This window comes from Helianthus annuus, chromosome 15 (genome assembly GCF_002127325.2).
Source record: "Helianthus annuus cultivar XRQ/B chromosome 15, HanXRQr2.0-SUNRISE, whole genome shotgun sequence".
In the NCBI taxonomy this organism is placed as follows: domain Eukaryota; kingdom Viridiplantae; phylum Streptophyta; class Magnoliopsida; order Asterales; family Asteraceae; genus Helianthus; species Helianthus annuus.
This window is the reverse complement of record NC_035447.2, coordinates 92,777,362-92,849,450: the sequence shown is the minus strand read 5'-3', so window position 1 is coordinate 92,849,450 and position 72,089 is coordinate 92,777,362. Positions and strand designations below refer to the sequence as shown.

The following is a 72,089-nucleotide window of genomic DNA, read 5'->3' as shown; positions in this document are numbered from 1 at the left end:
GTACGCTACAAAAGGTTTACCCGCTGCTCTAGCTAATTGTCTACCCTTTCCAAGTGTGATTTCTATAAAAAAAATCACATTTTTAAACAGAGGGTAAAATCGTAAATTAATGTTATGTAAGTTTATACTATCTATTACTAATTAGTCTTATCCGTTATATTGTTATAATTAACATTTTCAATTACAGAAAGTAATTTATGTATAGTGTATATCTCTTGTAACCCATAAATGTCAGGAGTCACATATGCAAATAGTCTTCTAAATAATGCCTCTCAATCTTAAATGTATATTATAATTGATTCTTATAAAGGAAAAGGTAGGAATGTAATAATTGGAATAGATATATAGATGGTTAATTGCGGAGAAATTATTAAGGTAATATAAATGGTGAGTCTTGTATAGTTTAACCCATTAGTTAAAAATGAAATTGTTCTTATAAGTCCAGAAAATTTATATTTGGAGTAATTTATTTCCCTAAACTTTCAAATCCCAAAATATTATATTTGACAAGAAATTTATTTCAATATACTACTTTTATAAAAGGATAAATAAAGTAATGGGAATAAGCTCGATGATTGGTACCATCAATTGTATAGTTGTATTGTTATAAATTAAAGATATTATAAAATAATTTAATATCATACATATATGTGTGTGTGTTACATAAGTTTAAATATTAAACTAGAGATTTGAAAATTTCGTTGTTTCTAAATAATAAATATACACATGTATATACATAATAGAATCTCTTGATGGTATACACAATATAATAATCAAATATCTTCTGAAAATAAACATAAGAAAAAATAATGCTGGTAATTCTTATAAAGACATGAAGCCATTATAAGAATAAATCATGAAACCTATTATGTTTTAAAATACCATCTGTTTCAATAAAATATTCTGTGTATCGGAATCTCATAATATATAAGCATGAAGGGAGTTGGCTGTAAGCATACTTATTACATTAAACCTAGCTATAATATCAATGAAGATAATGATATATTTAAAATTCCATTCTCCAACCAAAAGGAAACTACAACCATAATAATATATATGCTTAAATGAAAGAGTTAGGATATTGATATTCACTGGTAACAACCAGGACAGTATTTAGACTTGAATCTAAGAAAAATGCCTTAGTATAAAGCTTTGAGATAAGCCAATTACTTGCGTAGATAAAGTGTGATGGTTATTGGTATCCCGTGAGGATGATGACTAGAACAGTGCTTGTATGATAAATAAGCAATAACACCTGGCCACTGTTATTTCTTGTTTATTGATACTACTCGGTTCTAGAATATGATCCATCATGAGAATACTAATTTCCTTATTTCTTGATACAAGCCATAATAAATGATGTACTTCTGAAATCATTATTTGAGAAAATTCTGTTTATGGGAAATACAATGATAACTACCTCTCCGGCAAGTCTGGGTATGATGTGGTATACACTCCAGCTTGTCCGGGTGAGATGGGGGTACCTCTCTGGCGAGACCGGGTGAGATGGGGTATATGTTATGATAATGGAATTTCCTAAATAGTACCATGATTTGATGTCTAACCTGTTTTTGGAAATTGAATCTGTTAAATACACTGACCTGATGAATGGTGTGTATATTACAGTATGTGAAATATATGATTATATAGATATGTATATCTATGAGGAAATCCAAAGACCATAATGATTAACAATTAGGGATAAATCACGAACACGTGTGTCAATGATAATTTTAGATTTATTTATTAGGAATCTCTCGTATACGTCTATAATTCCGATGTCAAACACTATTTCGTTTGATCATCAGTCTCGAAACTCGTGTGACAAGATGAACGACGGGAACCCCATACGTTGGGACGCCATGGAAAGTATAAGATTTCCCTTTGCGATTATTAATGCATTAGGAAGCCTGTAACCAAAAGTTGTGCTAAGACACAAAACATCTAAAAACTTATAGAGAGTCGTTTTACCTTTATTGAGAGCTCTTAAGAAGATAAGAGTAACCACGACTAGTTGTACTTACAAGAACTCTCTTTCCCTATGATTCTACTAAGATTTACCATTCGGAATCCTTAAATTTATTTGAAATGACAGGAATACATACCTAACTGATAAATCTTTAGTTGTACCTCTTCAAAGTTATAGAGGTAAATGAAGAATTTAAATCCATTAAAAGATCATACAAATTAAAGGTAAAAATCTCAAAGCATAGAGAATAGTTCTGGTCAAAGTAAAGTAAAATTCAAAGCAAAGACCAGAATATATCTTGAAACTAAACTAACTAAAAATATTCATCCATATTTCAAGGAATCTCGAGGACGAGATTTAAAACAAGGTGGGGAAGATGTAACATTCCCAAAATTTTAATTTAAAATAAAATATATAAAAACGTATGTTATTAAACGAATAGATCACGGGAAGGTTGACTGTTAAAAATATGAAGTACCTAGACGGGTCTAGGAACCGTTTAATATTTAAATTATAAAATACTTGAACCTACTCTGTTTTCAATGAAACTTGGTTCAAAAGGTAGATAAAATTATTCTCGTTTTAATGGTATATTTATCATTTTACAAAACGACATATTTTAAAGTTATACAGTTAAATTAATATACATATATATGTTAAAATAATATTAAACCTAATCAAATAAAGAATTGAAAATTTGTGTCTACAATGGACATTTAAATGTCATGCCTACTAGGAAAATAATATATAGATATGCATAGTAATTAATGCATAGAATACATGGACATTATTCAATATGAAAATATGGACAGAACTTGGCGTAAACTTCAAGCAGAAGATCGAGTATATATAGAGATAGGCAATGAATTTACAATCTGCTATTTCTTTCTCACTCTCTCCATCTCGATACTTTCTCTCTATAGATATATATTTTTATAATAATAAAGCACTGCCCCATTTTAAGTGTTTTAACCCCTGATCACTGATACCCTGTCCAACTGACGTAGGGCCCCGTAACGTATGTCAAGGCTCTGCCTAAATTCGTTGGGGTTCTGTCTCGTGACGTAGGGATAAAGTAGAATTGGGTTACTATACTTAATGTGAGTGCACTATATATTTTATTAAATAACCCATGAGTGATACCCAAAATATAACCACCCTCTTAAAACACCCCTGACACCCTACACTTCCTAAAATACACCCCGTATGTGAAAACCGAACCCAAAACATAATATAGTATTAAAAATAAATGAAAAACAAAAAAAGTAAGCTGAGGCGGGCCGCGTAGACCCACCCCAAACCTTACGCGGGCGGTATGAAGGTTTAAACCTGAATTCGTTGATTCTTTAAGGTCAGGCGGGCCGCGTAAAGATCCCCGTTAGTTAACGCGGGCCGCGAGGGATCTAAAAGGAGGCGCAGCTTTGGGCCGCCACGTGGCCCAACACATGTCGAAGCTAGGCAATGACCCGGACAAGCTACCCTGTTGACCAGGGTTGACGCGGGCCGCGTAGGCCCTGCCCTAATGTTACGCGGGCCGCGAGGAAGACAGATTTCAACACTATATAAAGAGGCATCGGGCCTTCAGTCTGCTTCATTCAAAATCATTTCTTTCTCTCTCAAAATTAAATAGTGGGCATTATACTCGGGTCTAATACCCCCTAATTAGCGAAGCTCTGCCTCGTTGTAAGTATCATAACCCATGGATACGTATTAGATACTCTGCCTGATTGATCTAGGGTTCCGTAACGGCTGTCGTGGTTCTGCCCGACGTAGTCGTTGGAATACCGTCTCGGGGAGGGTATTACTAATATTAAAATGGGTTATTATACTAACGCGTGTGCATTGTTTAATTAGACTATAACCAGGGAATCACAAAGGAAAGCCTTATAATAACAATGTGAGTAATCTCCTTTTTACCAACTGTTTTTACAAAACCTTAAATACCTTTACATGCGAATGACAGTTATTGAGTATTTGTAAGAATACAATTATCGTGGGTATGTTGGGGTTTTGTATACAAAATTTGTTACAACCTGGTTAAGGAGTAACATTTCCACAAGTCGGGTTCGACTGTACCAACAGGTGATAATTGATATAACTTGGAAACAAATGTAATTGCGGGATCGCCCTCAATACTGTTCACTGTGACTTTTTAGTTAAACTTGATTAAACTGGGATTCACTCACCAGTATTTCCTGCTGATAAAATGTTTTAAACACGTGTTTCAGGTAACTTAGTGTGAAGCCAATAAAAGCCAGCTGGAGAGCACTGAAGGCTTGGAAAAGTGGCAATAAAGTTACCTAAATAAAATAGATGTTTTTACTAAATAAAATAGGATTTATTCCTATGAAAATGTGTGTACTGAAAACTTGGGTTTTATCCCATGTGTTTAATATTATGAAAATATGGTGGTTTTACTCTGATAAAATATTTCCTAACTACGGTCCTGATGAAAAATTCCGCTGCCAAATTAGACAATACACGGTACCACCGAAACTGGCTCACGGTCGCCGTTCCTGAGGGATCGGGGGTTGTGACACTGATCCAGTCCTTAAACATTCAATCGGCACATAGCACAGTAGCACAGATACAAGCCCAAAACACGTTGTCACATTTGGTGGCACAATAACTGAGTCAGACAGCCCAATCGAGACTAAGTGGTCTCGACTCGAGAACATGCGGTCTCGAGTCGCTACCAGGAGGTCTCGAGTCATAGACTTCCGGTCTCGAGTAGTGCAGGCTTAAGTCGCAACCTTAGAGGACTCGAGTCCAGTCTCGGGTTGTCACTATGTGGTCTCGAGTCGCAATCACCGCGGTCTCGAGTCGCAACTTAATAGTCTCGAGTCGAAACCAGTGGTCTCGACTCGTTTGCCTGCTGATTCTGTTGCATCTGCGAGACTTGTGCTAACCAATAGAATTTCATGTTCATGATTTTATGTACTATCCAATGAGGTTTCACAAACATGTTTCTTTGTCTAACAATTAACCAAAATGGATCAAACAACAAGTTTCTCAAATATTCAAGGCACCTTCAACTCATATTCATGTTGTTCATCATATATTCAAATTATTTATCATGCATAATCATTCAAAACCGACCCGAAACATGTTATCCTTGCAACTTTGAAAGCATTTTCAGCAATTATTTACCATTACTAATTCAAAAATCATGTGTGCATCATATAACACCCTAGTCATGTATCAAACCTTACTAACAATTTTAACACATCACTTTATTATCATGCTCCTACCAAATCGTTCACATATCATCATGAAGGAACATTTTCATCACTTAAATCAAGCAAAACATAATACTTATATCATTAAGCAAACACCTTCATCATAGGTAAATAACAATTTTTTATGTATTTTGTCAATAAAAACTAAAAGAGGCACTAACCGGCTAGATACTCTAAGTGTGAGGATATAAGGGTCGATGAGCGGACTTCTGAATGATTCCAAGCTTGAGCCGAGAGTTCTAGTGTTGTCACCGGTTTGGTCCAAGAGAAAGGAGAGGAGAGGTGATGCTTGATTGTTGGGGGTTTAAGGTTTTCTAGAGAGAGGATGAAGTGAGAGAGAGAGAGTAGAGGGGAGTGTGTGAGGGTTTTTGGGTTTTATGCAAGGTGGTGCACCCTAAGTGGGTTCCGAGTGGGCTTCTCGGGTGTATGGCCCAACCGTCCCAACCGTTTACTGTTTACTCGAGACTGAGTGGTCTCGAGTCGGGTTCGTGGTCTCAGCTCACCCATACAAGTACACACACACATATATATATATATATATATATTCTACGTACATATCATCAACACATAGCACATCAAGATAATACACAACTTTCATTTAATAATATATGTACGCACACATTGTCATTACAAGATATACGCTCGGGAAAACCTAGAGTGTCACACACAACCTTGAACATCCGAAGACAATCGGGGTGTTCCGGTGAAAAGTCGCGAAGCTTGAGATTTTCGACCGGGGAGTCGACGTATATACCCAAAATTTCTATAAAACCGGTGGGTCGAAAACGTATATATACCCAAAAATTTCAATACGAAACCCACATACTCTCTACTACTGAGCGAAAAGTTCAGGGGGGTCAGCTGTCCCCTCCCGCCCCCACAAAGCTACGCCCGTGCCGGTTAACACTTGACGACAATGGTGACAAGTTTTCACTTGATACGAGTATGGAAAACGAATGCATTAGAGGTAATCGTCTTTCTTGATCTTGATTAGTGTTCTTAACTAAACTATTATCGAACATCATCGAACTTGAACTTGAACAATGGTCGCCAGAATTAAGATCAACGCCAACCTTAGCTACCTAGTACTGCATTTGAAGGTGGTGTATTGTAATAATATTGTAAAATGTAAATATATTTGATGCCTAACTAGTACATTTTAATTGGTTTTTTTAGTTAATTAATTTTACTCCTAGTTGTAATGATCAATTTTACACATTATACACAGGGGCGGGCCCATATGGTCCAGATCGGGGTCCACGGACCTCAATTTTTTTTAGAAAATAGTAGAGCCGCTAAGTTAAATTTTTCAAGGACCCCATAAAATAAATTAGTTGGACCGCATAGTATTAAAAGCAAAGATGGTGTGGTGGTAAATCCCCTTTTGTTCCAACAAATAGATCCCAAGTTTAAGTCTACATCTCTTGTTTTTCTAGTTTGGTTTTTTCAATCAAAATTGAACTAGTATTTTAAAACAGCACAATCACCCATTGACCCTCTAATTTGTTTCTTTAAAATGATAAACTGAATGTCGATTTTATTTAACACCTGATTACCAAATAAAACTTCAAACATATAATGTAGTGGTTTCATGTCCTCTAAATACTTCTAAATTATTCCTAGGCCCGACCCGACTACGATGACCGACTCGAAAATTTTAATATTTGGTTGTGAAAAATTCTTACACAAAGAATGGACTCCAATGAAAAAATTCCTGGGTCCACCACTGATTATACATATGATGTAGTGCAACAGCCTTTTGTAATGAATGTAATGTAGTGCAATTTTAGCCATTATATAACTAGACTAGATACTATCATTCATGTGTAATGCAAATTTAACCCTCCAAGCTTCATAGACTACATGTGTAACGCATATGATTCTTGTGTAATCTGTAATGCAATTTGATTCCTGTGTAATGTGTAATGCATGTTTAAACTTCAAGGCTTAACAAACTACATGTGTGATGCATATGATTCCTGTGTAAGGTGTAACGTGTAATGCACATTTGACCTTCAAGGCTTCATAGACTATATGTGTAATGCATATGATTTCGGTGTAATGCATGATTGCATGTTGTGTAAACTGCAATGGTTGCAACATGTTGTGTTGTAATTCGATTCTAGGAGGAAAGCACACGTTGTTGTAAAATGTTATGGTTGTAATTTGATTTTCGAGAGTACAAGGAGGACACATATTGCAAGGAAACATATGGGGCATTTTGGTCTTTTCAATAACCTTTTTCACATAAAACTTAAGTATGTAATTGAAAGGGACTCAAATAGGAGAACTATGAAACCTTAGGGACTCAGGTGGCAGCTTTTAGCGAGTAAAGTCTCAATTTGCATTTTTCCACACAACTATAAACACACAAAGTATAAGTTACTCTTATTTTTTTTTTTAGTTAAATGCGTGTTTGATTCCTGTGGTTTGCAAATATTGTAGATTTGGTTCTAGTGGTTCAATAATTACAAAGTTGATCCCGGTCGTTGTAATTTTTACAGTCGGGTGGTCCTTATCACTAACCCATGTTAGATTTTTCAGTTAAATATGTGTAAAATGACATAAATGCTCCTGATCAATTAAGAAAACTAAAAATATATAAATTATAATTATTAATAAATTTAAGTAGGTCCCATTTCCTACTCCTACCCTCCCCCACCTCCTTCTTCTTCTTCAATCCTCCTTAACCACCCTGTGATAATAAAAACTCCACCACCACCAGCACTGTCTCACCTACACCACCGGTAACCCACCACAACCGCCGTCAAACCACCACAACCACCCCGACCTGTAACACCCTATGTTTCGAAAGTCAAAGTCAAAGTCAAGATTTAAGTCAAAGGAAGAAAAGATTGCTAATTGCATTATCTTATATAACATGGTATGGGACGTGTTGTTTAAAATATTTGGTAAATATAGTTGTTATGGAAACTTCTGGACAATCTGTTTCGCTCAGTGCCACGCCCCGATGTTTCCGCCAATCTGTTTCGCCCGACCACCGTCCCAAAGATCATTCATCATCCCTTTTTTATGAAATAAAATTCATCCCTGTTTTGGCAAAATCATCCAGAAACTCATGAGAACAAAATTGAAAACAAAGAACGTGATTGTTGTTTCAGACTTCATCGCAAACATCAATCGATCAAAAGGATCGATAATTTTAAAGCCCAGAACCGTTTTTTAAAAACCCAATCGGAAAAACAGTTTTTTTCCAGCGAAACTATGGCAAATTAGAAAAACGAAACAATGAAACTCCAAATCGAAAATTAACGGTTAATTTCTAAATCCCTTTAACGTATGTAAAGAATTGAATATAAAAATCCTTGTACAAAATCGAGATCACAGTTTTCGTTATCCCCTGTTCGAACTATCGTTTTTGTGAAAAAACAAAATCAATTTTTGAAATCTGTTAGACTTCAGATCCGAAAAGAAACAAACGAAGCTTTGAACAATTTCAAACAACAATTTAAGAACATCAGATTACAATTTTTTTTTTTCAAATTTAGATAGAATCAAATTTTTTCAAAGTTTACGAACATCGAACAACAGTTTAAGAACCCACCACGGTGGTGGTGGGAGACGGTGGTCGAGGTAGTTGTGGTGGTTTGACGGCAGTTGTGGTGGGTTACAAGTGGTGGAGGTGAGACAGTGGTGGTGGTGGTGGAGGTTTTAGTGTCACAGGGTGGTTAAGGAGGATTAAAGAAGAAGTGAGAAAATTAGTTTTCTTAATTGTTTAGCGGCATTTATGTCATTTTATACATATTTAACTGAAAAATCTAAGATAGGTTAGTGATAAGGACCACCCGAGTGCAAAAATTACAACTACCGGGACCAACTTTGTAATTATTGAACCACTAGGACCAAGTCTACAATATTTACAAACCATAAAGACCAACCAGACATTTAACTCTATTTTTTTAGTGGTAAGGATCATTTAATCACTTCACACCAACATAACTGTAAAACTAACGTGCATCTAGTCAAAGGACCATCTCAGACAAAAGGTGAAATTAAAAAAAAAACACAAAGCAATTTTTATATTGTTATATATTGTATATTTTAATTTAATATTATTATTATTAGAACCCAAAAGGGGTTAAGTTACTTTTTAGCTTGTGACCTAACGTTGTGGGGTACAATGTATGAAACCCGTGAACACTTTCTCAACATTCCACTCCGACAGACACCATCTCCAAACTCACTACGCCCACACAGACTCAACTCAACACTACCTTCCAATTCTCTTCATCCCACCATTAAATTCAAAACCCTATATAAATCCTCCCCTAAATGCACTTCACATTCATCATCAACCATGACCATCATCTCCCTCCTCTTCACCTCTCTCCTCCTTCTCATCCACCCAACCCCCTCCGCCTCCGACCACCACCACCACCCCCGCCGCCGTAGCATCCATCCACCGTCAATAAAAAACACACCCTCTTCATCCGATCTAACCCATCAAGCTTGTAGCGCTACAAGAAACCCACAACTATGTGAATCATCACTCATCCATTACCCTACCGGAACTCCAACAGAAATCATTCAGTCCGCTTTAACCATCTCCTCCAACAACCTCAAACAAGCCCAGTCAATGTCACAAACTATACTCGAATCAGCATCAGGCAATATAAACAAAACAACCGCCGCCAAAAACTGCATTGAGCATCTCAACAACTCAGCGTACCGTCTCAAATCAACGGCTGACGCCTTGCCACGTGGCGATTTAAAAAACGCACGCGCCTGGACCAGTGCAGGACTGGCGTACCAGTACGACTGCTGGTCCGCGTTAAAATACGTTAACGATACGAAAACAATTAACGAAACGATGTCGTTTCTGAACACGTTGATCGGTTACACTAGCAACGCGTTGAGTTTAATGATGGCGTATGATGTGTTTGGGGATAAAACGACGTCGTGGGCCCCGCCGAAGACGGAAAGAGAGGGGTTTTGGGAAGTTGGCGGTTCCGGCGGTGGTGCGCCGGAGTTAGGGGTTCTGGCGGGGTTGAAGGCTGACGTCACTGTGTGTAAAGGGGGTGGGTGTGATTACGTCACGGTTCAGGAGGCGGTGAATGCTGGCCCGGATTGGGGGTATGACCGGCGGTTTGTGATTTGGGTGAAAACCGGGGTTTATGAGGAAACGGTTCGGGTCGGGCTTGAAAAGGTGAATGTAGTGGTTTTGGGGGATGGAATGGGTAAAACGGTGATTACTGGGTCTTTGAATGTTGGGCAACCTGGGCTTTCTACGTATAACACTGCTACATTCGGTAAGTTAACCCTCATCCGAACCGGTACCGAAAATGTCAAAAGTCGGTACGGAATCGGTACTGAAAATGTACCCGGTTCGATAAATTCGGTACCGGTACCTGGTCCAATTTGCTCATCCCTAGTTTATAAACACCAATAATTACGGGTCCGTTTGTTTGTTTGTTTGTTAATAAACTAATTCCGGCACAGGGGTTGTTGGTGACGGATTCATGGCAAGTGGTTTAACCATAGAGAACACCGCGGGTCCGGATGCGCACCAAGCGGTAGCATTCCGCTCCGATAGTGACCGATCGATCATCGAAAACTGCGAATTCCTGGGCAACCAAGACACACTTTACGCGCACTCGCTTCGCCAGTTCTACAAATCATGTCGCATTGAAGGCAATGTAGATTTCATATTTGGCAACTCTGCTTCCATTTTCCAAGACTGCAGCATCCTGATTCGTCCACGTCAGCAGAACCCGGAAAAGGGGGAGAACAACGCGGTGACAGCACACGGTCGGATAGATCCTGCACAGTCCACAGGCTTCGTGTTCCAAAACTGTTTGATCAATGGGACCGAAGAGTACATGAGGTTATACAACAGCAACCCGAAAGTGCACAAGAACTTTCTTGGAAGACCTTGGAAGGAGTTCTCAAGAACGGTGTTCATCGACTGCAACATGGAGGCGTTGATCACGCCGCAGGGGTGGATGCCATGGACGGGTGATTTTGCGTTAAAGACGCTTTATTACGGGGAGTTTGAGAATAGTGGTAAGGGTTCGGATTTGTCGGGGAGGGTAGCGTGGAGTAGCCGAATTCCGGCCGAGCATGTAAATGTATATTCCGTCGGAAACTTCCTCCAAGGTGATCAATGGAGTCTTACATCTTTATAATTGTTGATTTAGATTTTTACAGTTATAAATAAAATTAGAACATATCGAGCTTTGACTAGAATCGCGAGACAGATCAAACTAAACACTCTTGTTTCTTTTTCCAAAGGCTTCCCGTCTCCTCCGGCATTGCAACCGCTTGTCTCTTATGCCGCCACGAAAACCGCAGCTCAGTTCTTTCGTCCCAGCCGCTACACTTTACAATCTTACAGATCAGCCTATTTTTTGTGTTCCCTAATGGTTTCTTCGTTTATGATAGTGTAGCCCTAAGATGTCATTTGTTTATATAATCAGTGTTTTAAAAACCGGACTGAAGATAAGACCGGCCTACTATAAGACAGGGGGCTGTTTGTTTACCTTTTAGTGGTTCAGACCTCTTACTGGTTCAACACTTAATGGTTCAGACTGTTTGTTTTACGAGCAGATATCTGAATGGTTAAGATTTATACAGAGTCTGAATAGTTAAGACCTCTAATCTGAATTGGTCAGACATTTGGCTCTAAACGGTTAAGCATTATACAAGCTATTAATGGTTCAAACCTCTTATTGGTTCAGCACTTAATGGTTCAGACCTCTTACTGGTTCAGCACTTAACCATTCAGATGTTGCCAAACAGCCCCTAAAACTGCCACTATGTTGTGATTTGAAAAAGAATGCAAGAAACATGAGGTAATATATTTATTTTTAGTAATTTGATAAACGGGTTTAAGCCCAAGTTTCACTTATTTAGCATTGACTAGGTCCTCCTTTGTTTGTTTACTCATTTGATAAACGGGTTTAAGCTCAAGTTTCACTTATTCAGCTTGACTAACTTTAAAGTATTAGATTACATGCGTACTATTTGTATTATTTTTATTTCAATATATATATTTTTTGCTAGTTATCTATAAAATTTATGCTAAATTAACTTCGAGTTTGTAGCTTAATCATTTATAATAGTCTTTTGATTGACATGGCTTAAGATGATCACGTGATGGTTAACAATCTTAGAGTTTGTAGCAATAGAAATATGAAAATATCAATGGTTTTAAAATTATATGAAAACTAGGTTAGAACCCCGTGTATTACACAGGTTATACTAAATTAAAAAACAATGTATTTTTAAAAACCTCATTTATTACCCTAAATATTAAATAATAAAAAGTTATATATTTAAGAACCTCGTTTATTATGCGGGTTGAATAAATGTAATTTTATATACCAAACAATAAAAAAATTATATTAAAAAAAAACATGTGTATTCACGGGTGGAAGAAATGTAATTTTTTATACTAAATAATAAAAAAGTTATATCTAAAAAAACTCCGTGTGTTATTATTTTTAAAATTAGGTTAATTCTATTTTAAATTTTTTGTTTGATTAATAAGTTGTTTAATATAATTTCTCATAGTTAACAATAACCAAACTATAAATTAGCAACTTTTTGTTGTTTTAATAGTTGTAACATATGTATCGGGTGTTTTCCAAAAAAAATTTTGCTTTTTTAACTTTTAATCCAAAGGTTTTTATTTTCTCATTTTAAAACTCTTTGACTTGTTAGTTTTAACCCAAAGCTTTTCAACTTTTCAATTTAACCCCAACACTTTCTTATTTTCATCTTTGTCCCTTATAATAAATAACATTAATTGAAACAATTCTTTTTAGTTTAGATAAGACTTTACGATTTAAAGTTAAGTTTATGCCAATAATTTAGAGTTAGATAAGATTTATACTAACTTAATTAATTATTAATAATTTAAATTAAATAATACTTAGCTACAATTAAGGATGCTCTACAATAATGACAAGTGTCCCTTTATTGGTTTCTTTTATTATATAGTATATAGATATAGATATTCAAGAAACTAAAAATAAATGTGGATATGGTGTTTCAAAATAAACGACCAGTTGATAACGATGAAAAAATGGTACCAAAGTAATTCCGACTAGAGATGCACACGGTTCCAGTTCCACCGGGTCGGGTCGGGTCAGGTCCGGTTCGGTTCTTTTTCCAACCCCGGGTGGGTCAGGTAGGGTAGGAACCAGTTTCAAGTCAAGTATTCCGGGTTGGGTAGGAACCGGTTTTTTTTGTACCTCTACTGTAAGTATCCCACGGTCAGCCCGTTTTGTATTACAGAAACTAAAGCTTTGGGCTTTAAATAATTTGGGTCCTTATTCTAGCAAGTTCATGAACACTTACCTTCTTTTTTATTTTTTTTTCTTTTTCTTTTAGCTTTCAATTAAAAGTTGTTTGAATTTCTTTTATTATTATTTTTATATTTTAAATAGAAACTTTATAGTAAAATTAATATATATTTTTAAGTATAGTTTTTTTTTTTTTTTTTTTCATAAAAAGATATATTCTTAACTGTAGTTTTTTTTTTTTCATATAGCCTTTGTTCATTAGTTTTTTATATAAAAGCTTGCGTGAGTATACTAATTTTTTTTTTCTAACATTCCTATATATATATATTTTATTTAAAACGAAGTTGTATTCGAAATACTGGTTCAGTGACAAACTGAGCCAGTACCGACCAACAACATTGTTACCGGTATTAGTGTTATCGGAACCGGTCTCTGTATTTGTTTTATATGGTTTTCGATCGATGTAGAGACTACTTTATTGTTTAAGTTACATTATATATTTTTTGTGTAATAAAACCATTGTAAATATTACTAAACGACTCGATTTGTCATCGTACCTTTACGTTTATACTCTGAACTTTAATAGAGTTATGATAACTAACACCTAAAGTTCAATAGTACTTTTTCTATAGCAAATATATAGTTCCACCCTTGAGCTTTAATAAAGGTGTCATACAACCGTTGTAGTTTATTTTGATTTTTTATGAGTGCTAGTACGGTTTCGGTACTGTGACGAACTGAACCGATACCGGTTGAACAACATCGGTATTCATTTTGTTAACTTTTTATCGATGCAAAACACGTATTGACATCCCCTTAAGCATATTTTTTTATTTGCTATATTAAGTGTTGGTACTGTACTGAACCGAACTAACCGATACAGACCGAAAGCCCGCTGCAGAGCACGGGTAATCCCGCTAGTTTTATCTATTTTATTATTATTTATATGGGGCCAACTTTCCTTGTAACTTTGGGAGTTTGGGAGATAATTGGTCATATATATACTGTTAGCTAACATGTATGATAGATTATCTTTACATACTTTTTATATGTATATAACATGTTTGGAGATTAGGGTGGTGGATGGCCACCTGCCACCTTTTGTTAAAGGCGTGGCCACGGGTTCTCTTACTGCACGTCATGGTTAATTAAGTTGAAACTCGGTTACCTTCTTGTAGAAACTAAATCAATGCAAAAACATATTTATTTCCTCTATTTGAGGACGAATCTTAAATGTCAACATTTTGACATTCATATGGAACCGAGTGTTTGAAATTTTTCATTAATCTGGATGTGTCTATAAGTTCTTGGTTATTACTTATTCTAACAACAACAAGCGGCAAGTCACACACTTTATAATTCTACTACTAAGTTACACAAACTTTTCTACAACAGGGATTGAACCCTATTGGGTTTTTGGAGGCTTGATTAGCTTATTGGGTATGGTTTACAAGACATTAAAGTGGCAGAGTATTGAATACATGAGTTTGGCCTATTTATTTCATTATAGACCAATTATTTTTATCTTGGGAACAAGTTGAAAACTTTAAGTTTATCTCTACAAAACTTGTAATTCCTCACGAGTGAGGTAGATAGCAATAATAAAATACCAAATATTAGAAAACCAATATTCAACTGATAGAATATCTCAAGTGGATTACTTGCCGGATATGAAGAATGTTTGTTTTCAAGGCTTCTTAGGATTCGGCAGTTCGTTATAGTGGGAGCCAGTAGGGATACATGACAAGTTGGGGAAAGTTTTAGTCATGATTGATGTGTTGGAGTTTGGGGGAGCTTAAATAGTTAAATGTGTGTTATTTGATTAAAATAGAATTTTTGGTTAATTTTTGAATTGAAGTTCGGTTAATTAATGTGAAGGTTAAATCGTATAGCTTTTGTATTTATAATGGTTGCCTTGCGAACTGGTACACGGTGTGGAAGATGATATGTACCAAAACTATACTTATCCTACTTAGTCACGAATATAACAAGGGTCAAATTTTCATTTGTTTTGGTTACCCATCTAATCGGAAGTAAGCTCGTTGGCGAATCCTTTAAACTAGTGTAGTAGCTATGAAACTCTAGCATCCCCATTTGAAATGGTGTGGTGATTAGGTGTCTCTCTTCTATTCAAAATGTGGAGTGTTAAAATCCTGTAGATAACATAGTGTTAAAATCCTGTAGATAACATATGTTAGTTTGCCTCTAAAAAAAGAAAAAAAGAAAAGAAACCACATGAAACCTCTATCAAGATATGTAGTGTTCAAATTATGCAAAACTGTAGATATTAAGATTATTTAAGAAATATATTAGTTTGCTTTTAAATAAAAAGAAATGAAAAGAAAATCCATGAAACTTTAGCCTAGTACGTTGTGATTTAAATTAATGAGTCTAAACTATCTTTTACTTTGTTATACTTAATTAGATTTTAATTTAAAAGGGTTTATAAATTGGAAAAAGGTTATTTTGGTTATTGCTTTCGGGGCGATGTGGATTATTTGTGTTAATTTATTTTCACTTTTTCAAATTTCAAAGAAATTGACATTTTTCTTATTACGCGTGATCTTAAACAATTTTTATGGTATTTATCATCTTTATTTACGTGAGATATTCTATTCAATCCGTGTAACACAGTTAGGTCCACGACCTAGTTATCAAAAAAAATAGAACTGAAGTTGACTCGTGTATATTTAAATATTTAAACCTCACATTCAAATTCAAATTCAAATCAATATACCGTTTAACTGAAGTTGACTCGTGTATACTTAAATATTTAAACCTCACATTGAAATTCAAATTCAAATCAATATACCGTTTATTAAATTTACCCGTTTATTATCGATTCCTTTGACTATATATACTCTATTAACTGATTAATGATCAAAAGATTAAGATGTCGGAAGTAAGAGATAGGTTAACAAGATCAAACAACGGAGTTACGGAGATGTACAATCCTCGTCGAACGGCAATCGGAAGCATCAGAATCTTTCCGGATGATGAAACCGAAAGGAGGATTAATCGGACTCCGTTTAGGTGGGGGTCAACGCCGTTGACCGGTTTTGAGACGCCAATGCTGGTTTATAGACGCGGTAACCGGAGTCAGAATACGCCACCGTCTGGTAACAGTTCCAGTCGAGGTAGAGGCGGACGAAGTGGGCCCCGTGGTGTGTTACCGGCTTGGTATCCGCGTACGCCTCTTGGAGACATTACTCATGTTGTTAGGGTATGGTTTTGTAACTAAATTTTTATTACGTTTCTTATCTTGATTTGTTTATAAATCTGGCCTGGGACTGATTGGGTGATGTGATTGTTAATAGGCGATTGAGAGGAGAAGAGAGCGAATGGGAGATGGTGCTGATCAAGATACGTCGCCATCTGATGCTCAACTCGAGCATGATGTTTCGTTTGTGACCCCAAAGCCTAAAGTTGGATCGAAAATGTTCAAGCAGTCTGTGTTGGGACGGGTTTCTTATATATTAACCGCGGTTGCTAATCCATGTGAAGGAGAGTCGGAGCTGCAGACGCCACAAAAGAAGCTCCTAAACTCGATTGATATCATTGAGAAAGAAGTGATGGAAGAACTGTATAGGTTGAAGAGAACTCCGAGTGCTAAACGGGCTGAGTGGGAGAAACGGGTCAGAACTTTAATGTCGATGCGATAAAGAAGGCTTGGGGTGCAAGGTTCAACTCTCGTTGAGCAGGATGAAGAGTATAAATAACCATAGTTTTCATACTTTGGCCAGAAGAACTCCCTGAAGATGTGCCACTTCAGGCCCATGGAGGTGGAATATAGCCCATGGGCTGGGGCTGTGGTTGTGGTTCGGACTGAGCCCATGGAACCACATAACTATTTGAGGGTTGCTGAGTTTGGTAGGGATAAGTCTGTTTGGCGGCTGGTGGTGGCTGGAAGGGTGGAGAGGTGGTAGTTACAGATGATAAGGTGAGGCTTAAAAAGTCAATCATGTCATCAGCTCTTGTTGTGTTCACTGGTGGAGGTGGATCGGTTACGGTTAAAGCCATACTCATTGAAGGATCCGCTGATTCATTTACCACACCCCCATTTGGAGATACAGTCGTTTGTGCTTTCGTGTGCCTGCAAAAAAGCAATCATATAGAAACAACGTAAAACTGGAAAAAAAAATAGGCACGTTGGATAAAGGGTTAAAAGTAAAACACAACAAAATGTAGATCTCCGTTTGTGGGTCTTGATTGGAAGAGACGGAGAAATTTTAATATTCATGATATTATAATGTAATGTTTTTTGTTTGTTTGGGACTTCCAACTGCTGACCCCTTTGTTCTATTTTACGGTGATAATAAAATAGTTGCGGTTCAAAAAAAAGTTAGATTTTAATTCGCTTGACTAATTTGAAATGGAAATATAAATTGTTTTTTACCTGACAAAGTAACGTAATAAGATGAGTTTAAATTTTAAAAATTATGACCTTCCTAATTCTTTTTTAAAATTTAATAGTACTGTCTTTAAGAAACTTTAATGAAGTTGAGTTCTCTACTTTAGTTAGATTCAAATTTGAAAAATATAAAGTTTTGTTAACGAACAATTTAAGTATAATATTAGCCAAGGTTTTAAGTACATTAGATTTAGAACTAGATGATGAAATTTGTAATATGTAAATAGAAATCATTGAATTCACAAGATGTATATCCTATTTTTCTGTCATCCCAACTACCAATAACTTTTAATAAGTTAATTTGGTCTCCTAAAATTGTGCCTCATAATCTGGTGAGGATCACAACTAAGATAAAGAAACCCATATCACATATTACCCTATAAAACCAAAGACCACCCTCTGTTTCGTTCAATTTTTCAAAGCCCTGTAAGTTCATTCTTTTGATTCTTGTCACATTGCAATTTGCATAGGTGAATTTGCACATGTGAGTGTGGTGGCTTGAATATGTGAATGCGTAGGGTCGAATTCATCTCGGTTAACACTCTAAAGACCTGTTGGAAAACTGGATCGAGCAAACAACACAAATACAATGATTTGATGTAACTAATTACTAGTTACAAACTCTATATTATTATTAACAAAGGCTACACATTACAATGATGCTAAATCATTTTATTTTTAGAGTTCGTAACTAGTTACATCAAATCGTTGTGTTTGTGTTGCTTGCTCGATCCAATTTTGCAACAAAAACAATTGGATCATAGCGTCGGGTAGGTTCATCGCGTTGATTCTTCATATCAAAACTCTTGGGGATCATAACCAAGAGTCAAGAAGCCAACTATTCTTTTTTTTTTTTTTTTTTTTTTTTTTGCGTGAATTGGGATTGGTTCAAATAAAGTGGAAGAGTTTATTGTCTCTGTATGAAGAGTTGAGAGAAGGCAGTGGCCTTTGTTGCTTCAATTCGAGTCCAAGTCCACTAATAAAGAAAAGAGTCAATGTTGCTTAAGATCCGCTTGTTTTCATATATTTTTGGTTTGATCCAATTGGTTATATTCCAACAAGACCACATCTCACGCATTTTTTTCTCCCTTATATGGGAAGCCCTTGGTTATGACTGTCACAACCAAGCCCGACCCGAACCCAAAAATTAGGGTTCAACCCGACCCAAACCCAAAAATTTTACATGAACCCAAACCCGGCCCGAACCCCAAAAATTTACTTAAAAACAGAAATGTATATAATATAATTATATCTGAATTGTAAAATCTTATGTTAATTTCTCTTTTTTTTTGAACGGCAAGGAACGCCAACCACTGTGACACCGGGCACTGTGGCCATGGTCGACTAATCGACCACCGCCAGCCCCTTGGCTCTCCCAGATGTGCGGAAACCCGACCTCCACCCGCTCGAAGGCACGATAGTAAAATAATCGGTAAAACCTCGCCTCCCATCCAAGATGAACAGGCGTAACCCGTATTCGCCCTTCACCGGGATGCCGTAGAAAATAATGGGGAGAGTGGGAGTCGAACCTGGGTCACAAGGAACACCAAGTCTTTCCCCAACCACTCCACCACTAGCTCGGCACAAATTAACATATTATAATTATATTTCTCTTTTTAAAAATATAATATAATATAAATATGTTAAATGGGTCAACCCGCCAACCCGATCTGGTTGACTCGAACCCGACCCGGGTTAACCTAAACGGGTTCATGGGGTTCAACCTGAAATTGACCCGAACCCGTTTAGATTAAACCTAAACCCGTGAATTTCGTGTGACGTTTGTGTCGTGTTTTCGGGTCGTGTTAGAAATTCACACCTCCAGACAAAATTGGTTTTGTCTTATAAAATCGTAAGGGTCACACTCAACATGTACATCCGCATAAGAATTAGGCAAAAGAAGATTGTGCTCGAGTTGTGTAATTTACTAATTTTTGGCTCAATTTATTGTTCTTATGCATAGAAGTTCTTGTTGTCAAGGTTATTAGTTTTAACCTTCCTTGAAATCATGCGTTTGGTGGATTGTAAACCAAAGACACATTTTTTCACAGCAATGGTTAGGGAAAAGAAAGGATAATAAGATAAAGTGAGCACAGTGTTCGTCGCTTAGTTCATATAGGAATCTTTTGTTATAGTCGTGGCCACAGGTTCGCTTAATGCAACTATCACGTCTTGGTTAATTAAGTCACAACTCGATTTTTCCTCTATAAACTAAAACACCGCATAATCATATTTATGGACGAATCTTAAATGTCAACATTTTGGCATTCACAAGAAAGAAACCGATTGTTTGAATGGACACTTGATTAGCTTATTGGGCCCGGTTTAGAAGACATCAAAGTGAGCATTGATAACATGCTTTTGGCCTGTTAGTTTTTATTATAGCCCACTCATTTTTTTGGAACAAGTTCAAAACCTTAAGTTTATCTTTTTATATTGTAATCTTGTAGTTTTAATTTGTCATGGGAGGATAGATAACAATAATGTTGTATATAAAATGGTGTTTAGGGATTTATGAATTACGATGTAACTTTTTTTTTTTTCATAACAAAAATATTTGAGATTTATAGATTATATAGTTTTCATTTTTCAACTGTGTAATAAATCGGTTTCTAACCTAATGATATATAAATAAGCATAATAGATTATATTTACATACTTTTATATGTATATAACATGTTTAGCATAATTATAGAGTTAAATGTCGTTTTAGCATGTGGTTTGGGTCATTTTGTCTGTTTAGCCCAAAGGTTTGAAACGTTGCTATTTTAGTCCAAATAGTTTTAAACGTTGCCATTTTAGTCCCCTGGATTAACTCCATCGCTTTATTTTGTTAACTAGAAGCGCATTTCAGTCATTTTATATATAATTCTGTTAACTAGAAGGGCAATTCGACCACATAAAATGATCAAATTACTCTTCTAGCTAACATAAAAAATGGACGGAGTTAACCCAGTGGACTAAAATGGCAACACTTGAAACTATTTGGACTAAAATGGCAACGTTTCAAACCTTTGGACTAAATTGGCAAAGTGACCCAAACCACAGGGACTAAAATGGCATTTAACTATATTTCGGTTATTATAGGATGAAATACTGATATCACTGGTATAGCGATATGTAATTTAAAATTATAGTCGATTGCGTATATTATAATATATTTTCACTTACCTTTTGGTTATTATAGAATGAAATACTGGTATTACTGATATGTATTAGGATCCTGTAAAAAAGACATTTTTCGTGAGAAGTATGAGAAGGCATAAAAGTTCATATGTAGACATCATGTTTTGGACTTGCGCATAATGTTTTGGGTTGTTTTGGCAAGAAAAAAACCAAACATAACAATGAAATGAATTCTAGGCTTAAAACTTAAAACACCATGCCAAGAACGTTAAGTAGTGTGTTTTAAGTGTCAAGCAGTGTGTTTTAAATTCCACGCCCATAATATGTTGCATTGCGTTTTAAATTGTTATGTTTGGTGTTTTTCTTGCCAAAACAACTAAAACATCATGTGTAAGTTCAGGCCCGTCTCCGAAAATGTTCGAAAAATACGGGCCCCCTTAAATATAAATTTTTAAAAAGAATATATACAAAAAAATTTAAATATATAAAAATGAATTAATGTCATTTGAATCGACAACAATCAGTTAATGTAACTTGACAAAATTAGGCAATAGATAAGAAAAAAAAAAGAAAAACAAAACTAAGGACGACATGATTAGAGCCCATCTCTTCTCGTTATTAAAGTGACTTTCAAACCACCAAACCAAGTGCTTCAAGATGGAATTTTCCTATTCATTACGTATATATTCTAACTTTATAATGTAAAACTAATAATAAAAAAAAATTGGGCCCTTGATGGGTTTGGGCCCTGAGCCGTCTGTTAGGAGTTAATTTTTATAACTATGGATCACATATCCTTAGATTGGCCTGGATCATTAATCCTTAACAAATGGTGCAGGAAGTCTGAGGATCACGGATCCTTACTTGTTGTTTACATCAACTAACAATTGTATCCTTATTTTAAACTTGTATTCGCAGGTGTATAACGATTTGAACTTAGTAAATGTTGGAATATCGGGGAATATTGTTGGTGCATATTTCGTACGTTTGCCACTGTGCGAATAGTTAGATAGAGCGTGTGTTGAATATTGTATAGATTCGAGAAAGTTGGACAAGTTTTGATATTGTAAATGTTAATCCGTACGGATGACCATCCGATCGATGGCAATCTGATCGGATGGACTGTGTGTGAGATGTCTATAAATAGGGACCTTGGGGTTCCATTTGGAAAAGCTTTTGGTTCCCAGAGGGGACATGTTGTCCAACTTGTCTCGCGGTGCTGTAAACGTTGAATAATCAATAGAGACCAGATTGAAATTGATTGATTGATGTCGTATTCTTTTTCTACTACGTTCTTAGTCGTAATAATCGCACCGAACACGTCGTTTCGGGACCTAAGCTCTGTCAGACTCGCCGGATCCTGGAGTCAGCAAATATGCTCTCTAATTCACACGAGTTGAAGGCATATAGCCGTTATGGGATGACCGTGGGAGCTTCCTTGATTTTCGCTTAGTTAGTTACTAGCTAAACTAGAATGTATATGAGGATATTGAGCTTGATTAGACACACACTTGCAATTTTTTGCTACTCTCGAAAACTGCTCTCGAATACTCACACTAGAACTCAGTTGTAACGAGCTCAATATCATCCGAAGTTGTAATCTTTATTGTGCAATATAGTTGATAGTGATAGTTGTCACTATCCGAGGTTTTGTATGCCGGAGATCTTCTAAAGATCAAGGGCTTTTTCCTCGTACAAATCCCTGTGTTCATTGTCATTTACCTTTCTTTCATTGATCATTCAATTAACTATCATTCGAGCACACTACCTCACAAAATCAGATTTGGTTACATTATCCTTAGCTTGATTTTTGACCAAAACAGTTTGGCGCCCACCGTGGGGCAAGTGGTGCTTCCATTTTAAGAAAAATCTTTTTCTGTCCATTTATGTTCATTATCATAAATTCCATGGCTTCTCAGGCAAAATCCACTTCAAGTGCCATGACGACGGTTACCTCATCTCAAACTAGTGCATCATTACCTCCCATTCCACCACCATACCAGAAGAATATGGATAATTCTCAAAAGAAGACATCATCAGTCTTCCAAGGATCAAAAGTTTCTACTAGTTCTTCTTCTACTAATACTAACAGTGATATATCTGTCTTGTTTTTGCAGATAAAGAGCTACATGGAACAACAATACAAAACCAACTAGAGGAACCTTCGTGAGATTGATGATATCAAGAAGCAGAAGAGGCCAGCAGAGGATCAATCTCCATTGGTGCCTAGGATGTAAAGACCTTCAAAAATGTCCCTAACTAACCTATAAATACAAACCCCGATCCGGTAAAACCTTATAGTACATGAAAAATCAAGAAAACAAAGTTCTTGAGTCTCAGGTGGGCCGCGTAAAGGTTGAGCATAGCCTTACGCGGGCCGTGTCAACTAGGAAGTTATCAAATAAACGTTTAAGGGTCTCAGACGGGCCGCGTAAAAGACAATCCAGGTCTTACGCGGGCCGCGTCAACTTACGGTTGACCGGATAAGTATGTCGAGGCCACGTGTTGACCAGCTGGGGGACCTACGTATGACCAATCAAGCCTACGCCTAGACTGGGCGGCTAGGCGGGCCGCGTAAACGTAAGCTGAAGGTTTACGCGGGCCGCGTGAGACCTCAATTTCAGCTATAAATAGCCTGTTGCATGCACAGTCCACTGGTGTCGATGAAATTCTCAGTAGACGAATTCTCTTTACTATAAATTCGAAATTTCAATTAGTATAGCGAGGCGCTGCCACGATACCGGGTATTAACTCGATGGCTATTACGATTCAACGTCCGATCGATTGAAACTATCCAACGAATGTTTAAGTGCTGCTCAAATTAGGGTTTATACTTTGTCATTCGTCGTGATTCCGACAGGATGTTTGAGTGCTGCCCGAACTCGGGCTATACTCTGTCATTCGTTGTGAATCCGCTGGATGTTTAAGTATCGCACTTTGTCAATCGTTGTGAGGGTTTAATCTCGTGAATTGTCATAAATGCTGTATTAGTTACTAACCCAGTTTGTGTGCATTGTTAATTAAAATTAGGTTGATCAAGGCTAATTAGTAGGCTTATATACTGCTCGTTAAAGCTGCAATGTGAGTCATTCTCTTTTTATCAACTGTTTTACAATACGCCAAATTATTTTCCAAAGTTATAATTACAGTGATTAAGTTTATGTAGTCTTCAATTACAGCCGGTATGTGGAGTATTGTGCACATTACTACTGTTTTTATCATTTTAGGTGAGCGAGCCTAAATCATGATATACACTATTAGGTAGTCGGACCTAAATAGTGATTTACGTCACTTGTGGGTGACAGGACCCAACAGTGATATGACCACAGTCACAGATCCGTTCGAGTGACAAATACTGTGGGTAATTGGTTGACACAGAAACATTGTAATCTCTCTTAATACTGTGAATTATAACAAAGGTGTTGTTTTCAGTAAACTGAATGATTCACTCAGTATTTCCCCGCTGACAAAACCTTTTCAAACATGTTTCAGGTGATCTGTTGTGATCCAAGAAAAGTGCCGTGAAGCACTACCAGCTTAGAGAAGTGGCTCAATGTAAATGAATAAAAGAAACATGTTTTGTAAAATAAAGATTTCCTAGTGAAATCACCTTATTGTAAAATTACAAGGTTTTATCCCTAAATTATATAAACGGGCAGTTTTAATATTACAAGATCCTGTATTAAAAGACTTCCGCTGTCACTTAAATTTAATACCACGGGATTTCCTGTCTCGCGGCTCTGGACCGGGTCAAACCGGGGCCGAGGGCCGTGACATAGGATGTTGGACTTCGTCACCCCAGCAAATGCAGCACAACAGTCCAGGATGTCCAGCACGCAACCTCAGGGATCCACATTTCCACAACAGGGATTAGTCACACACTCAATTTCCACTTGCGGAGTACTACCGCGAGGCTGTGACTGACCAGGATCATGCCACAAATCATACCGAACAATATAATAATAAAACAGTTTTTATCATAACTAATACGATTAGTGACCAAAGTCCAAAGTTCATAGTTTAACATAATAATTAAAGTCAACAGCGGAAGCATAAGTTAACAGTTTCAAACAGTAGTTTAAAGTTCACATTTATTAATAGAAAACCCAACACGGGTTCATGCGACCACTACACTCCCCAACTGCAAGCTCATGAATCATCACTGAGTACCTGCAAAACATGCAGTAGGGTGTCAACATAAAGTTGGCGAGTTCACGAGTTTACCGGTTTTATTTTCAAAAAAAACATAATTTGTTTAATTTCGTATTTATAATCATGTTATGGGGAGCTACCCCATCTGTAAGCTCACTAAACTGCAAGATACCGAATACTGGTGACTGTCAAGTTGTGGTGCCCCAAGTCAATGTCTATCATCATTGACCAAGTTGCAAGGCATAATAGTTCATGCCCGATCCTCCCGGTCATGGTGTGAGGTTTGTCCAACCTAATAGCGGTATCAACTAATATCCCGTTAGCCCCCGGAGATTAATCGGTATAGTAAGTGGGGACTTAATGATAGAGTTTCATTTAGTTTGCTAAGACATGATTTATAAACAGTATTCATTCGTATTGAAACGCCCTGCTATTTTAGTCCAAATAGTTTTAAACGTTGCCATTTTAGTCCCCTGGGTTAACTCCATCCGTTTATTTTGTTAACTAGAAGGGCATTTTGATCATTTTATATATAATTCTGTTAACTAGAAGGGCAACTCGACCATATAAAATGATCAAATTACCCATCTAGCTAACATAAAAAATGGATGGAGTTAACCCAGTGGAGTGGACTAAAATAGCAACACTTGAAACTATTTGGACTAAAATGGCAACGTTTCAAACCTTTGGACTAAACTGGCAAAGTGACCCAAACCACAGGGACTAAAATGGCATTTAACTATATTTTCACTTATATTTCAGATATTATAGGATGAAATACTGATATCACTGATATAGCGATATGTAATTTAAAATTATAGTTGATTGCGTATATTATAATATATTTTCACTTACCTTTTGGTTATTATAGAATGAAATACTGATATTACTGACATGTCTTAGGATCCTGTAAAAAAGATATTTTTCGTAAGAAGTGTGAGAAGACATAAAAATTCATAGTAGACATCATGTTTTGGACTTGTGCATAATGTTTTGGGTCGTTTTGGCAAGAAAAACACCAAACATAACAATGAAATGAATTCTAGGCTTAAAACTTAAAACACCTTGCCAAGAACGTTAAGTAGTGTGTTTTAAGTGTTAAGCAGTGTGTTTTAAATTCCACGCCCATAATACGCTGCATTGCGTTTTAAATAGTTATGTTTGGTGTTTTTCTTACCAAAACAACCAAAACATCATGTCTAAGTTCAGGGTCGTCTCCGAAAATGTTCAAAAAATACGGGCCCCTTAAATATAAATTTTTAAAAAGAATATATATAAAAAAATTAAATATATAAAAATGAATTAATGTCATTTGAATCGACACCAATCATTTAATGTAACTTGACAAAATTAAGCAATAGATAAGAAACAAAAAGAAAAACAAAACTGAGGACGGCAGGATTAGAACCCGTGTCTTCTTATTATCAAAGTGACTTTCATACCACCAAACCAAGTGCTTCAAGATGGTATTTTTCCTATTCATTATGTATATATTGTAACTTTACAATGTAAAACTAATAAAAAAAATTGGGCCCTTAATGGGTTTGGGGCCTGAGCCGTCTGTTAGGAGTTAATTTTAATAACTATGGATCACATATCCTTAGATTGGCCTGGATCACTAATCCTGTCACACCCCGACCACGTAAAACATCAAATCGTGGCGGAAACGTCGGGGAGTGTTGTAACAGAATTATTGTTCCACAACCAAGGTAATTAAAATAATATTTTATTCATCACCCAAGGGTGGAATTCATTGTTCAAAACAAGAACCATCATGCTACATTGTCTTAAAACTACTGAAATAAGGAGTACATAACGTAATTAAACTAAGTCTAGCTCTGTTTTATGTCACTAAGGCCCGAGTCCACCCTAGCGTGTCACGATCGTCCTATGCATTAGCTCCTGAAACACATGTGAAAATAGGTACGTCAGCATAAAAATGCCTGTGAGTAACATAGGTTTTATGAAAATAGGATTCATGACTTAGGTTTAAGAAAATGTTTAATGAAAACTTGTCATGAATCTAGTTTAAGTGTTTGCTTATAAAAATGTTTGAAAAGCGATAACAAATCAGTTAATATGTATGTATAAAAGAATGATGTATGGTTAAAAGAATAACCAAGTAAAAATAAGTTGTATGAAATAAATTGTTTTGTAAAACAAAGTCTTATGAAAATTATGTCATTTGAAAAAAAAATGTATAAGTCCAAAATTGAATGATTTAAATAACGGTATGTCATGTAATACAATACAAGCACTTATATACAGGAAGTACCAGCGGCGTATCCACCATGCTTGTAGCATACTACACACATATCGTTACTTAAGTCACTTAAACAAACCACCAAAGCATATAGTCCATGTTCAAACCAATCATCAAATGTTCTTGTCTAAACCATTGTTAATGTTTAAAACCCAAAATGTAGTCATGTAGTTAAGTGTAAACAAAAGTTATGTATGGTAAGTAACAAAATAAGAATACTTAACCATAAGTAAAAAGGAACAAAACAAAGTATTTTGAATAAATCAAAAAGTTATGTTTTGCCAAGTAAAAGCTTGTTTTATTGATACAAACATTTATGTGGTAAGTTAACGCATTACATTCAAGCCTTGAGACAGCAGGATAACCTTAGATTAAAGGTTATCAAAGTAAAATGTTTTCGGATTCATTCATTCCTTTCATCCAAACCAACCCAGGATGTCAGGAACGGGATTTGTCAAGTCCTATGGTACCATTACTTACTACCGAGCGGCGTAGCTAATGTTAATGAATGTAGTAAAGAACCGTTTATGCAAACCAAATGTCATACCAAATGTCAACAAGTTATGTGAAAACAATGTACTAAGTATGCTAAGTAAACATACAAAGCAGAAAAGTCATGTAAATCAATATGCTAGCATGCTCAGTCAACATACATAGCAGAAAATGTAATGTAAAACAATGTGCTAGTATGCTCAGTCAACATACATAGCAGAAAACGTAATGTAAAACAATGTGCTAATATGCTAAGTAAACATATGTAGCAAAGCAACGTAATGTAAATCAATGTGCTAGCATGCTAAGTTAACATACATAGCAAAAAACGTAATGTAAAACAATGTGCTAATATGCCATGTAAACATATATAGCAAAGTAATGTAATGTAAAACAATGTGCTAATATGCCAAGTAAACATATGTAGCAAAGCAACGTAATGTAAATCAATGTGCTAGCATGCTCAGTCAACATACATAGCAAAACAATGTAATGAAATCATGTACTATAAGTGTACTAAAGAACATAGCAAGCATATGATGTGAAAACAAGAAAGCACGAAAGTAACAAGTAGGCACATGTGTTTCACCCCAAAATGTTTGGAAAACAGTAAAAGAGGGGACTATGTACTCACTTGAGATTGCTTAGAAGTCGTAGGACAACCACCAAGCAATGCTAGAAGATCACGGAATCAAACGGCACCTATATAGGTATCTACATTAATAACCGGACCTATCGGAGGATCGGGTAGTACGAGGGTTCGTAAACCAAATATGTAGGGGAACTTATGTAACATGTTTTAACAAAGCCTACGTACTAAAACGAAACCTAACCTAAGTGCTTTTGACCCGTTACGACCCGCTTAGGTAGCTTATGCTACTTTAACGCGTCGTTCGCGTAGAATGCGTTCGGAAAGCTTAACTAGTCCTATGACAAGTAAGATATGCCTTAACATGCTTAATATTGTTGCTAAATCTGTTTAGATGTCAAAAATTAAGTTACATATGCTTAAAATGAATTTATGCGTAAAAGGGCATTTTGGTAATTTACCTAAGGCATAAGAACTACTTTTCATACAACTACTTAAACGTCGTGACCATAAGGTATAACCTCGGAAGGTTATTCCCTATACAACTATGGTCTCCTAAAATGTTTGGTCGGATCCTAAAGATCGACCAAATGGGTCGGGTTCGTAAGCATAAGCGATTGATTAGATCGCTTACCTTTACGACCCTAAACAAGCACAAATCTAAAAGCGACGAGCTAAACATGCTAGAACATGTTTAGTAAAGTTAGAAAACAGGTTTGGTATTAAAACAAACGGTTTTAATACCCTAGAGTAGTTTGGTTACAAAATACGCGAGAAAACGCATTTTGGCCGAAACTACGACTCATCACTGAGCCTAGATAACGTGGTAATCAGTAGGTATAGTCGCTAGGGACTATAACCATCGTGATTACGCTCACGTTATGAAGTTCAAACGAACTTCGCATTGACCATAAACTGGTCAATGCAGAAAGTCAAACGCAGTTTGACTTTAATGCTAAAACGATCGAAAAACGCGAAAGAATACTTACAGAAGGTCCCCGCAAGATTGATTTCCGAGTATTTCTCAGGTATGAAGTGTTTATAACTCCAACTTAGAGAAAATCTCAGAATCAAGTGGGTTTGAATGAAGTAGGGGTTGGGTATTTACAGGAAACATGGAACCGTTAGGATCGTTTCTTGTTCCCCAAGCGTTTAATCTCGGCCCTACACCTCATGCCCAATGAATTACAAAACCATTGGCACCCAAAACCAGCCCATAGTTTAGGAGAAACATGTGCATAAGTGTATAACAGCTGGGAATAGCTGGAAAGCATTTCTGCTGATCTGGGAGGGGCTTACGGACCGTAAGCAACCCCATACGGTCCGTAAGGGACGTGCAGATCAGCTATGTTTTCATTTTGACAGTTTTGGCCCCTATGCGCGCATGGTCGAGTTTTGGCACTTCAAACACCCGTCAAACCCATTTTAAGACTCTAAAATGAAGTTAAAGTATAGGGAACTTGAAACATGCTCAAAAATATGCCGGATGTCGGTTCGTTTGGTCTTATGATTGCGTTGTTCGGTTAATTACGACGGAAGTCGTAACGGACGCAAAAATGGTCCAAATTGCGCGATGAATGGATTTTCCTCATGCCAAACATTAAAACATAATATTTTAATGATTACATAAATTTTTGGATGTCCGGATGTATTCAGAACGTAAATTATGCGCGAAAATGCAAACTTATGCACTTTTTGACACTTTTAGTCCCTGAATGACCCAAAAGATTATTTTAGCACACCGAACCCCTCAAAGCCTATTTCTAAGCTATGTAAAGGATATTTAGGGTGTGTTTAACTTATGGGCATGTTCCGGAACGTTCGTTACAGTTCAGATTGGCATACTTTCGCAATTTGTCAATTTTAGTCCCTGTAAGCGAATTAACTAGATTTTATCATACCAAAGCCTTCGAAACTTATTTCTAAGTTATGTAAAGGTTATTTAAGGTATGTTAAGCATAAATTGATGTTCCGGAGTATTTGTCGCGTTAAACTGCTTGCGTTTTCGCACCAGTTTGCGTATAATTCTCCAGAAAGCGATATAGAGTTTGAAATCGAATAAAAGTCAAAACATGAAAAACATCAAACACAAATAAACAAACATTGGGATCAAATAACTTTATTTCATTGATAACTGAACTGTTTACAATGATTATAAGCACAGATGTCACAGTCTCCCCTACTTGTGGAAATTTCGTCCCGAAATTTGTTTAGAGGAAACTCGTGGGAAAAGATGTGGATACTTCGCCTTCATTTGATCTTCACGTTCCCAAGTAAACTCAGGTCCACGTTTAGATTCCCAGCGAACTTTAACCAACGGAATGCACTTGCGTTTAAGCCATGTGACTTCACGATCCATAATTTCCACAGGTTTCTCAACAAAATGTAGTGTTTTATCAACACGAATTTCGTCAAGTGGTATGTGGAGGTTCTCATCAGCTAAACACTTTTTGAGATTGGATACGTGGAAGGTAGGATGAACATTTCCAAGTTCGGGAGGTAATGCAAGTCTGTAGGCTACCTTGCCGATTCTTTCGACGATCTTGAATGGTCCAACATATCTAGGTGCAAGTTTTCCTTTCTTTACAAATCTGATCACACCTTTCCAAGGTGAGACCTTAAGTAATACACGATCACCGACTTGGAATTCTAAGGGCTTGCGTCGTCGGTCCGCGTAACTCTTTTGACGGCTTCGAGCTGCCTGTAAGTTATCGCGAACTTTCTTAACCTTGTCAGTTGTCTTTAGAATGAGGTCAGGTCCAGTAAGCTGAGCCTCACCTATTTCATTCCAGCAGACTGGTGAACGACATTTTCGACCATAGAGAGCCTCGAAAGGAGCCATGTTGATGCTGGAGTGATAACTATTGTTGTAGGAGAATTCAATCAATGGAAGATGTGAATCCCAACTACCACCAAAATCGATCACACAAGCTCTAAGCATATCCTCCAAAGTCTGGATTGTTCTTTCAGTTTGGCCATCTGTTTGTGGATGATAAGCTGTGCTCAGATTGAGTTGGGTCCCCATAGCAGATTGCATGGTTCTCCAAAAACGAGAAGAGAAGCGAGCATCCCTATCAGAAATAATGTTCAAAGGAACACCATGTCGAGATACAATTTCATCCACGTAGATTTTGGCCATATCTTCAGCAGATAGATTCTCACGGATCGGCAGGAAATGCGCTGACTTTGTAAGACGATCAACAACTACCCAGATGGCATCATGACCTTTCTTAGTGCGCGGAAGTTTGGTAATGAGATCCATAGCAATGTTTTCCCATTTCCAATCTGGGATCTCAGGTTGCTCCAAAAGACCAGAAGGATGCTGGTGTTCAACCTTAACCTTGAGACAAGTGAGGCATTTTGAAACGTATAAGGCAATGTCTTTCTTCATACCAGGCCACCAATACTGAGTACGAAGATCCTTATACATTTTATCTGAGCCAGGATGAATAGAATAACGAGACTTATGGGCCTCATCCATAAGCAGAGTGCGAAGATCATCTTGGCTTGGGACCCACAAATGGTCCATGAAATAATACGATCCATCTTCCTTCAGCACAAGATCAGGCTTATTGTGATAGGGTAATTCCTTACCCATCAAATCTTGTGAAACACAAGCATGTTGAGCCTGAGAAATGAGTGCTTGGATATCAGATTGTGCTCGAATAGCAGATTGAACACTAACACAATGAAGCACAGTACGTTCCTTACGACTTAATGCGTCAGCCACGACATTCGCTTTACCAGGATGGTAGCGAATTTCGCAATCATAGTCGTTTAGGAGTTCGATCCAACGTCTTTGCCTCATGTTGAGTTCTTTCTGGTTAAAGATATGCTGAAGACTTTTGTGGTCAGTGAAAACCACGCATTTTGTACCGTACAAATAGTGTCTCCAGATTTTGAGAGCGAAGACAACTGCACCTATCTCAAGATCATGAGTGGTGTAGTTTCTCTCATGTACCTTCAATTGCCTTGATGCATAGGCTATGACTTTGTTCCTTTGCATCAGAACACAGCCAAGACCCAATTTCGATGCATCACAGTAAACAACAAAATCATCATTGCCCTCAGGCAAAGTCAGAATAGGTGCATTACAAAACTTCTGCTTCAAGGTCTGAAACGCTTCTTCTTGTTTGGAACCCCATTCAAAGGGTTTATTCTTCTGAGTTAGAGCAGTTAGAGGAACTGCAATCTTCGAGAAGTTCTCGATGAAGCGGCGGTAATATCCCGCAAAACCAAGAAAAGAACGAACCTCAGTAGGAGTAGTAGGCGTATCCCAATCCTTAATCGCACTGATCTTGGAGGGATCTACATGAATACCTTGTTCGTTGACAATATGTCCTAAAAATTGAACTTCCTTAAGCCAAAATTCACACTTGGAGAATTTGGCAAAAAGTTGCTATTTCTTTAGGAGTTCCAGAGTAAGACGAAGATGTTGCTCGTGATCAGCTCGCGTCTTAGAATAAATCAAGATGTCATCAATGAAAACGATGATGAACTTATCCAAATAAGGCTTGCAGACCCTATTCATTAAGTCCATGAAAACAGCAGGAGCATTGGTCAAACCGAATGGCATGACTGTGAACTCATAACGCCCATATCGAGTGCGGATGCTGTTTTGGGAATATCCTCTTCATGCACACGAAGTTGATGATACCCTGAACGAAGGTCGATCTTCGAAAAGCAAGTAGCACCCTGTAACTGGTCAAAGAGATCATCAATGCGAGGTAGGGGTATCGATTCTTGATGGTAAGCTTATTCAGCTCACGATAACCGATACACATTCTGAAGGATCCATCCTTCTTCTTGACAAAAAGAACGGGAGCACCCCAAGGTGAAAAGCTAGGACGGATAAAACCTTTGTCAGAAAGCTCCTGAAGCTGCTTAGACAACTCTTGCATCTCAGACGGTGCAAGACGATATGGAGCTCTGGCAATAGGATTTGTACCAGGTACAAGATCAATGCGGAACTCGACTTGGCGTGCTGGAGGTAGACCAGGTAACTCTTTAGGAAACAGCTCCGGATAATCCCGAACAACAGGAATATCTTGCATAGTCTTACCTTGGTCTTTATCTGCTGTAACATGTGCCAAGAAGGCCACATAGTTCTTTCGCAGATACTTCTGAGCTTGAAAACAGGACATGAGCTTGAGGCTACTAGCAGGTTTCTCACCACGAACCTGGAGTATCTCACCTGACGAAAGCGGCACACGAACGATCTTCTCAAAACACACTACCTCTGCGCGATGCTTGGCTAACCAATCCATACCCACAATAATGTCGAAGCTTCCAAGTTGCATAGGCATGAGGTCAATGGGAAAAAGATGGTCGTTAAGGTTCAACTGGCAGTTGCGAAGAACAGAATCAAGAACAATGGGTTCACCATTCGCAACTTCGACTGTCAAAGGTTTACCTAGTTTCGTTCTAGACACGCGAAGCAAGGGCTCAAAAGACAACGACACAAAACTCTTATCGGCCCCTGAATCAAAAAGAACAGACGCAGGTTGATTATTAACAAAGAACGTACCGTTCACCACCTCGTTGTCTGCTTGCACCTCAACAGCATTCATGTTAAAAGCTCGTCCACGAGCCTGAGCTTGAACTGGGTTCGCATTTATCAACCTTGGACATTGGTTACGGTAGTGGGTCAGATCCCCACAGTTGTAACAAGAACCTGGTGGGAAGTGAGGTCGTGCTGCTTGACCTTGTTGCTGAGCAAGAGGCTGAGCAACTTGGTGAGCCGGGTTCTGAGCTGCCCGATTCTGATTGACAGGAATGCGGCATGTAGCAGCAAGATGACCAGGTCTTCCGCAGTTGGTGCATTGACGGCACTGGTGGTGTGGTTGATGATGTCCGTTACACTTATTGCACAGAGGTGCATTGCTAAAGTATGGTTTCTTGGCAAAAGGTTGCGCAGGCTGATTTTGAGCGGCTTGAGCCTGAGTAGTAACGGCATAGCTCTGGGAAGCCTTCCGCTTCCTCGAACCCTTCGAAGAACCCGCATCACTCCCCTTCTTTCTTTTACCTTTCTTGCTATCCTTCTTGTCAGACTCCTGCTTCTTACCCTTCTTGTCACCCTTCCTGTGTAACTTACCCTTTCGAATCTGCGACTCAGTCAATGTTGCAGATAGTTCGATTGCCTGACGAACAGTGGTAGGTTTACTACCGGTAACTATGTCTTGCACAAGTCAGGTAGACCATCGATGTATCTTTCGATAGCCTTATCAAGTGGGGTAACCATCGTTGGGCATAACAAACTCAACTCTTCGTACCTATCAGTATACGCCCGGTGCTCGCCACTAAACTGCTTTAGATCATCAAACTCCCTTTCCAGTGCTGTAGTTCATGACGAGGACAAAACTCACTCATCATGAGAGTCCTCAACTCAGCCCATGACTGTGCTAAAGCGACTTCAGCACCTTGATCTCTCATAACCCCATTCCACCATGTCAACGCCCTCTTCTGAAAAACACTAGAAGCAAACTCGACTTTGCGATTATCAGGACACTGAACGTGACGAAAAGTATTCTCAATGCTCTCAAACCATTGAAGGAGCCCAGTTGCCCCCTCAGTACCACTGAACTTGAGTGGTTTAGCCGAATTGAAGCTCTTGAAGTTACCAGGAGCGTTCTGATTGATGTTGGCTTGGTTAAACTGAGCAATAAGATTCGGGAATGCAGCAGCCATATGCTGTGCGATGATTTCTGCCAGTTCGGCATTTGGTAGCGGATTTTCGCGTCGAGGAGGCATGCTAAAAAGAGGAAAACACGAGAGGAAACGAGTGAGATGATTAGATGAAAAGAACGAGACGAAACAAAATCAACAAAGCAAGGATGGTGGTCATTCGTCCGTATCACAAAGCAAACAAATGACACACAGTGACTAATCAAAGTAAATGGGTCCATAAACAATGCTTAGCGAAGACATGCTCGCCTATAAGTGAACACTCACCCCAAGAGTTCCCAGGTAAGAGTGACTGGTCCGATTATGTGGATTTGTACGAACACTCTAGCCTTAGACAGAAAACCCAGGGTACAGGCATTCACCCTTCCAGTTTGCACGTGTTCACATTATTTAGAACCCAAAACTTTGACGAGATTTTGAAAACTTGGAAGGCACAAGGCCAAAAGAATCATTCAAAAACAAATGATAAAATTTCAAAATCAATTTGAAAAATCAAAAGGGTTCAAAACCATATAATAAATCACTTGAAAACAGAGGATTGTTTTTCAAAAATCGTTTTAGAAAACTGGGTTCTTGTTTTGGTGATCACCAAAGGATAGGTGAAGTGCATGTTTTAAAATCTAAACACAAGACAACTTGTGTTGGGGTCCTAGAAAGGTTATAGTCTAGGTCAAAGCAATACTAATAACCTAATTCCCTATAACCATTGGCTCTGATATCAACTCTTCTGTCACACCCCGACCACGTAAAACATCAAATCGTGGCAGAAACGTCGGGGAGTGTTGTAACAGAATTATTGTTCCATAACCAAGGTAATTAAAATAATATTTTATTCATCACCCAAGGGTGGAATTCATTGTTCAAAACAAGAACCATCATGCTACATTGTCTTAAAACTACTGAAATAAGGAGTACATAACGTAATTAAACTAAGTCTAGCTCTGTTTTATGTCACTAAGGCCCGAGTCCACCCTAGCGTGTCACGATCGTCCTATGCATTAGCTCCTGAAACACATGTGAAAATAGGTACGTCAGCATAAAAATGCCTGTGAGTAACATAGGTTTTATGAAAATAGGATTCATGACTTAGGTTTAAGAAAATGTTTAATGAAAACTTGTCATGAATCTAGTTTAAGTGTTTGCTTATAAAAATGTTTGAAAAGCGATAACAAATCAGTTAATATGTATGTATAAAAGAATGATGTATGGTTAAAAGAATAACCAAGTAAAAATAAGTTGTATGAAATAAATTGTTTTGTAAAACAAAGTCTTATGAAAATTATGTCATTTGCAAAAAAAAAAAAAAATGTATAAGTCCAAAATTGAATGATTTAAATAACGGTATGTCATGTAATACAATACAAGCACTTATATATAGGAAGTACCAGCGGCGTATCCACCATGCTTGTAGCATACTACACACATATCGTTACTTAAGTCACTTAAACAAACCACCAAAGCATATAGTCCATGTTCAAACCAATCATCAAATGTTCTTGTCTAAACCATTGTTAATGTTTAAAACCCAAAATGTAGTCATGTAGTTAAGTGTAAACAAAAGTTATGTATGGTAAGTAACAAAATGAGAATACTTAACCATAAGTAAAAAGGAACAAAACAAAGTATTTTGAATAAATCAAAAAGTTATGTTTTGCCAAGTAAAATCTTGTTTTATTGATACAAACATTTATGTGGTAAGTTAACGCATTACATTCAAGCCTTGAGACAGCAGGATAACCTTAGAGTAAAGGTTATCAAAGTAAAATGTTTTCGGATTCAGTCATTCCTTTCATCCAAACCAACCCAGGATGTCAGGAACGGGATTTGTCAAGTCCTATGGTATCATTACTTACTACCGAGCGGCGTAGCTAATGTTAATGAATGTAGTAAAGAACCGTTTATGCAAACCAAATGTCATACCAAATGTCAACAAGTTATGTGAAAACAATGTACTAAGTATGCTAAGTAAACATACAAAGAAGAAAAGTCATGTAAATCAATATGCTAGCATGCTCAGTCAACATACATAGCAGAAAATGTAATGTAAAACAATGTGCTAGTATGCTCAGTCAACATAAATAGCAGAAAACGTAATGTAAAACAATGTGCTAATATGCCAAGTAAACATATGTAGCAAAGCAACGTAATGTAAATCAATGTGCTAGCATGCTAAGTTAACATACATAGCAAAAAACGTAATGTAAAACAATGTGCTAATATGCCATGTAAACATATATAGCAAAGTAATGTAATGTAAAACAATGTGCTAATATGCCAAGTAAACATATGTAGCAAAGCAACGTAATGTAAATCAATGTGCTAGCATGCTCAGTCAACATACATAGCAAAACAATGTAATGAAATCATGTACTATAAGTGTACTAAAGAACATAGCAAGCATATGATGTGAAAACAAGAAAGCACGAAAGTAACAAGTAGGCACATGTGTTTCACCCCAAAATGTTTGGAAAACAGTAAAAGAGGGGACTATGTACTCACTTGAGATTGCTTAGAAGTCGTAGGACAACCACCAAGCAATGCTAGAAGATCACGGAATCAAACGGCACCTATATAGGTATCTACATTAATAACCGGACCTATCGGAGGATCGGGTAGTACGAGGGTTCGTAAACCAAATAAGTAGGGGAACTTATGTAACATGGTTTAACAAAGCCTACGTACTAAAACGAAACCTAACCTAAGTGCTTTTGACCCGTTACGACCCGCTTAGGTAGCTTATGCTACTTTAACGCGTCGTTCGCGTAGAATGCGTTCGGAAAGCTTAACTAGTCCTATGACAAGTAAGATATGCCTTAACATGCTTAATATTGTTGCTAAATCTGTTTAGATGTCAAAAATTAAGTTACATATGCTTAAAATGAATTTATGCGTAAAAAGGGCATTTTGGTAATTTACCTAAGGCATAAGAACTACTTGTCATACAACTACTTAAACGTCGTGACCATAAGGTATAACCTCGGAAGGTTATGGTCTCCTAAAATGTTTGGTCGGATCCTAAAGATCGACCAAATGGGTCGGGTTCGTAAGCATAAGCGATTGATTAGATCGCTTACCTTTACGACCCTAAACAAGCACAAATCTAAAAGTGACGAGCTAAACATGCTAGAACATGTTTAGTAAAGTTAGAAAACAGGTTTTGTATTAAAACAAACGGTTTTAATACCCTAGAGTAGTTTGGTTACAAAATACGCGAGAAAACGCATTTTGGCCGAAACTACGACTCGTCACTGAGCCTAGATAACGTGGTAATCAGTAGGTATAGTCGCTAGGGACTATAACCATCGTGATTACGCTCACGTTATGAAGTTCAAACGAACTTCGCATTGACCATAAACTGGTCAATGCAGAAAGTCAAACGCAGTTTGACTTTAATGCTAAAATGAACGAAAAACGCGAAAGAATACTTACAGAAGGTCCCCGCAAGATTGATTTCCGAGTATTTCTCAGGTATGAAGTGTTTATAACTCCAACTTAGATAAAATCTCAGAATCAAGTGGGTTTGAATGAAGTTGGGGTTGGGTATTTATAGGAAACATGGAACCGTTAGGATCGTTTCTTGTTCCCCAAGCGTTTAATCTCGGCCCTACACCTCATGCCCACTGAATTACAAAACCATTGGCACCCAAAACCAGCCCATAGTTTAGGAGAAACCATGTGCATAAGTGTATAACAGCTGGGAATAGCTGGAAAGCATTTCTGCTGATCTGGGAGGGGCTTACGGACCGTAAGCAACCCCATACGGTCCGTAAGGGACCTGCAGATCAGCTATGTTTTCATTTTGACAGTTTTGGCCCCTGTGCGCGCATGGTTGAGTTTTGGCACTTCAAACACCCGTCAAACCCATTTTAAGGCTCTAAAATGAAGTTAAAGTATAGGGAACTTGAAACATGCTCAAAAATATGCCGGATGTCGGTTCGTTTGGTCGTATGATTGCGTTGTTCGGTTAATTACGACGGAAGTCGTAACGGACGCAAAAATGGTCCAAATTGCGCGACGAATGGATTTTCCTCATGCCAAACATTAAAACATAATATTTTAATGATTACATAAATTTTTGGATGTCCGGATGTATTCAGAACGTAAATTATGCGCGAAAATGCAAACTTACGCACTTTTTGACACTTTTAGTCCCTGAATGACCCAGAAGTTTATTTTAGCACACCGAACCCCTCAAAGCCTATTTCTAAGCTATGTAAAGGATATTTAGGGTGTGTTTAACTTATGGGCATGTTCCGGAACGTTCGTTACAGTTCAGATTGGCATACTTTCGCAGTTTGTCAATTTTAGTCCCTGTAAGCGAATTAACTAGATTTTGTCATACCAAAGCCTTCGAAACTTATTTCTAAGTTATGTAAAGGTTATTTAAGGTATGTTAAGCATAAATTGATGTTCCGGAGTATTTGTCGCGTTAAACTGCTTGCGTTTTCGCACCAGTTTGCGTATAATTCTCCAGAAAGCGATATAGAGTTTGAAATCGAATAAAAGTCAAAACATGAAAAACATCAAACACAAATAAAAAACATTGGGATCAAATAACTTTATTTCATTGATAACTGAACTGTTTACAATGATTATAAGCACAGATGTCACAGTCTCCCCTACTTGTGGAAATTTCGTCCCGAAATTTGTTTAGAGGAAACTCGTGGGAAAAGATGTGGATACTTCGCCTTCATTTGATCTTCACGTTCCCAAGTAAACTCAGGTCCACGTTTAGATTCCCAGCGAACTTTAACCAACGGAATGCGCTTGCGTTTAAGCCATGTGACTTCACGATCCATAATTTCCACAGGTTTCTCAACAAAATGTAGTGTTTTATCAACACGAATTTCGTCAAGTGGTATGTGGAGGTTCTCATCAGCTAAACACTTTTTGAGATTGGATACGTGGAAGATAGGATGAACATTTCCAAGTTCGGGAGGTAATGCAAGTCTGTAGGCTACCTTGCCCATTCTTTCGACGATCTTGAATGGTCCAACATATCTAGGTGCAAGTTTTCCTTTCTTTCCAAATCTGATCACACCTTTCCAAGGTGAGACCTTAAGTAATACACGATCACCGACTTGGAATTCTAAGGGCTTGCGTCGTCGGTCCGCGTAACTCTTTTGACGGCTTCGAGCTGCCTGTAAGTTATCGCGAACTTTCTTAACCTTGTCAGTTGTCTTTAGAATGAGGTCAGGTCCAGTAAGCTGAGCCTCACCTATTTCATTCCAGCAGACTGGTGAACGACATTTTCGACCATAGAGAGCCTCAAAAGGAGCCATGTTGATGCTGGAGTGATAACTATTGTTGTAGGAGAATTCAATCAATGGAAGATGTGAATCCCAACTACCACCAAAATCGATCACACAAGCTCTAAGCATATCCTCCAAAGTCTGGATTGTTCTTTCAGTTTGGCCATCTGTTTGTGGATGATAAGCTGTGCTCAGATTGAGTTGGGTCCCCATAGCAGATTGCATGGTTCTCCAAAAACGAGAAGAGAAGCGAGCATCCCTATCAGAAATAATGTTCAAAGGAACACCATGTCGAGATACAATTTCATCCACGTAGATTTTGGCCATATCTTCAGCAGATAGATTCTCACGGATCGGCAGGAAATGCGCTGACTTTGTAAGACGATCAACAACTACCCAGATGGCATCATGACCTTTCTTAGTGCGCGGAAGTTTGGTAATGAGATCCATAGCAATGTTTTCCCATTTCCAAACTGGGATCTCAGGTTGCTCCAAAAGACCAGAAGGATGCTGGTGTTCAGCCTTAACCTTGAGACAAGTAAGGCATTTTGAAACGTATAAGGCAATGTCTTTCTTCATACCAGGCCACCAATACTGAGTACGAAGATCCTTATACATTTTATCTGAGCCAGGATGAATAGAATAACGAGACTTATGGGCCTCATCCATAAGCAGAGTGTGAAGATCATCTTGGCTTGAGACCCACAAACGGTCCATGAAATAATACGATCCATCTTCCTTTAGCACAAGATCAGGCTTAATGTGATAGGGTAATTCCTTACCCATCAAATCTTGTGAAACACAAGCATGTTGAGCCTGAGAAATGCGTGCTTGGATATCAGATTGTGCTCGAATAGCAGATTGAACACTAACACAATGAAGCACAGTACGCTCCTTACGACTTAATGCGTCAGCCACGACATTCGCTTTACCAGGATGGTAGCGAATTTCGCAATCATAGTCGTTTAGGAGTTCGATCGTCTTTGCCTCATGTTGAGTTCTTTCTGGTTAAAGATATGCTGAAGACTTTTGTGGTCAGTGAAAACCACGCATTTTGTACCGTATAAATAGTGTCTCCAGATTTTGAGAGCGAAGACAACTGCACCTATCTCAAGATCATGAGTGGTGTAGTTTCTCTCATGTACCTTCAATTGCCTTGATGCATAGGCTATGACTTTGTTCCTTTGCATCAGAACACAGCCAAGACCCAATTTCGATGCATCACAGTAAACAACAAAATCATCATTGCCCTCAGGCAAAGTCAGAATAGGTGCATTACAAAGCTTCTGCTTCAAGGTCTGAAACGCTTCTTCTTGTTTGGAACCCCATTCAAAGGGTTTATTCTTCTGAGTTAGAGCAGTTAGAGGAACTGCAATCTTCGAGAAGTTCTCGATGAAGCGGCGGTAATATCCCGCAAGACCAATCCTTAATCGCACTGATCTTGGAGGGATCTACATGAATACCTTGTTCGTTGACAATATGTCCTAAAAATTGAACTTCCTTAAGCCAAATTCACACTTGGAGAATTTGGCAAAAAGTTGCTCTTTCTTTAGGAGTTCCAAAGTAAGACGAAGATGTTGCTCGTGATCAGCTCGCGTCTTAGAATAAATCAAGATGTCATCAATGAAAACGATGATGAACTTATCCAAATAAGGCTTGCAGACCCTATTCATTAAGTCCATGAAAACAGCAGGAGCATTGGTCAAACCGAATGGCATGACTGTGAACTCATAACGCCCATATCGAGTGCGGAATGCTGTTTTGGGAATATCCTCTTCATGCACACGAAGTTGATGATACCCTGAACGAAGGTCGATCTTCGAAAAGCAAGTAGCACCCTGTAACTGGTCAAAGAGATCATCAATGCGAGGTAGGGGATATCGATTCTTGATGGTAAGCTTATTCAGCTCACGATAATCGATACACATTCTGAAGGATCCATCCTTCTTCTTGACAAAAAGAACGGGAGCACCCCAAGGTGAAAAGCTAGGACGGATAAAACCTTTGTCAGAAAGCTCCTGAAGCTGCTTAGACAACTCTTGCATCTCAAACGGTGCAAGACGATATGGAGCTCTGGCAATAGGATTTGCACCAGGTACAAGATCAATACGGAACTCGACTTGGCGTGCTGGAGGTAGACCAGGTAACTCTTCAGGAAACAGCTCCGGATAATCCCGAACAACAGGAATATCTTGCATAGTCTTACCTTGGTCTTTATCTGCTGTAACATGTGCCAAGAAGGCCACATAGTTCTTTCGCAGATACTTCCGAGCTTGAAAACAAGACATGAGCTTGAGGCTACTAGCAGGTTTCTCACCACGAACCTGGAGTATCTCACCTGACGAAAGCGGCACACGAACGATCTTCTCAAAACACACTACCTCTGCGCGATGCTTGGCTAACCAATCCATACCCACAATAATGTCGAAGCTTCCAAGTTGCATTGGCGTGAGGTCAATGGGAAAAAGATGGTCGTTAAGGTTCAACTGGCAGTTGCGAAGAACAGAATCAAGAACAATGGGTTCACCATTCGCAACTTCGACTGTCAAAGGTTTACCTAGTTTCGTTCTAGACACGCGAAGCAAGGGCTCAAAAGACAACGACACAAAACTCTTATCGGCCCCTGAATCAAAAAGAACAGACATTCGCAACTTCGACTGTCAAAGGTTTACCTAGTCAAAGGATCACAGATACTTATTTGTTGTTTACATCAACTAACATTTGTATCCGTGTTTTAAACTTGTATTAGCAGGTGCATAACGACTTGAACTCCTATCACACATTCTCCTCTCCCCCACTCCTTCTCTCTCTTTCTTCACCCATTACCACCACCTTCCACCACCAACTCCACCTCCCACCACTACCCTTCAGCCGTCGCCATAACTTCCCACAACCAACCTTCAGCCGCCACATCCCATCTCCCACCACCACCAACACCCAACCACCACCGCCTCCATTGCTCAAATCTGAACCACCGCCACCACGACCACAAATTTACATGCTCAGTTTGCACCCTTCTATAACCATACACAACAAATGCAAAACATAAATTCAAACAATCATGAATCGAAATCATAAACAAATCTCACAATTTTCACAAGTAGATTCAGAACATCAAATCAAGTATAGAACAAGAGCAAATAACCTGAAACCTGCATATATAATAATCATTCTCAAATATCTTTTGCATCGAATCAATCGGCTTCCGAACCGGATTCCTAGGGCTAAAAACAACACTCATATTCACCAACGCCTTAATCCGATCAGGCCGCAACAAACAGCCGTTCCAAGCGATACTCGCTCCCCAATCCTACACCACAAGGAACGCCTGATCGAGCCCTAGCGCATCAAGGAGGCACACGAGGTCATCGGCGCTGCTTTAGTCATGATTGATGCCCGACTTGGATCATACTAGTATAGAACAACTGCATGAAAACGAACAAATAAAGAGAAGGAAAAAAACGTAGATTGTGATCAAAATTTAGATGGGGTTTTTTTATTTAATAATGAAACATGGAAATAAGCTTATAATATACCATTACATCAAACCCTATTTATATAAAACCACCCTAACATATTTGGACTCAAACATCAACTTAAATTAACTCCATAATTACCCTAACTATAAAATATATTGTGATAAGATTAATCCAAACTATAAAATAAAATGTGATAAGATTAATCAAACAGCGATTCCATTTAACGAGAATTTGAGTTTAATTTATATTTGTTTTTAGCCATTTAATTTTCTTGACAATCTCGATGTCACTGTTTAATTTGAGTTTAATTTATATTTGTTTTTAGCCATTTAATTTGCTTGATAATCTTGATGTCACTGTTTACTTTAGAACCTTCTTTTGTAGAATTTGAAGGACACTATAATGGGGCACTAGGTTGGTGATGTATTCACGTTCAATGCTACATATATTCAATTTAGCTTTATTTTGTTTCATTTAAACCTGTAATATCAGCCATAACTTCATTAAACTTTATTTTCGCTTTAGTTGACATTGTATTTTGTGAGTTTTAATAAAATACAGGACCTTTCACTTTGGTTTCTCCTAACAAACCAAGTAAACTTGAACATCTTGTTAAGCATACCTCTTTAGTACTTGTTACTGTAACGTGTCTCATTGTTGCATGCTCTTATATACAAACATAATAAATAGACAATTTTATATAACTCATTGCTATTGAGGAATTATTTTATTACCTTGATGAAGCATGGGGTTCAACAATACATAATCTTTCAACGTGGTCGGATCTAAAGTAAGTAGTATTACCAATAGTGACATTTAAAGATGGAAAACCAACATTTTAGGCAACTCATTAACTAATCGCGTATTTTCGTTGTTCATGACATTGTCAACACTAACTATGCAACATTTACTATGCATGAGGATGCATCATCTTGAATCTTTTGTTATTATCCAATTCTCAAATATCTTGAATGATGAAATTATACAACTTTTTTGCTTTTCATTTACCTTTTATAATAGTTCATTGATGTGTTTCTAAAAGCAAATTGTATTTGTATGAGTTTTGTTTACATTGTCATTGTTTTAACAAGTCGTTTTAATTGTACCATTATGTTGTACTTATTGGGCATCAGGTTTCAAAGGTTTAATGGGTGCTAAATGATGAAAACGAAGCGTAAACGCAAGAAATCGAGGTGCACAGGTCAAGCAAGTTGCCAAAATCAAAATTCTAGAAAGTGTCTCCCCGCACCACGCGGGGTGTCCAAATTGTGTGCCCAGGTTTTGCGAGCCGCCGCTCCACGCGATGGAAGGAGAGGACTCCCCCGCGACACACGAGGAGAGCTGAATCGGGATTTGCTTATGTTAGCCGAATTCACGTTTTGCCATTATTATTCAATTTCCAACCGATTTGAACAAACCAGAGCGAAGCAAAAGTCGATTTAAGACATCTACTAGATCAGCTACTTGATAATCTTCATATTTGTAGTGTCTGTTAGCTTCTATAACTATACAATGAGAATTGTGAAAACCCCAATAATTTTAAGTTTGCGTAAGAACTCAAAACGTTTGAGCGACTCTTGTAAACCCTAACAGGGCAGTAAATACAAACACTAAGGACATACAACTACATCAACAAGAATTTACACCAATTTGTCCAACAAATAGAGTTCAACCTAGATCTATTTTTCAATGATAAAAGCAACAAGGTGCCCAATAGATATAAACCTATACTACTTTTTTTATTTTACAGATATGATAGATTGTTTATGTAAAAGTGACCAAAGCAAGAGTAATGAACAAGGGAAGTTGTTGAATGTTTAAAATTAAACATCAGAACAAAATCCAGAAGTGTGAATCATCCCACATTAAAAAAAATAAAGCAAGGTGGCAATTAGGCAGCCTACCCAATTTCTTCTAGGAAAATGTTGTCCTTAAAAGTGTCTCCTCTGCATAGTTTCCTTGGAATACCATACTTCTACAAAGTTACTCTTGCCCTCATCAATTATTCCATATACCTACTTTGACACGTTATGATTTAGTTATTGCTAAATATAGGCACAAAGTTTTCTTCACGTGGTTTCAACATTCTATTCTATAACGTCTATTGGAAGATTTCCAAAAAAATGGTAGGTTATTTTAATAAAAAAGATAAATTGAATGCTTATTTATTGACACAATTTTTAATATGCAGACAATTTGTTAAATTGAGGTCACATGAGTTTCTTTTTAAAACATAGAACAAAAAAGAAAAGAAAAAAAAATGGAACCCGGCTAGTTGCTCTTGCAACAACGTCGTCCCTCAATCCCATCCTTGACCATCCTTGTAGCTCAGATGAGTATCCCCCAAACTCCATTGATCTCTCACCTTTCTCGCATTCCCTCAAGTGATAAGATCTAAAATTAGTGTATGGCCGAAAAGTTGGTTACAATAAATGATGTTTTGAAAAGAAGTTGGTTACAATAAATGATGTTTTGAAAAGTTGGCAACATGTTTTGGTGCCAAGGCAAATACACTACTAGAAAAATTGAGTATCACTGACACAATATCAACGAATGTCCAAATGTACGCTTGTAATTTCCAACAGATCAATTGATCCAACAAATTAAAAACTAATAAAAGAAAAAATCTCTCAATAATCTCTCATGGTCGGATAACTCGTCAGCAATTTCTTTGCTCACACCATAATTCTAGACAAAATATCAGTGACACCTACATAAACTACCTTCACCGAGTTACTTTGGTAGGATAAGTCAATGGAAGAAAAACGTTATATATAGCTGGTTCATTAGATTATTATTTGACTTTCCTAAAAATGTATTTACTATGTTGGATGATTTTAGAATACCAAATAAAGTATATAATACATCAACTCTAAAAACACTATTTAAGCGTCAAACCCTAGACACGTATTCTCGAACTTGAGGGTTCTAACTGTCATTATTCATTTTTTATGGACCATAATATGTAATATGAAAGAATTTGGTATATATTGAAACTTTCTAAATATATAACCCACACTTAATCCACAAGACCTACAAAACCAATACAACCCTTCCTACGCCCTGTCCCCATCCCACTTTTTCCCAGGAAAAATACCAAAGAGATGGGATCAGAAACCATGGAAAGTTTGTGGAGAAGAGTTTGAAGATATGCTGCCAAAAATGACAGAAAAGTTGCTAGGTGAAGTTCTAATAAAAGAGTCATGCAATGGCTTTAACTTGTTGATGAATTAAGACAAAGGTGTGATTACTTTTGAAAGCTTGAAGTGTAACTAGTCATTGCTTAGGTTGCAAGATTTTACGAGACGATGAATTAGTGAGCATGTTAAAAGAAGGGGATTATGATGGTGATGGCGCCTTCAAGCCAATGGAGTTTTGTGTGTTGATGTTCAGATTAAGTCCAGTCCGGAGTTGATGATATATGGAATCCGAGGCTCTACTTGATCATGCTTTGCAACAAGAATTTGACTCCAACTATATTTTTTTTGACACGGAATGATTTTTACTTGATCTTTTATTATGTGTGAATATTTTTATAACCAAGCTATAATTGGCACATGGTTTTTATAAAGGCTGACATTTGAAATTTCGGTATCTAAAGTATGATGGCTCAGATTAGTATGACTGGTAAAAAGTAGCATGAAAATGATCTTCAAATACTGAGATCAGTCGCAATCTGGATAATCAATAGAACGTGAAAACAATAGTACATTACTAGTGATTAGTGGCAAATTGATCGAATGATCAACGGGTAAGTTACTATTAAGCAGTAAAACTAGTGTGACACTTTTTTTACAACTAATGAAGTTTCTAAAGAGGTTTTTCCTTATTACAATTGTTAATTGTCAAACAATTATAACCGTCAACTATTATACTATTTATTATGAGCTGCAATGTTTCAATGGAAATCTTTGATATGTTTGTAACAATATAAAATACATGTTCTTTGCAAAACTTTATGTCTAATCCGATTATATATTTTGTACACTATAAATAGTTTAAATTGATATTGATATAAACCTTCATTTACTCCCATATTTAATATTTACTTTTTATTGAAGTACAAACTAATACTTGATTTATTGTGATCTCTCTATGCTTTAACTTGTCATGCTACCCATATGTTTTGTTTAGAGCTGGAATTCTAAATTTCTGGTTGTTTATTTATATAATGAATCTAAGTCCAGTTCTTTGAGTTTTACAGGAACAAATAAATATACTTTTTATTTCCTATGAACAAAAAATATATATTGATATAATGATATTTGGATTCATTGAATAGTTTCTAGTATCTTAAACTAAAAGTTCCGAATTGAAAATACTTTATTTGAATATCAAAATAATAAATAATAAAACATACAGAAATATCAAATTGCAACAACATTAAATTTCCCAAGAGATCTAATAAGCAGAATGACAAACAAAAATTAAAATTCCAACAAAACCAATGTCAAGAAAGAAAAAAGAAAACAAATAAGCAATAACAATTCCAAGCAAACCAGTTTCTATCATTCGAACCCTCAGACAAGAAGAGATGTTAACCTATTTCTTCGGAACGTATGCATCAGACCACGAAAAAGTGGGGTCATCAGGAAATGGGTTCATCATGTTGACCCCTGGAACTGGATCCAAACCATGCTCCACATGATCACTAGTCCAGTCAGGCGGGTACCAACCAGTGTTTTCCATCACTGGTACATGGCAATCCACATTTGTTCCTGCAGCCGCCATAAGGCTAGCAGTGTTGCTACAACCCATAACTTCCTTCGGTTCTGGTAGTTGCAACTGTGATGCAAGGGCATCACTTTTGAGAACCTTTATCCTCTCCTCAATTTCTGGGAGTTTATGACCAGCGAATGACCCAAGATTATTCAAATCTTTTGAGTTCAAGCCAGCAAGTGAGACTTTACCACTCAAGCATTCTGACATCAAGTTAGCCTTCACAAAATCCTGGGTCGTCACGATCTGCTTCTTGATCTGACCGTCGACCTTGCTCATCCTTTCTTTAATGTAGCTCTCCTGGTTGGACATAAACTTGTTCCTCTCCATGGGTAACTTCGTAAGGAACGAGTTCAACACATTTTGGAAAGCAGTGTTGTCTTCGGGCCACACCTCGAGTCCAGGTTCGTATGAGCTATAAATGACGGCGCATGCCTCTATGCCGCATAGGGTGGACAGCTCCTTCAGCTTGTTCTTCAGGCATTCCTTTCTTTTCATGTAGGAGCTTTTCCTTGCCTTCTGGTTTTCTATGAAAGCAAGCTTCACTTTGCTCCTAGGCATGGTAAGGACTAATGGATTATGCCAAAATGTAATTGTAGCAGCTTGTGAGTGGCTTTCAGTTGGTTCTTATGTTGATTCTTATAGGAAACAAGTTCGTTAAATCATTAATATAATATCTTTTGCTTTTAATGACCTTGTATGATAGAAATTAAATTTAAAGATATAATCAAAAGTAGATGATTGACTAAAATTAATTTTAAGATTATATCAGAAAAGGAAAAAACAAGCATTTAAACGCCTTTTGATGGAAAAGAATAAAGTTGAACAAAATTTCAACCTTTTTTTTTTGAACGGCCAACGAATCCTCCAAATGGGCTACTGGCGAAATTCACCACATCGGGATACACTCGCCTTCCGAACCGGGGAAAACCCCCACCTAGGGCCGAAGCCCGTGAACACTCGCCCGAAGGCACGACAATGCGGTGAGGTAAAACCCGCTCAGTTCAAGGATCGAACTAGCGATCAACCTTTTATTTTGCAATGTTAATGGAATGGATATACTTTCTTGCATTAATGAGTAAAGTTTACGTCCAAGATACTTAAATACGACCTATGTTATAATTAAACAAAATAAAAAGAGTAAGTAGTTGCATACCCATTCACATGCTTCATAACGTTAAACCTTACTATTCATATGAACTTTTTTTAGTATTAATAATATATTATATATTATGAACTCTTTAGAGGTGTTGCTCGATGACTAGAATATTAAAATATGGTTTAATTGATGTCTTTTACATGCCATGTGGGTTCAAAATATCATATCCCTGCTTTACTACAAATAATAGTGATGTTAACACTGTAATGTAACCACTTTTACTAGAAAAGAGAAAAGAACGGTTCTATTAGCGTCACAAATAACTTAAATGCAATAGACCTGGTTTGTTACAAGCTAGGCAAACTTGCTCGATTTGTTCATTGTTCATTGAACATAATGTCATGTCCATTTACATTAAAAACGGATCTTCATTTGTCAAGACAAAATTAATGTTGATTTTTCTCTTTTGTACATATATTGGCACATTTAATTTGTATATATCTTATGTGATGTTAAGTATTTCATATTCGATGTATTTGTTTATTTTATACCCATTGATACTAAATACAAACCCATATATAGAAAGATTGTTTAATACATAATCACGTATACTACGAATTAACTGTTATGGACGATTATGCATTTTTTTGTTAAAATTTAAATCAAAACTAACTGTACAATATTAAATAATTTTTTACGTCCTTCATCTATCCTCCCTCCCTCATCTTACTAATGACATGCATACATAGATCAATGTGGTCCTGGGTATGCCCTAATAGGCTAGGTTAGGTAAGACCTTAACATCATGCACAAGGGGAATCTATAATTTTTGGTAATCAACCTAGACTATACACTATTTCTTTCAACTGATAAATAGATTGAATCATTCTTAGATACACTTTTAAATTAAAAGTTTTAACTCCTTAGGGGTTTGGTTTACTCTGTAAATCATGAACCGCCTTTCAAAAATTATGTAGATCAAAGTTTTAACGTAATCCATCTTAATTTCACGCTGTATATATTGTCATGTTTTCTTATAACTTACTTTAATATTAAAACTTATATAAATAAATAAATGCGATGCGTTTAAAAAATTATTTAGCAGACATAACTAGTGTTTAACTAGTGATTTTACATAATATTCGCTCCATATTGTGCGCATATATTGTTGGTGCATCGTTTTGTGTCTGTAACTTGTTCTTTATTAAGCGTCGTAATTTTAGGTCTTTTAATTATCGAGTCTGTAATGTCGGTCAGTCGACCAAGTTGGATATCCTCCTATTCTACTTAGGTCCGACAATTTGTCTCGTTGTTTTGTAATGTTTAAAGACTGATGCATGTTGCATATGTTAAGTAGATTATGTTTGTGTGTGTTTATACATGTCATCAGTTTGTGCAGCCTTCGACGAAAGACTATCTTTCGTTGAACTCTTGTATGACGAAAAACCTTTATGGTCACAACTCTATGTTTCGTCGTGATTGCTTCGTCGACCTTGGTATTTCGTCAGGCCCACTTTGTGTTTCGTCAACACTGGGCTGGGCTGGGCTGCCAATATAAACACCATTTGGTTTCAGTGTGAAACTATGAGAGCATACCCTACTGTGAAGTTTACTGTCAAACATTGTGTGTATGTGTTTGATGATTGTTCTCATCCTTTTAATCAATAGATTGTGAATCGTTGGTTACTTCGTGTTCCTGTTATATTTCTGTGTTTGGTTTGGCATCGTCACGGGGATTCCGCACTCGTGATCGTGTTTGTTATAAACAAGTGATTTGGTTTCGTGATCGATCCTCCGAAAACGGACTTACAAGTGGTATCAGAGAGCATTGGCTCTTATCTTTGTTTAAAACCAAACATAGTTGTGATTTTATCAAGTGTTTAAAGTGTTTGTTTGTGATTTTCTGAAAACTTGTGTTCTTGAAAAACCTCATAATTTTCTGGAAAAAAGGACTCTTAAAATCTATTTAGATCTTGATATTTGCTAAAGTTTTATAAAAAACCTTTGTTATATTACTTGTTCATGTGATAAAACCGGGTTTTCTTTGAAAGTTTAAGCAAATTTGTGATTCGGAAAATTTCTCCAGTGAAAAAAACTTGGCCGGAAAGTTCAAATCTTCATCAGTGTTCTTCAAGTGTTCTTCAAACCTTCATAGTGTTCTTGAATTTTAAAATTAAAAAAAAATTGATAAAGTGATTAAAGAATTGGACACCATGCTGGGTTGGTACAGCAAGGTGTGTTGTTAGGTGAACGTGGGTGTTTTGACTAAAAAGATAAGATTTACAAAATCTCACCAACTCTCTGTCTGTGTCTCTGTGACCATATCTTGATGAAAAAAACCAAGCGACGAATCATCCTGTATTTCGTCAAAGGTAACTATGACGAAAGACCTAGTGTTTCGTCAAAGGTAACTTCGACGAATTACCTTGTGTTTCGTCAAAGGGCTGTTGACGAAAAACTTGTTTTTTCGTGGCAAGAGTTTTTGACGAAAAACCATTTTTCATCAAACTTGGTTTTTCGCCAAATACCTAGTGTTTCGTCGAGACACTTGTCAATATTTTTCACAGAAGGTTTGCAAAAGTAGTTTAACTGTTTCATTTCAAGTGTGTGACTAGGTATTCTCTTTCATACATCAAGCATGAGTAGTACTAGTCCATGGGATTGGAGCACGGACCCAAGACCAGGTGAAGATCAGACCTCCGCAACCGTTTGGTTAAGGAATGTTATGCCACAACAATCTATTAGTGCAAGTCAATGGGCATTGGTGACGAACCAGAATCAAAGCATTCAGAACTGTTGTTAAGTGGGAGTGAAACGGGTAGCAATAATCGCCCGCCAAAGCTTAATCATATGAATGACTATCCGACTTGGAAAGGTCATTTCCACACTTATGTTCTAGGGCAAAACACCGAGTTATGGACGTGCTTCATATTGCCATATAACACAGCTCTTGAAGAAGCAAGATCAAATGCGACAACCTTTGCAAATATGCAAGAAGCCGACAAAAAGGCATATGATCTGGAGAAGAAGGCGTTTTCTATTCTCACACAAGCACTCCACAAAGACATTTATCATCAATTCGGTTATTGTACTAGCACAAATGCCTTATGGGATGCCTTGGTAGCAAGAGGAGAAAGGAATACGACTACAAGAAAAACACGCCATGATTTGTTGAAGAAGGAATTTGAAGCATTTCAATTCATGGATAACAAAACACTAAATGATATGACAACTCATTTTTATCATTTATTAGTGAAATGTATTCTTATGGTGTTACTGCAACACAACAGGAAATGGTTGCAAGGTTTGCTGATGGTCTACCCCTAAAGTGGAGTTCATTCATTGAATTGTTAAAGCATACAGGTACTTTAGATACTGTCAGTATCTATGAATTCATTCAGAAATTGGAGCACAAGAATGATGAAGAAATCCGGAAAGCTAAACGGATTCCAGTTCCTCAAAATACTGAAATGTACCTCGGAGGTTTTAATCCTGCAGCCCGTTCCAGTTCCGTTCAGCAACCAAAACTACAAAGGGCGTTTGTGTCCAATACAAGCTCGTTTCCCTTTCCCCAGTCAGCTCCTCCTCCGGTTTTCGATCCAAGTGCCTATCTTCCGCCAGCGCATGTTATTGCTCAAGCTCACGCTTTTTCAAAACCTCAATTCGATGCGAGTGCCTGGCTACCTAAACCCCAACCTCCACCTCAAGTTTCCACTACTCAACCTCAATTTGATCCAAGTGCTTATATTCCGCCCCCACCACAAGCCCAACCACAACAACAGCAAGCATGTTACAGTAACAACCCTCCACCCCAAAACCCCAACACAGTCAGAGTTGATACTTCAAACCTTTCAAAAGTGAGCATAGAAGTGGCAAAGGAACATATGGAACTTATCAATACAATGGTTAGTGCCTATTGTGGATTGGTCGCAGGTCAAACTGGAAACATCAATATGACCAATGAAGATTATCAACAGATAGACTATGATGAAATGGAATTAATGGACATCAAGTGGGCGTTTGCAAGTGCTATTAGAAGGGCCAAGGATTTCATGAGCGAACTGGAAGAACTACCTTGGAAGGCAAAAAGGATACGAAGTACGGTTTTGATAAGGATGCGGTTACGTGTTTCAACCGCGGTGAAAAGGGTTACTTCAAACGTGAGTGCACTCGACCGAGCAAACAAGGCAATGAAAATCCCTTCTGAAATCAGACGAGTACTTCCAACACAAATCAAGAAAACCATGAAAGAAGGATAGTAGCTGTGAACAACACGACCAACCAAACCCAGGCTGGACCTTCAAACACCAACCGAGCATTAGTAGTTCAAGCTGATTAAGGATGTAACTAGTCAGTACAGTTTGGAGATGGTGATCAAGAAGGAGGAGGAACCACATGTTATGCAAAGATCATCAATCACATCAAGCATGTTCACAAAGAAGAGTTCTCTAAAAGTGATGATAGCTCGGGTTATAGCGGTAGTTCGGATGAAGAGAGCTCGAATGCGGGAGGTTATAATTCTGAATCTGATGTGAAGGAAGAGGTGAATTCTGATCTTGATGATTTATTAAAGGAAGCTGAGGAGTTAAAGTGTCAGAAATCTATTCTAATCAAGAAGGCGGCTGTCGCATCAAAGGAAATGGAGAAATTCTTCTCTGAAGATGGATCTTTTTCTTATCAGACTGCCTTTATGGCAAATGTCTCAGCCTCGACGAGTCAGGTAAATTCCGACACTCCTACTCCTAGTGTATGTAATATGTGTGCAGATTTGAAAGTGGAATCCAAAAAGGTTCATAGTCATATTCAAAGTTTGGTTATTGAGCTGTCTAAATGCAAAGAGGCAAACATGGCTTTAGCTCAAAATGAAAAGGATTTCAAAGAAGTAATCGAAACTCTAAAGAAAAGTGTTTCCGAATTGACAAAAATTGTTTTTAACAAAAAAAATTGGTATTAATAACTACATTAACGTCATTGAGGAAACAAAGAAAGAGCTAGCCGTGGCAAAATGCGAGCATGATGCAATCAAGCTCAAATTGGATAGTTATTCTAACTCCCGATATGTGCTGGATCACATCATAGACGCTCAACAGCTGAAAGGGAACAAGAAAGGCGTTAGGTATAAGTCGTGTCCGCCTCCTTTGAGACATAACTATAATAAAATTCCCGATGAAGAGGAAATGCCTCTTTTTGAACCAAGTGTGCCTCTCGATTATCAGGAAGTTACTACAGGATTAGGGTTCAAATCAGACAGTTCCCCGAGTACCTCATCTGAAGAAACAGAAACTTCAAAGTCTACGAATCAAAGTGCTCCAATTATTGAGGACTATGATTCGTCTGATGATGAATCAGATGTGAGTGAACAGGATGAATCACTTGATAAGATGAAAGGAGTAGAAATTCCAATTGAGAATCATATTCTTTGTGATCCTCCTACTCCTGCTGTGCAACCTGTTGCCAAGCAAGTGATAGATCCTGTCAAGGATGTCAAGGAATCTGTGTCTGGCGTTAAGAGTAATAATATGTTGTATACTTTGGTCAGTGATGCTAAAATTTATTCAGAAAATGATTTTCCGATTAAAAACGTCAATCCATCTTTGATTGATAAAGTTTTTGAAGATAATACTAGTATGTTTTTGGGAAAGAAAATTCCGGGAGTTGTTGTAACTCAATGTGATCCTATTCCAAAATCTGAAATTAGAAAATAATTTGGAAATCAAAGATTACCGGCAAAGCAACAACCTATTGCTTCTAAGGGTAAACAACAAGAAAAGCGAGCTCAAAAGCCTAAAGTTTCTCAATCAAAGTTTTAAACAAAAGGAGCTCATTACAAGAAGAAAAGCGGTGATGTCAAATTTGTAGCATCAAAGGGTACTGATAAAATTGAGACTTTTAAAAATAAATCAAATACCGATTTTGTCCAACAAGTCAAAATTTTAAAACGTAACAGTCAAAACAACTACACCCAACACGCAAATGGGTGTGATGAAGGAACAAGTACCTCTGGTTCTACAGGTTCGACATCTGTTCGTCAATCGGAATCTCCTAAGTTTGTTGAAATGAGAACTTGTTTTAAATGTGGGGAGTTTGGACATATCATTAAAAACTGTACAAATACTCCCAAAGAAAAATTTATTGAGAGAGCCCCTCCTGAAAAAGGTCACCAACAACGTCGTTCTGTTTCACCAAAACATGATAAACAAATTGTTAAAGAACAAGAAACAAAACAACGACGTCAAAACGTCAAGACAATAGAAAAGGCTTTAAAATCTGAAGTCAAATCTGTTAAAAAGGAACCAAGTTCATCACAACCGTTAAAACCAGAAATTTCAAAATCTTTTCATAAGACTCAGTCTGGTATACAAAATCAAACTTGGAAACCTAAAAGGGGTGAAAGTTCAGGGGGAGGTGCTATTTTTCAGAATCATCAAGAAATAGAGATCACATTTCGTGATGCTCAGGGATGACCCAAGACCACAAAGGCTTGGGTCCCCAACCTCAACTAATCGTTGAATGAAATGTGCAGGATGTTCCAGGAGGAACTGTTAATAGTCATTGGATTGTTGACAGTGGAGCATCTAGGCACATGACAGGCGACTTACGGCTTCTTTATGATGTGAAAAACATTAGAGGAGGTTATGTCGCATTTGCTGGAGACAAAGGCGGATATATCACTAGAGAAGGAATGATCTCCAATGGTGTTGTGTGTTTCGATAAGATCAATTATGTTCGTCAAATTGATCACAATCTTCTGAGTGTTTCGCAGATTTGCGATAAGAAATTCACCGTGCATTTTGATGATGTCGGTTGCTATGTGCTGAAGCCTGGTTTCAAAATTCCAAAAGAATGGATTCTCTTCGGCTCCAAGGGTTAATGATCTTTATATTCTTGATATGAGCCAAGCGATTACGACATCTGCACAAGTCACATGTTTTGTCTCGAAAGCCACAGATAAGGAGTCTATATCTTGGCACATACGGATGGGGCACAATCACTTGAGAAAAATGAACCATTTGGTGAAAAACAATCTTGTGAATGGTGTACCTGTGAGAAGTTTTCATCTGCAAGATGTCTGTGTGTCATGCCAGAAAGGAAAGCAAACGAAGAAATCTCACCCGATTAAGAAGGTCAACACTATTAGCATGCCTCTCGAACGTCTTCATATGGACCTCTTTGGACCTTTGAAACACAAGACAACCTTTGGGGATGCTTATTATTTGGTGGTTACTGATGACTACTCTAGATTTTCTTGGGTATCTTTTATGGCGCACAAGAGTGAAACTCCTGAAATCCTCAAGAATCTTCTTACTTTGCTAGAAAATTTATACTCGTTGAAAGTGAAGAGGATCCGAAGCGACAATGGCACTGAGTTCAAAAACCGTATAATGGATGGGTTCTGTACTTCAAAGGGCATTCTTCATGAGTACAGTTCTTGCTACACTCCACAACAAAACGGTGTCGCTGAGAGGAAGAATCGGACGATAATAGAGACTGCAAGAACGATGTTAGTAGAGTCGGAGCTTCCTGTTCAGTTCTGGGGGGAGGCTGTCTCTACTGCTTGCTACACGCTAAACAGAGTTCTCACAGTTAAAAGGCATGCCAAAACTTGTTTCGAACTCCTACACAAAAGGAAACCATATATTTCTCACCTAGAACCTTTTGGCGCTCCATGCACCGATTGAGCCGCACGGAAAGTTTGGTCCCAAAGCTATCGAGGGATTCTTCCTTGGATATGCTACTCCGAATTTTCGTGTATGGAATTTGGCGTCCAAAAAGATTGAGTTATGGAATGAAGTAAAGGTTCAAAGGTATACTAATTCTGTTAGAGCTCCTAGTGATCCTTGGATGTTTGATTATGATGGGCTATTCGACTACTTTAATCTGCCAACCTTTGACGAAGCATCTGCTGCTACTCAAATGTTACTTGAAAGTGACAACGCGGTTGATTCACCATCGGGGAGACCAATTATTGTTAACTCCCAAGCTTCTAATTCGGTTAACAACATGGTCCAAAATAAGGTATTTGAAGATGCTGCTGCTGATTACAATGAGTTATCGGAAGATGATGAATACCATGATGCAAATGAAGGCACTTCAGCCCCGGTTGCTCCTGTCCAAGGTGCTTCTGAAGCAACTCCTCATGAGCAGAATGTAGACACTGCTGAATGAAAGGCATCCACCTCTACGCCTATGCCCGGTGTGGATTTGGTTGTTGATCTTAGTCTTAACAATTTGGGTATCAATACTTGTGTCCCTGATGTTCCTGATTCAAGAATTCATGATACTCATCCGCGGCAGAATATTATTGGAGATGTCCATAGTGGTGTGCAGACGCGTAATCAGCTGAGAAACAACCAGAATGCAGGTTTGTGTTCAGCTATCAGAGAATCTGGTCTTCAAATTGATTGGTCCTTCGCATGTTGTGTTTCACAAGAAGAACCAAAGTCTTGGAAAGAAGCTTTAAAGGATAATTCTTGGGTGGAAGCCATGCAGGATGAACTGCAACAGTTTCAAAAGCTAGGTGTATGGAAGCTTGTTGAAAGGCCTGAAAATTACAAGAAAATTGGCACACGTTGGGTTTTCAAATGCAAAAAGGACGATCGTGGAGTAGGCATTCGAAACAAGGCGAGATTGGTTGTTCAAGGATTTCGTCAGATTGAAGGCATTGACTACAATGAAGTTTATGCACCGGTTGCACGTCTGGAGGCTATTCGGATCTTTCTAGCTTATGCTTCATTTAAAGGATTCAAGGTCTATCAGACGGACGTCAAAAGTGCTTTCTTGGTGTGGTTGAAGAAGAGGTGTACGTCGAACAACCTCCGGGTTTTGAAGATCCTATTCATCCAGATCGGGTTTGGTTGCTCAACAAAGCTCTTTATGGTTTACATAAGGCACCATGAGCTTGGTATGCAACCTTATCTAACAATCTATTGGAGAATGGTTTTTGCTGAGGTCTTATTGATTGCACTCTCTTCATCAAAGAACAAGATGGAGATCTTCTGTTGGCACAGGTATACGTTGATGATATAATATTTGGTTCAACTAATGATTCTTTGTGCAGGCAATTCGAGCGTGTTATGCAAGAAAAATTCGAGATGAGCGCAATGGGGGAAATGAATTTCTTCTTGGGCCTACAAGTTCAACAAACCGAGTTTGGGATATTCATTCATCAGACTAAATATGTTGGTGACATCTTGAGCCGGTTCCAGATGTCCGATGCAACGCCCATTGGTACCCCACTTCCGCAGAATCACGGGATTACTCCTGATCTGAAGGGTGAAAGCATTAACTCTTCATATTATCGCACTATGATCGGATCTCTAATGTATTTCACAGCCTCGAGGCCCGGCATCATGTATCCGACGTGCCTGCTCACAAGATATCAAGCCAACCCGAAGGCCTCACATCTGTCAGCTGTTAAAAGGATTTTCCGCTATTTGAAGGGTTGCCCGGACACCGGTCTCTGGTACCCTAGGGATGATAGCTTCGACTTGATCGCATTCAGTGATTCTGATTTTGGTGGCTGCAAGATCGACGGCAAATCAACAACAACTGGATGTCAGTTCTTAGGAAATCGCCTGGTTACATGGCAGTGCAAGAAGCAAACCTGTGTTGCTACATCAACTTGTGAAGCTGAATACATTGCTGCCTCCAGTTGTTGCTCCCAAGTTTTGTGGATCCAACAACAAATGCGCGACTACAGTTTTGAATTCCTATCTACTCCTATTTTTGTTTATAACAATGCTGCCTTACAGATCACTAGAAATCATGTGCAACATTCCAAGACCAAACACATCGAAATTCAATATCACTTCATACGTGATTGTTTTCACAAAAGACTCATTGATGTTGTTAAAGTCCACACCGATCACCAAGGTGCCGACCTGTTCACCAAAGCTTTTGATAAATCACGTTTTGATTATCTTCTTTTGGTCAATGGCATTAAGGTGATACCCGAGTAAAACTTCTTTGGCTAATCATTTTTGTAAATATTTTCTTTAAAAACTCTAAAAAAATACAAAAATATTTTCAATTTCGTAACATTTTCGCATTTTAGGGGGAGAAATTTCAAGAAAATACAAAAACATTTGAAAAAGTTAAAAATCCAAAAATATGTCTTTACTTTCTGTCCTTACGTTTGAAAAATTCAAAAAAATTTGAAAATTCAAAAAATTCAAAAAAAAAAAAAATAGAAAATCAAAAAATTGAGTTTCTTTAATAAAGGAAAATGATGATATTCACTGGTGTGGTCGGTCAACATGTTCAAAAATGTAAAACAAAAAAATTAAGAAATGATAAGTATCTCTACTAACGATGTATCGGTAGGCTCACAATCAAACTAAAATGTGTAGGATGATACAAACTTAATAGACTTCAAGTCAGGTGGGAACCATTCATTGGTATATGGTCTTGGTACCGAAATTTCGTTTGATTGATTGCCGAGGTTCTGAGATACACGGTCTTTATGCTGTCTTATCATCTGGGTATCGTGGTTGTATCTTTTACCGAAATATAACGGAGACGAAGTCTAGACCTTCCATGATACCATACATACGTGTACATACTGCATTCGACCTCAATAAGTGATCAACAATCACATGTCCACACAAAATAAGTGATAAAATATCACATGTCCAAACAAAATAAGTGATAAAATATCACATTTATCTGGGAGTCAAGTTCATCTCTTTGTTGTACGTTAGTACTGACCTGTTCACGGACTTGCTCCTGTGCCCTCATGCATATGAAAATCAAGTTCCTCATCAATAAGTGATTCTATCACATAGGGCTTGTTTTCAATAAAAAATAAGTGAGTATCTCACATCTTTTTATACGGTCAAACAGATGATAAATGGTATACTCACCGGTAAGATGAACTCTCATGCATACCTTGATACGGGAATGTGTCGTGAGTGTATGAACATCGACTTGTAAGTATAACCCTTACCGTAAATCGTATCTCCTAATTATGATTACATCTGATCAATTTGAGCTTATGTGGACAACAATATCGATAATTGTGGTAGTATTATCCAAAGCTTTAAACCGAAACAAAAATCATGTTGACATAGACCGTAAGCTGGTATGATTCCTTTTCCTTGAAACTCGCAAAAAGTTTGACTTTGCACAGTTGCTTACTGCTTTTTATAGTTTTTCATTAGTTTACCGTACTTTAAATTATGTTCTAGTGTAGTTTGTAAAGTTCGTTTTTGATTAGCCGAAGTTTGAAAGTTGGAGTTTTCTGCCGAAAGCCTGAACCCAACTTCATAAAATGTCCTTTGCATTTGGTAAACTTAATCAAAATGGAAAATTTGATAAAATCAGTAAAATCTGTTCAAGTGTGCTAAATTTCAAGACTTAGTAATTTTGGGTACAAAGGTTTCACGAAAAACCTCAAGGTCGATGAAAGACCTAAAAGTCAACGAAAAACCATGGACAGGTCAACTGTTTTCAAACTTGGTCAAAATTGAATTTGTTCGCGACGAAATACATGTTTTTCGTCGAGGTCACGACGAAAAACACCTGGGCCTTATTAATTTTCGTCATGGGCTTACTGTGCTAGCCCAACAGCGTGTTTCGTCGAGCCTAATACGTGTTTCGTCAAGGATGGAGTTTCGTCGAGGGAGTGGGTATATAAGGGGACCTAGTGTTCAGAGATGTCATCTTTTTCAAACCAACTGATCTGTTCATCTTCTCCAACACTCTATCCCCCATACCTTTCACCGACTCCAAAACCCTTATTTGTCCTATATCATTTTCATCAAATCAAGGTATACAACTGTTTGTTTAAATGATCCGAACCTTTAGGAACCCTGTGTTTTTGCTCGAAACTAGCTTACAAACCCTCGGAGACTCTTCTTGTGCGATTTCTGTATATGAATCTTTGTTCATTGTTTTTATTGTTTTTATGCTTGATCAAAACTGATAGAACTAGGATTTGTATGATGATTTATACATTGTTTGGGTTTTCGGTTTTGGGTGCTAAAATAGGGGATGGGTTTTTGATGAATGTTTAAGCCGGTTTGGGTCTTTTCCGATCAAACGAGTGTCGGTTATACTTCTGAGTTTGTTTGTGCTTTACAAAGTGTTCTGTGTGTTTGATTTTTGGAATCAATCATCGATTTACCTTTAATCGACGAAAAACCTTTTGTTTTTGAAAACCCCCAAATCACTGTTGTTCATCGAAAAACCCTAACCTATTTCGAAACCCCTATGGCGACGAAACATGACTTTCTTTGAACTGCCTGTGACGAAACACCTGCGACGAAATACCTCTTAACCATGGAGCATTTTTCGTCGAGAGCCTGTCGACGAAAAACCAGTGGTTAAAGGTCAATGTTGACTTTGTTTGACCAAGGGTGTTTTGCCATGATAACATGTTTTTCGTCGCAGTGATGATGTTTCGTCGTCACATACTTAGAAAATTTTCAGTTTGATCAGTTTGGGTGCCCTTTCACAGAAGATGTGTATTTACATGTGAACTGTCCACTTCATACTTTAACTTGTATAGACATATGTCTAATGCACATATTATGACTTTGTGACTTATTGTGGATGTTTTCAAATACGGGTGGCCCCAAAAGAAAAGAAGCGCAGGGCCGCGACCAAGAAAACCGACAAACCGGAAGAACAAGTTATGTCAGAAAAGCGTCACAACATGATTGCATATCTTGATCCTGAAGGGAAGTTTACTGAACTGAAGGAGATCATGCAATGGATAAGGGAGTCGCGGATAAACAAAGCTGTCACTTTCTCAACACCGGTTTACAAGTCGCTCATCAAAGCATTTTGGAATTCAGCGAGCGTTGTTGTAGTTGATGGAACTGAATTTATACAAGGGCAAGTGAATGAAGTGAATGTGAATGTCTCACTTGATATCTTGAACACCGTTCTAGAACTGCAAGATGATCCTAATGCACCGTACTCTATTCCAATAATGTGTACACGCGGTTGTTTACTAAGGATGAAGTGTACCGGTGATATCTTCAGCAGTCAAATCAACAAGGGAGATCTGCCAATGCGGTACAAGTTTTTACTACACGTACTTATTCAATGTCTTAGCAACAGACGAGCAGGCTATGACATGGCAGGCAATGATCTCGTGGGACTCATGGTGGCATTAGTGTTAGACAAACCGTTTAGCATCTCGAAGTACATCTTTGCCAACATGAAGGAGAATATGACAAGAACCAGTGGTCAAACAACTGGGAATAAGTTCTGGATGTATCCTCGTTTTCTGCAAATGATCATGAATGTCCAACATCCCGATCTTCCAAAAGCCGATGATGACATCTTGAAGATAGATACGATGATAGAGCATTCACCGAAGATCTTCAAGGGCCTTGCAACGAAAAGATACAAAGAAAGCGATCCGCCAAGAAGATTGATTTGTGCTCTTTGAAAGACAGACTACATCGCTCCAGGAGACGATAAATGGCGTCACAATGACAGCCAATCTGACGATGAGGAGCTGGAGTTAAAGAAAAAGATGGAAGAAAAGTTTGGACGAAAGGATTCGGATTCTTCAGACAGTGATGATGATGGTGATGATAAAGGTGGTGATAGTGGAGATGCTGGTGCCGTTGGTGCATCTACTGCTGGTGCATCTGCTGCTGGTACAGTCGGTGCTAGTTCAGCTGGTGATGATGAAGAGGATACAGAATCGGATGATAATCAACCTGAGCCTGGGTATGAGTTCTATGTTGATGAACGTGGTGTAAGGCAGGTCAGGAAGATTAGATGGGAGGATGATGATGATGAATACGTTCCTTCGGATACCGAAGCTGAACGTTTGAAGAAAAAGCAAACGGCTGCCCGTTGAAAGAAGAAAGCAAGGAAGAACATTGGTTCTTCGTCTGTGCAGCAATCCGTTCCACAACAAGAACCTACTCAAGAAGCAGAAATGAATCCAAACTTGGATTCACGGCCGATGAAGCTAATACTTTTATGTCTTCTCCTCCAAGGTCATCCGAACCAACTTCTGTGGTCACTTCAGCTCCTGAAACCCCTACCGTGACACCTCAAGAACCGGCTCCCTCAATTGCATCGACTATTCGAGCAACGACTTCTCAGCCGACCTCAGAGCGCAGACAAAGCAGATTCTCAGATGCCGCAAGATGAAAAAAATATACTTTCTATTTTCTCAATTGCAAGCTGTTGCAGGTCAAATCGATAGGCAATCGGCCGTGATCAACATCACAAGAAGTGACATGATCAAGCAACAGTTGGAGATGAACACATTGATTTCCACTGTTGGCCATCAACAAGCAGAGATCACGTGCCAACAAGCAGAGATTGAGCAACTGAAAGTAGAGAATGAACGCTTGAAGAATGCTGATGCAGAAAGAGAACGTCAGTTGCAACAAATGCGAGCTCAGATAATACTCGTGGTATTGAGATGAATCGTTTGAAAGAAAGAAGCACGACTGTTCAAAGGTTGGTCGAAGCTCTCAAAGCAAAGCATGACGATATGAGAGAGTGGTACAATTCTCGCAATACCACGATAACGGATGGGGTTAAAAGAATCAATGATGGTTTCGAGGCTGTAAGAAAGCGTGTTAACATCTTGTGGGGTGATCGGTGTAAACAACAGGAAGTCCTAAAGAAAAGGGATCATGATTCTGAGGATCCGGGGAACCCTGACCCTTCTGGCACATCAGAGCAACCGCCAGCCACTGCCTCTACTGAAATTGTTGTCTTTCAGCCTTCATAGCTTGAATCGGCACAAGGAACCTCTAGTGGAGCCGTAGAAGAGAAACAACAGCTTGAAGGCAGTTCTTACATTGAAAGCTCTATGCCTGGTACATCTTCTGTTCCTAGCACTGCTGATCTTGCTTTGCAGGCTGTGCATCCTATTACTGGAGAAGTTCTAGAAGAAGGAGAGTTTGTTGCGGATCTCTCACATGAACCGCTGCTTGCCTTGAATGAAATGAAAACAATTGAAGATTCAGTGATTGATCAAATGTCGATTGAGCCAGAGAATAATGATACAGAAAACATTGACGAGATAGTGTTTGAAGGTGAAATAAGCAAATCAACTTATGTACGGGCCGATAGAATGGAGTTTGATCCATTTGATGAAGAATGGGTGAAAGAAAATCAGGAAGATATTGACGAGCAGTTAAAGAATCGTACGTCTTCAGATAATCCGACGGATTCGTTCCAAGAATGGAGAAAAAGGTTCTTGTCAAAGGTTGAAAAGCCCATGCCTCCTGAAACACAAGTTGATTTTCTGAAGTTTGAGAAAGTTAAGCCTCATGGGAAGATTCTGAGCTAGATGTTCGTGAAGGAAATTCATTGTGTTGCCGCCTTATCGAAATTGGAAATCATTAATCGTTCAAATTATTTTGGCGCAACATTATTTGCAAGGGAAATTAAGTTCGAACGGAAGAAAGGGTGGAAGGATGAATCGTATAAACCACAGTTTCCAGTGTATCAACAAATCAAGTTCACGTTGGATTCATCGACCAACACGGCTCGATACAAGCTCATATATCAGCCGGCGAAGGTCATGGACAAGATTCCGTTGATGCCGATGGAACAGAACTTTCTTGACGATATGGCATTGTGGTGTTATGATTCGAATACTCAAGAAGCGGTTATTGTGTTCAAGGGCGATCGAGAGAACTTCCGGATGCTAGATCCGATGTGGATTGTGAACATGTTCGCGGCCGACATCAGCAAGCTATTCCGACATGATATCTCCTATGAAGACAAGGACGCACATCAAGCACTAAAATTTCAACGCGTCGCTTGTTTCTGTTTCTATCGTGGGATACACGCCGGAAGCACCTGGTCATTGAAGCACTGAAGATTGAAGACCGAAGATCAAGTAACAGACAAGGGGGAGTTTGTTGGTGCATCGTTTTGTGTCTGTAACTTGTTCTTTATTAAGCGTCATAATTTTACGGTCTTTTAATTATCGAGTCTGTAATGTCCGTCAGTCGACCAAGTTGGATATCCTCCTATTCTACTTAGGTCCGACAGATTGTCTTGTTGTTTTGTAATGTTTAAAGACTGATGCATGTTGCATATGTTAAGTAGATTATGTTTGTGTGTGTTTATACATGCCTACTGCTAACTGTCTAACAGTTTGCAGCATATCAGTTTGTGCAGCCTTCGACGAAAGACTATCTTTCGTCGAACTCTTGTATGACGAAAAACCTTTATGGTCACAACTCTATGTTTCGTCGTGATTGGTGACGAAAGACCTTGTCTTTCGTCGACCTTGGTATTTCGTCAGGCCCACTTTGTGTTTCGTCAACACTGGGCTGGGCTGCCTATATAAACACCATTTGCTTTCAGTGTGAAACTATGATAGCATACCCTACTGTGAAGTTTACTGTCAAACATTGTGTGTATGTGTTTGATGATTGTTCTCATCCGTTTTAATCAATAGACTGTGAATCGTTGGTTACTTTGTGTTCCTGTTATATTTCTGTGTTTGGTTTGGCATCGTCACGGGGATTCCGCACTCGTGACCGTGTTTGTTATAAACAAGTGATTTGGTTTCGTGATCGATCCTCCGAAAACGGACCTACATATATATTGTCATGTTTTGTTATAGCTTACCTTAATATTAAAACTTATATACTTAAATTAATGCGGTGCATTAAAAAATATTTAGTATACATAACTAGTGTTTTTATGTAATATTCGCTCTATATTATTTCACATATTTCTTAGTTGATATTTTCATTTTGTGCCATCAAACGCAAATCCACAATACCAATTCTTTTGGTAAAATCCACAATACTTGTCTGTTCGTATCTAGCCATTGAATTGAGCATAGAAAACAAACACTTTCTATACAAATAAATAGATGAAGAAATAACGAAATTATAAAGGAAGATATAAATACATGTCTCAAGTATAAAAATATCTTTTTACTAGCTACATGTATACTTATCTCAAAATCACAATATAATTTAAAGCATAAAAATGCATACATCAAAAACACGATATTATTTTATCCTCCATGTGAATTCCAAACAACAATTTGAAGGAATTATACATTACTAGTTAGTTTTATAAGGAGTAGATTGCCACAATCATACCACCTGAGGTTTAGGTCAGTTTGTCAGTTTTATTTAAAATAACTTTTCTATGCCAAATAGCCCTTCACCTTAGTCATTTTTTTTGCCACTTTTATTCAAATCACTAACTTAGTTGACTTTTTCTATTAAGTTGAACGATATTTGGATGAAATTGTCAAATATAAAACCTGAGGGACAATTTTGGCAATTTACTAAAATTCTTTTTAATTTGTTTTATTTAATTAATTTTGTCACATATATATAAATTAGAATATACATGCAGTTTTTATAAAAAAAATTAATCGTTTATCACATAATTTTTATAAATTTTCATCCAACTACTAACTCAGTTATTTTTTCTATTAAAAAAAATTAATTGTTTGTCGCATAATTTTTATAAATTAATCGATTTGTTTGAGTAAACAGACTTTTGGTTGGATGAAAATTTATAAAAATTATGTGACAAAACTAGTTTTTTTTAATAAAAAATGCATGTATATTCTGCTTAATATATATGTGACAAAATTAATTAAATAAAAGAAATTAAAAAGAGTTTTGAATAAATTGCCAAAATCATCCCTGAGGTTTTACATTTGCCAGTTTTATCCAAATATCCTTCAATTTAACATAAAAAGTAAACTAAGTTGGTGTTTTAGATGAAAATGACAAAAAATGCCAAAGGTGAAGGGCTGTTTGGTACAAAAAAAAATATTTTGGATGAAACTGGCAAACAGTCCTAAATCTTAGGGACGATTTTGGCAATATAATCGTTTTATAATGTTATACTCTTTTGAAACCAGTAAATTACAAGTTTCGTCCTTTATGTTTACATCACTTTGTAGGCAGTGTCCTTTTGCGCAAAAATTTGCAAATTTTGTGCTTTATGTTTCAAAATCTTGCACATTTTAACCTTTACGCCAAACCCATTTAGATTTTTTAGTTAAATATGGTCATATGCCTTGCACATGAGGGTATTCTTGTCATTTTACCTCCCTATGGATTGTTGAGTAAATAACTTGATATTCAAGGGAATAATTGTGTAAGAAAAAAAATAAACTCTCTCCCCCTCTCTCTTCTCTCTCTCTATCACACATTCTCCTCTCCCTCCACACTCTCTCTCTCTCTTCACCCATTACCACCACCTTCCACCACCACCTCCACCTCCCACCACTACACTTCAGCCGCCGCTGCCATAACTTTCCACAACCAACCTTCAGCAGCCACATCCCATCTCCCACCACCACCAACACCCAACCATCACCGCCTCGATTGCTCAAAAATTTACATGCTCAGTTTGCACCCTTCCATAACCATACACAACAAATGCAAAACATAAATTCAAACAATCATGAATCGAAATCATAAACAAATCTGAACAATTTTCACAAGTGGATTCAGAACATCAAATCAAGTATAGAACAGGAGCAAATAACCTGAAACCTGCATATATAATAATCATCCCAAAACATCTTTCGCATCGAATCAATCGGCTTCCGAACCGGATTCATAGGGGTAAACACAACACTCATATTCACCAACGCCTTAATCTGATCAGTCCGCAACAAACACCTGTTCCAAGCGATACTCGCTCCCCAATCCTGCACTACAAGGAACACCTGATCTATCCCTAGCGCATCAAGGAGGCACACGAGGTCTTCGACGATGCTTTAGTCATGATTGATGCACGACTTGGATCATACTAATTTAGCACAACTGCATGAAAATGAACAAATAAAGAGAAGGAAAAAAACGTAGGTTGTGATCAAAATTTAGATAGGCTTTTTTATTTAATAATGAAACATGGAAATAAGCTTACAATATACCATTACATCAAACCCTATTTATATAAAACCACCCTAACATATTTAGACTCAAACATCAACTTAAATAAACTCGATACTTACCCTAACTATAAAATATATTGTATAAGATTAATCCAAACTTTAAGATATAATGTGATAAGATTAATCCAACAGTGATTCCATTTAACAAGAATTTGAGTTTAATTTATATTTGTTTTTTGCCATTTAATTTGATTGATAATCTCGAATTTGAAGGACACTAAAATGGGGCACTAGGTTGGTGATGTATTCACGTTTAATGCTACATATATTTCAATTTAGCTGTACTATAAGCCATAACTTCATTAAACTTTATTTTCGCTTTAGTTGACATTGTATTTTGTGAGTTTTAAAAAAATATAGGACATCTCACTTTGATTTCTCCTAACAAACCAAGTAAACTTGAACATCTTGTTAAGCATACCTCTTAGTACTTGTTACTGTAACATATCTCATTATTGCATGCTCTTATATACAAACATAATAAATAGAAAAATTTATATTACTCATTGCTATTGAGGAATTATTTTATTACCTTCATGGAGCATGGGATTCAACAATACATAATCTTTCAACGTGGTCGGATCTTATGTAAGTAGTATTACCAATAGTGACATTTAAAGATGGAAAACCAACATTTTAGGTAGCTCATTAACTAATCGCGTATTTTCCTTGTTCATGACATTGTCAACACTAACTAACTATGCAACATTTACTATGCATGAGGATGCATCATCTTGAATCTTTTGTTATTATCCAATTCTCAAATATCTTGAATGATGAAATTACACAACTTTTTTGGTTTTCATTTACCTTTTATAATAGTTCATTGATGTGTTTCTAAAAGCAAATTGTATTTGTGTGAGTTTTGTTTACGTTATCCTTGTTTTAACAAGTCGTTTTGTACCGTTATGTTGTACTTATTGGGCATCAGGTTTCATAGGTTTAATGGGTGCTAAATGATGAAAACGGAGCATAAACGCAAGAAATGGGGTTGCACGGGTCAAGCAAGTTGCCAAAATCAAAATTCTAGAAAGTGTCTCCCCGCGCACGCGGGGTTTCTGAATTGTGTGCCCAGGTTTTGCGTGCCGCCGCTCCAGGCGATGGAAGGAGAGGACTCCCCCGCGACGCACGAGGAGAGCTGAATTGGGATTTGCTTATGTTAGCCAAATTCACGTTTTGGCATTATTATTCAGTTTCCAACTGATTTGAACGAACCAGAGTGAAGCAAAAGTCGATTTCAGACATCTACTAGATCAGCTACTTGAAAATCTTCATATTTGTAATGTCTGTTAGCCTCTATAACTATACAATGAGAATTGTGAAAACCCCAATAATTTTAAGTTTGCGTTAGAACTCAAAACGGTTGAGCGAGAACCAGAGTGAAGCAAAAGTCGATTTCAGACATCTACTAGATCAGCTACTTGAAAATCTTCATATTTGTAATGTCTGTTAGCTTCAATAACTATACAATGAGAATTGTGAAAACCCCAATAGTTTTAAGTTTGCGTTAGAACCCAAAACGGTTGAGTTACTCTTGTAACAGGGGCAGTAAATACAAACACTAAGGACATACAACTACATCAACAAGAATTTACACCAATTCGTCCAACAAAATCCAGAAGTGTGAATCATCCCACATTAAAAAAAAATAAAGCAAGGTGGCAATTAGGCAGCCTACCCAGTTTCTTCTAGGAAAATGTTGTCCTTAAAAGTGTCTCCTCTGCATAGTTTCCTCGGAATACAATACTTCTACAACGTTACTCTTGCCCCCATCAATTATTCCAGATACCTACTTTGACACGTTATGATTTAGTTATTGCTAAATATAGGCACAAAGTTTTCTTCACGTGGTTTCAACTTTCTATTCTATAACGTCTATTGGAAGATTTCCAAAAAAAAATGGTAGGTTATTTAATAAGAAAGATAAATTGTATGCTTATTTATTGACACAATTTTTAATATGCAGACAATTTGTTAAATTGAAGTCACATGAGTTTCTTTTTAAAAAATAGAACAAAAAAAAAAAAAAAAGGAAAAAAAATTGAAACCCCACTAGTTGCTCTTGCAACAACGTCTCCCCTCAATCCCATCCTTGACCATCCTTGCAGCTCCGGTGAGTATCCCTCAAACTCCACTGATCTCTCACCTTTCTCGCATTCCCTCAAGTGATAAGATCTAAAATTAGTGTATGGCGGAAAAGTTTGTTACAATAAATGATGTTTTTAAAAGAAACATGTTTTGGTGCCATGGCAAATAAACTACTAGAAAAATTGAGTATCACTGATACAATATCAACGAATGTCCGAATGTCCGCTTGTAATTTCCAACAGATCAATTGATCCAACAAATTAAAAACTAATAAAAGAAAAAATCTCTCAATAATCTCTCATGGTCGGATAACTCATCAGCAATTTCTTTGCTCACACCATAATTCTAGACAAAATATCACTGACACCTACATATACTACCTTCACCGAGTTACTTTGGTAGGATAAGTCCATCGAAGAAAAACCTTATATATAGCTGGTTCATTAGATTATTATTTGAATCCCAAATAAAGTATATAATATATCAATCAATCAATCATACCCAGTAAAATCCCACAAATAGCAGAGCTATTGGTAGGGTCTGGGGAGGGTGGGATGTAGGCACACCTTACCCCTATCCCTAGGGATAGAGAGGCTGCTTCCAGTGAGACCCTCGGCTCCAAAACACCCAGGAAAGAAAGAAAAAAATAGAACATGAGGTGTATGTGTGTGTGTATGAAGCTACCAATATAACATGAGTGGTGAAAGAGTGCATGGTAAACAAGAAAAATATAACAACACAAACAGCCTATACAAAATTACAAATAGCTACATATCTACGACTATACACTACCCCTAAAAACACAATTGAACCCTCTCCTAGAAATCTTTAACCTTAATCCTACGTCTCCACGAGCTCCTATCATGGACCATGTTCTCAGAGAGGTGCAATTTTTGCAAATCCTGCCTAATCCGCTCATCCCAAAGTGATTTTGGGTCTGCCTCTACTCCTCCTTCCCTCCACCTCGAGAGTTTCACCTACTCTAACTGGCTCTATCGTCAAAACCTAGACACGTATTCTCGAACTTGAGGGTTCCAACTGTCATTATTCATTATTTATGGACCATAATATGTATATGAAAGAATTTGGTATATATTGAAACTTTCTAAATATATAACCCACACTTAAACCACAAGACTACAAAACCAATACAACCCTTCCTACGCCCTGTCCCCATCCCACTTTTTCCCAGGAAAAATACCAAAGAGATGGGATCAGAAACCATGGAAAGTTTGTGGAGAAGAGTTTGAAGATATGCTGCCAAAAATGACAGAAAAGTTGCTAGGTGAAGGTCTAATAAAAGAGTCATGCAATGGCTTTAACTTGTTGATGAATTAAGACAAAGGTGTGATTACTTTTGAAAGCTTGAAGTGTAACTAGTCA

The 72,089-nt window shown here is 37.5% G+C and overlaps 3 protein-coding genes and 1 long non-coding RNA gene across 4 annotated transcripts; 2 read left to right on the top strand and 2 right to left on the bottom strand.

The window, feature by feature from the left end:
• The first annotated feature begins 9,343 nt into the window (after positions 1-9,343).
• On the top strand, positions 9,344-11,415 carry LOC110911940 (probable pectinesterase/pectinesterase inhibitor 51). Its single transcript, XM_022156600.2, has 2 exons — positions 9,344-10,478; positions 10,669-11,415. Exons 1-2 carry the CDS (start codon positions 9,350-9,352, stop codon positions 11,352-11,354), a joined length of 1,815 nt encoding a protein of 604 aa, XP_022012292.2. The 5' UTR covers positions 9,344-9,349; the 3' UTR covers positions 11,355-11,415.
• Positions 11,416-16,334: 4,919 nt separating this feature from the next.
• Positions 16,335-17,810, top strand: LOC110911939 (protein POLYCHOME). The gene is made up of 2 exons (XM_022156598.2): positions 16,335-16,698; positions 16,793-17,810. The coding sequence occupies exons 1-2, from the start codon at positions 16,369-16,371 to the stop codon at positions 17,135-17,137; spliced, it is 675 nt and encodes a 224-aa protein (XP_022012290.1). The 5' UTR covers positions 16,335-16,368; the 3' UTR covers positions 17,138-17,810.
• A 30,655-nt stretch (positions 17,811-48,465) lies between these two features.
• LOC110881844 (agamous-like MADS-box protein AGL80) lies at positions 48,466-49,203 on the bottom strand. Its single transcript, XM_022129991.1, has one exon. It carries the CDS (start codon positions 49,201-49,203, stop codon positions 48,466-48,468), a length of 738 nt encoding a protein of 245 aa, XP_021985683.1.
• An 18,908-nt stretch (positions 49,204-68,111) lies between these two features.
• On the bottom strand, positions 68,112-69,224 carry LOC110881948. The gene is made up of 2 exons (XR_002559949.1): positions 69,151-69,224; positions 68,112-68,487 (listed from the first exon to the last, which is right to left on the bottom strand). It is a non-coding gene; the product is annotated as an uncharacterized LOC110881948 (long non-coding RNA).
• Between the last annotated feature and the right edge of the window lie 2,865 nt (positions 69,225-72,089).

Coding starts and splice junctions, on each gene's coding strand:
- LOC110911940 (XM_022156600.2), top strand. CDS start 9,350: ATGTATGAAACCCGTGAACACTTTCTCAACATTCCACTCCGACAGACA. Junction 10,479..10,668: donor GTATAACACTGCTACATTCG/GTAAGTTAACCC, acceptor ATTCCGGCACAG/GGGTTGTTGGTGACGGATTC.
- LOC110911939 (XM_022156598.2), top strand. CDS start 16,369: ATGTCGGAAGTAAGAGATAGGTTAACAAGATCAAACAACGGAGTTACG. Junction 16,699..16,792: donor ACATTACTCATGTTGTTAGG/GTATGGTTTTGT, acceptor GATTGTTAATAG/GCGATTGAGAGGAGAAGAGA.
- LOC110881844 (XM_022129991.1), bottom strand. CDS start 49,203: ATGCCTAGGAGCAAAGTGAAGCTTGCTTTCATAGAAAACCAGAAGGCA.